This window comes from Vigna unguiculata, chromosome 10, assembly GCF_004118075.2.
Source record: "Vigna unguiculata cultivar IT97K-499-35 chromosome 10, ASM411807v1, whole genome shotgun sequence".
In the NCBI taxonomy this organism is placed as follows: domain Eukaryota; kingdom Viridiplantae; phylum Streptophyta; class Magnoliopsida; order Fabales; family Fabaceae; genus Vigna; species Vigna unguiculata.
This window is the reverse complement of record NC_040288.1, coordinates 35782189-35854277: the sequence shown is the minus strand read 5'-3', so window position 1 is coordinate 35854277 and position 72089 is coordinate 35782189. Positions and strand designations below refer to the sequence as shown.

General features: G+C 33.3%; 5 protein-coding genes across 18 annotated transcripts; 2 read left to right on the top strand and 3 right to left on the bottom strand.

The window, feature by feature from the left end:
• The first annotated feature begins 33565 nt into the window (after window positions 1-33565).
• LOC114165868 (glyoxylate/succinic semialdehyde reductase 1) lies at window positions 33566-38348 on the top strand. The gene is made up of 8 exons (XM_028050480.1): window positions 33566-33814; window positions 34404-34514; window positions 34595-34693; window positions 35442-35543; window positions 37116-37231; window positions 37434-37512; window positions 37598-37768; window positions 37892-38348. Exons 1-8 carry the CDS (start codon window positions 33710-33712, stop codon window positions 37979-37981), a joined length of 873 nt encoding a protein of 290 aa, XP_027906281.1. The 5' UTR covers window positions 33566-33709; the 3' UTR covers window positions 37982-38348.
• A 4928-nt stretch (window positions 38349-43276) lies between these two features.
• On the top strand, window positions 43277-44164 carry LOC114167672 (phosphatidylinositol/phosphatidylcholine transfer protein SFH8-like). Its single transcript, XM_028052799.1, has 3 exons — window positions 43277-43561; window positions 43683-43745; window positions 43839-44164. Exons 1-3 carry the CDS (start codon window positions 43330-43332, stop codon window positions 43970-43972), a joined length of 429 nt encoding a protein of 142 aa, XP_027908600.1. The 5' UTR covers window positions 43277-43329; the 3' UTR covers window positions 43973-44164.
• On the bottom strand, window positions 43975-55569 carry LOC114167670 (inositol-pentakisphosphate 2-kinase-like). Of its 10 annotated transcripts, none has more exons than XM_028052791.1 (11): window positions 55473-55569; window positions 51381-51454; window positions 51141-51256; window positions 50842-51051; window positions 50481-50628; window positions 50033-50073; window positions 49743-49853; window positions 48946-49542; window positions 47517-47716; window positions 45817-45944; window positions 43975-44381 (listed from the first exon to the last, which is right to left on the bottom strand). In XM_028052791.1, the coding sequence occupies exons 3-9, from the start codon at window positions 51240-51242 to the stop codon at window positions 47594-47596; spliced, it is 1332 nt and encodes a 443-aa protein (XP_027908592.1). In that variant the 5' UTR covers window positions 51243-51256; window positions 51381-51454; window positions 55473-55569; the 3' UTR covers window positions 43975-44381; window positions 45817-45944; window positions 47517-47593. The 10 variants fall into 10 exon arrangements, with proteins under 10 accessions (XP_027908592.1, XP_027908595.1, XP_027908591.1 ...); XM_028052794.1 differs by lacking the exon at window positions 55473-55569 and adding an exon at window positions 52301-52390 and having other exon boundaries at window positions 51342-51454; XM_028052790.1 differs by lacking the exon at window positions 55473-55569 and adding an exon at window positions 52301-52390.
• A 4919-nt stretch (window positions 55570-60488) lies between these two features.
• On the bottom strand, window positions 60489-62953 carry LOC114165819 (60S ribosomal protein L5-like). The gene is made up of 9 exons (XM_028050405.1): window positions 62802-62953; window positions 62258-62327; window positions 62078-62169; window positions 61795-61921; window positions 61628-61707; window positions 61437-61553; window positions 61219-61353; window positions 60973-61142; window positions 60489-60785 (listed from the first exon to the last, which is right to left on the bottom strand). Exons 1-9 carry the CDS (start codon window positions 62802-62804, stop codon window positions 60674-60676), a joined length of 906 nt encoding a protein of 301 aa, XP_027906206.1. The 5' UTR covers window positions 62805-62953; the 3' UTR covers window positions 60489-60673.
• Window positions 62954-65669: 2716 nt separating this feature from the next.
• LOC114167385 (common plant regulatory factor 1-like) lies at window positions 65670-70223 on the bottom strand. 5 transcript variants are annotated; one of them, XM_028052471.1, is made up of 14 exons: window positions 69998-70218; window positions 69018-69152; window positions 68867-68929; window positions 68498-68590; window positions 68294-68374; window positions 68040-68081; window positions 67776-67936; window positions 67585-67633; window positions 67414-67462; window positions 67029-67154; window positions 66919-66944; window positions 66694-66771; window positions 66355-66480; window positions 65670-66271 (listed from the first exon to the last, which is right to left on the bottom strand). In XM_028052471.1, exons 2-14 carry the CDS (start codon window positions 69141-69143, stop codon window positions 66032-66034), a joined length of 1260 nt encoding a protein of 419 aa, XP_027908272.1. In that variant the 5' UTR covers window positions 69144-69152; window positions 69998-70218; the 3' UTR covers window positions 65670-66031. The 5 variants fall into 5 exon arrangements, with proteins under 5 accessions (XP_027908272.1, XP_027908270.1, XP_027908271.1 ...); XM_028052469.1 differs by having other exon boundaries at window positions 66919-67154; window positions 69018-69137; window positions 69998-70223; XM_028052470.1 differs by having other exon boundaries at window positions 66919-67154; window positions 68867-68923; window positions 69018-69137; window positions 69998-70223.
• Between the last annotated feature and the right edge of the window lie 1866 nt (window positions 70224-72089).

The following is a 72089-nucleotide window of genomic DNA, read 5'->3' as shown; positions in this document are numbered from 1 at the left end:
TGATGTTCTTTCATACATATTTGGGTTATTTTAGCTATTGTTATTACTATTTTTTAAATCATAAATATATACAAAATAAGTTTTAATTAAATACACCAATTTATCTTTTGACTAATATTCCTCTTAATTTATCCAATTAAATATATTAATTACCTTTTAAAAGTTAGAAATTATTAAAATGATAAAGTTAATTTGAAAAAGAAATAAAAAAAAAACGAATGACTTAGAATTCTAAATTTGTCTCGGCTACGCTGAACCACGTAAATGGAGAGTCCACCCATTGTAAATAAAGACTTTAATTTTCTTAAAAAAAAAAATCACAAAGATGAAAAATTGAGAAAAATATGAGGTTATGTATAAAAATGTTATGAATAAATTATAATTTTGATCGTATTATAAATAATATTATTGAAAAAAGAAAAATTAGTCATGAGAAGGTATAATATTAAAAAACCAATTTTCATTCTTACTTTCCATCAACCATTTTTTTACTATGATTAGTGTCTTTGAATTGCACTTAAAAAAGAGTAAGTTTCTTTGAAACGAAAATATCTTGTTGAATGAAAAAACATAAAACCAATTTTACATTCTTTTTTACTTTTCTTCAACCATTTTTTACTATGATTAGTGTCTCTGAATTGCAGTGAAAAAATAAGTTTTTTTAATTAAACGAAACTCGTTGCAATGAAAAAACATTATGATCTTGCTTTGAAATCAACTAGCATTACGTAAAAGAAAAATACCAAACGTTTGACGTAATTTTCAATAATATGTGAACAAACGTTTAGGTTCTGAAACGTGAAAACATAAGCACCAAGTAATCCAAATAACAATAAAATGTTGAATTAATTTATTTAATTAAAATATCAATTAAATTATTAAAAAAAGTGATTACGAATTTGTGATATTGGTGTATCAATTTTAAAGGGTGTCATCCTATCACATTCCTTCCTGCAAGTAATTGGGAAGGACATATCCGATTTTATTTTAATTTTAACAAGAGAAAGTTTTATGAAATTGATTACTATTTACTAGAGGTTAAACTTTCAAATAATGATGTAAATAAAATTTTGGAGGCTTTTGATACTATAGATATTGCACACCAAGACAAAAGATTTTTTTCTTGCTCAAAGAATCTCAAGTCTGCAAAGACACTCCAACTAAAGATTATTAAGACGAGTCCACCACAATAACTTTGAAAATGTCTGAACTCCTTTAACGATAGAATGACAAACTTTATTAAGATTCTTGATTAAGAATGTCTCAACTCTGGAGATTTAGTATACATGTAATGGTGAAGTATGTCCTTACAATTTAAAAGTCGAGGATGTATCGACCTAGAAAAAAAGGACTGACACATGTCATCATTGTAGTATGGATTCACCAAAACAAAAGGATGAAATCACATAATGGTTAAGGATAAATAAGCATGTTAAGCAAACTTAAGATGACATAATCAGGTATAACCTAGGCTTAATAATTAGGACTCATCCAAGTAGTATAAATACCATTGTTCACGAGGTAAGTTAGTGATCTCATTTTTTGCAATCTCCCTAATTATTGTAGTAACTAACTTCAGCATCAGAGTGTCTTTGCAGACTCTCCCGCCAATGTGGTCTTTACAACTCCCATTAGCAAAAAACATTTCAATAGAAAAATGAATAAGACTAGTATCTTGGAAGATAAATGGAAGAGTAGACCCAAATTTTGACCTGAGATATTTTGACTCTAATAAAAAGGCTTGTGTGACTCTTGATACATTTAAACTTTACATGAACAAATACATCTATGAGTATGGGTTTTGGTTGATTAAGATAATTATGATAATAATATGTTGTTAGAGCGTCGCCGCAAAATATTATTATTATTGTTTATCTTTTGTTTCCAAATGAGGAACAAGCAGCACTGTCGATTTAAAATCCAAACCCATTAAAAAGTTTTCAATTTATGTATTAATATATATATATATATATATATATATATATATATCTATTAATTGTAAAATTTTGTGTTTAAAAAAATTAATTAAAATATTTTTTATAACTGTTAATAAAAAAAGCCTCCAAAGTTTGAGTGAGTGTTAGTAAAAAGGTCTTATTTTAATATAATTTATATCATTAATAAATAAATAAAAAATATGCTTTTAAGTCTCACAAATCTTTAAACCATTTGTGGAAGGCAGGACCCACTGTCACAAATGTGACGTAAACTGTTTGTAAATTGTAACGGACAGACATGCTAATAAACACAGTTTCGAAGTACAAAATGCGCGTTTGATGTGGGTCTTTGTAGTATACAAAGGTTCGTGGAATGTTGTTAAAAGTCTAAGGCAAGGATTTATTTTGCGGTGCGTTTTGATACCGTCACATACGACCTCTATGTCACCTCGTACAAATAAGAACACCATAATTAATTCTGTGTGAAAGGGATGACATGCCTTTTTTTTTTCCTTGGCTATAAATAGAAGCAAATCGTAGCAATAGTACATGCAAGTACTCTTTGTCGCACACATGGCAGGTGGTGATAATGGACGGAGGCATGTTTCCGGCCATGAGAGGAAGAATAATGAGGTGATCACTTCTAACGTTTATTTCCTTATTTCAAGAAAAATTATGTTTTCACAAAGAGTTTTTTTCTTTTTTTTATAAATTTGACAAAATTTTCATAAATATAATTAAAATAAACAAATCTCTTATTTTTTTTAATCAAAATGAAGTAATAAAATTATACTTTTTTACTCAAATTGTAGTTTGTCAAAGTTTGTTAAAAAGAACTTTGTTAAAATATCATTTTTCTGGCTTGATGGTGGTGAGATCGTTAGAAGTGGGTTTTAAGTCCAACTTAATCCCACAAAACCGGCTTGTAAGATGAGGTGGTCTAGAAATGGATGGTTCATGTCCAATAAAGTTCTTGCTAGTATAGGCTCTAACTTGAGATTATTAGAAGTGGGCTTTAAGCCTAACTCAACCCTACCGGCTTGTAAGGTGAGATTTGCACTTTATATATTATGAAATTGTCTCATCTCTAGTCGATGTGAGACTTCCAACAGAAATGGACGGAAAAGGAGAAAAAGGTCATAGATTCAGTCTTTTACTAACAATTTGAAAAAATAAGGTTAGTTTAGTGGATTTAGAAGGAAGGATAAGATAAGTTGTGGATTTATCTCCTTTCATATTAACAACTAAAATTACTAATACAAAAAAAAAATAAAAAATTGTTGACTAAACTTATAGACTTAATATGTGAGTGATGAGTTATTTTTGCAATGAAGCTAGGAAAGAATGGAAGGTGCAGGCGAAAGAAATGGGTGGTGAAGATGGTGGGTTGGGTGTGGAGGACGATGACTTTGAACAAGATGATGAGGGATGCATCTGCTCATGCTACTAAGTAACTCAACTCAACGTTCAAGGTCATATGTAATTGATTATAAGCTATTATAAGCTAGAATTAAATAATATGCATATGTCATGTTGTGATGTAATTTGTTTCCGCTTTGAATTTCTATTGCCATGTATATTTGGATTATGAGATTGAGATAAAGAATGATTATCCGAATAAAATTTATAATATTATGTTTAAAAATATGATTTTCTTGAAACCCTAAACGAGTTAAAACTTACTTAACGAGCAGATTTGTGAGTGGCAAGATGTAAAGATGGATGCTGTTGGAAGCTGGATTGCCAAAATCCTTATGGGAGAAAAACTGGCAAACTGCAATCACTTTCAATGAAGTGATAAACATAAGTAAAAATATAAAGGTTTAATTAAGTTTTAAGTTTCTAATAAATCTATAAACTTTCAATTGAATTTCTACTAAAATTTTGATGGTTTATTAAATTTTAAAATTTAAAAATTTTCAATCGAGCATTTATTATTAGATTTTTTTTAATGGTATGAGTTGTCAATTACACGGTTAAAATATTTAGGGTTTAATATTTTGATCTATTTCTCATCATCGTTAGAGTCTCTATTTCTATTAATTTTCCATCCTTTCTACCTTTATTTGCCTCGATTCTTTTTCAATAATAGCTCTACCTACATCCTTAAAGTGTATATTAATATTTGTTTTATTAATGATGAGTTAATAATAGACAAAAGTTTTGCATGTTCATTCTCAACTATGTTGAATTTTCTTCCAGATAGTTAGACAAATAATGTATTTTTATATTGTTAATGTGGTCCATCACTGAAATGAACTCACTTATTCAAAGAGTTTTCTATGGAAGAATATTCTTGTGTAAAGTGACCTAACCTTATATAGTTTAATGAGAGTGTCCCAAATTCTTCTCCCTTGTAGTCTTTTCCACACTGGTGAATAAAACATCATCTGTGATTACTAAGTACAAATTTGCAATAGCATTACCATTAATTTCCTTACACCTTTGATATGTGATGTCCACTAATTCTCTTTTTCAATTGCATCTACACAATTTATCGTTTCTCAAAATTGTGTTCATCTTTAGTTTTCATAATGAGAAATTATTCTCATTAAACTTTTCTATCTCATATTATGTTGTCATGACCTTAGAACCAACTAATGCACCGTCACCTATGTAGAACAAATATTGATACAGACGACATGGACACAAGTACTTCAACACATGTAATCTCTAAAATGTAGGGCATAAGATAATTATGAATTATTTAAATTGACAATGGAGATTTATGTATTCAAAATCATCAATAATAAACAACATTAGTCAAATATAATAATCTAAACATATTATCACCTAATTCATTATCACATTTCATTCCCATCTTTATCATTCATTTGAAGACAAATTAACAACTTAATTTTATTTTTTTTTGCATAGTATGAATATATGATATAGGAGATTAAATAAAAACATTCTCAATAATAGATGTATAATTTAAATATTTGTGATCATATAAAATTTCTTCCTTTTTTCTCTATAATCATAATATAAACTTGTATATTAAGTTTATGGGTTTTTAGAAATTCATTTTATTTTTCCTTATTAGTATTGTGTTGGATTCCTATGAAAATTATATTAGAGACAAAAAAAAAAGTATCTTTTAAAATGGACATTTCACCAATATGTGTTGCATGTATGTCGATGTTCAATATGTGTTGGACATAGAGACACGCCATATAAGAGACTTGTTCGAGTTTCATAGCTTCTCATTATAATGGTAAAACGTGAGCATGCATGAAGTAGCTTTCACAGAAGAGATGTGAGTAACCAATGGATGCACCAAAGTGTGAAGTTTTTCCTTGTTAAAATCTTCCTAGACAAGTAATTTTGCACAACCACAATAACAAAAGTAATTACTTTATGATACTCGCAAAGCATATTTAGAATTTTTTTTCCTACAAAACTAATTCTAACGACAATAACATTGAAATATAATCACATGACACAATTATCGAGTATCATACTACAAGAACTCACAAGTAAAATAAAAAATAAAAAAAATGAACAAAAAACATAAAATAGATAATAATGTAATTTTACTAAAGAAAAGAAAACATTAACATATCCTTCTCTCTAATCAAAAAGAAAAAGAAAGACATTTCTGTTCTATTAAAACATTGTGCTCCTTCTACAATATTAAAAGTAAACTATTTATCTTCTTCAAATTGATCGTGCTCCAAACCCAAGCCAGCATCTTCTTCACCACCCATTTCTTGCGCCTACACCTTCTACGCTTTCCTCTCTACATTATTGCAATATCACTTACATAAATCAAGCCAACAAATGGTTTTTCTACAATTTTAGTACAATTTACTTTTGTAATTTCAAAAGAATTATCAGTTTTAAAAAAAAAAATTATGAAAAAAAAAGTTGTGTTAAAATAGTACGATTTTACTATGAAAAAATTCGTACCACAATAAAAAAAACTTCTGTAATCAAATTTGAAATCGTGTTAAAATGACAAGATTTTTCTAAAAATAGCACGATTTTATTTATATAGAAAAGTCTTGTGATTTTGATACAACTTCAAATTTAATTTGAAGATTTGTTCGTGCTAAAAATTCATTACTATTTTGACACAACTTTTCATCGTGAGAACCTTTTAAAAACTTGCACAACTTTAATTACAAAAGTAAATTTTACTAGAATTATAAAAATACCCCAACAAATGATGATGTTCCAAAACATGGGTATCCATTACCACGGGAGGTTCACATATTAGAAGTAATGAAATAAACGTTAGAAGTGATCACCTCATTATTCTTTGTCTCATCGCCGGAAACATGTTTCCGTCCATTATCACCACCTGCCATATATGTGCCGCTGTGGAATGTTGAAATGCTTCAATTAGCTCCTATTTATTCGCTAAGACCCTGGTTTCTGTGAAAGTGAGTATTGCTATCTTTTGCAACGTGGCAAAATCTGAATCAGTTCATATTCTTTAAAAGATTAAATAATTACTCTCTAACTCCTTTAATAATATAATAATAAATATAATAAAAACATTGGTCAATAAACAATTAATAAGGCTCATATTATAAGGAAGTGTGTCTGAGACCCTTGTGATAGTAGGGTCTGCCGTCATGTGGCCCGTTTGAAAAGTAAGGATAAACAGTAACAATCTTTTTTCGAAATTTTAAATCAAATTAATCTTTCATCTTTGATTAAATACATGGATTTAATTAAATTTATTTGATATTTCAAACGCGCTTTATAATAATATTTGACTTAAAATTAAAGTAAAAATGTGTCAAACAGTATAAACAATTCAAATACAATCCTAAAATGCGTACTAAACATCAAATAAATGTAACAAAATTTAAAAAAAATGAAGGATTAAATTGGACCAAAGTTTCAAAATAAACGAATTCCAAAATTTATTGAAAATTAAGACAAAAACATATTTAACTCTCTTATCTTAATCACTAAATCGATTCATGAATGTAACAAAAGGATACAAAATTTTGTCCACATAATTATTTAAAAGTCAAGCTTCTAGTAAAAAGTAATCAATTTCATAAAACTATCTGTAATTAATATTAAAATAAAATTTGATATGTCCCTCCTAATTACTAGCTGGTGAAGCAATGTGATACGATGACTTCAGTATCATTTTTATTAATATTTTATTCAATATTTTAATTAAATAACTTAATTTAATATTTATTATTATTATTATTATTATTATTATTTAGATTAGTAATTGATTGTAACAAAAAAGTATCAATGAAAAGTAGTGATGAATGTAAGGGTATAATTTGAGCTACTCATTGTTAACCTAAAAATTTGATTCATTTTCCAATCAATTATCAAAGCAAAAGTTTGGTATCATGTTTCCACAACTTTTGCAACTCTATGACGGGCAAAGCATAATAAATACTACTACATATGATTTGGGTCATCGAATACTATGTTTTTTTTCTACAAAATAATACATTTATCAGTTTTTAGAAAGTGAGAATTTTAAGATGTAAAAGATTCTCGAACAATGACTAAAGGTTAGTTTTGTTTTCTATTTTCTATTGAGTTTTACATTTGGTACCTGAATAGGGTTTAATAAATTTGTGTTATTTTTTATTTGGTGTGATTATTCTTTGAATTTTTTGTATTTACGTTTTCCTTTGTATTTGACGTCAGACTTGCATTACCTACGGCGGCGCTGACCCATGGTCTATTGAGAACCTATCAGAGTTGTTCCAGAGTTTGAGATACTACAAGAAAAAGTTAAATTTTTCATGAATAATTACCTAAAAAATAAAGTTTGTATGTAAGTGATTGTTATTTACGAAAATACGTACAGATATTACATATATCATTAGGCTTAAATTTATATATTTGTCCATTTTTTTATTTATTTAATTTGGTTTTTAATTTTTTTATTTAATTAGATTTTTGTTTTCGTCAAATTTTTGTTAATTTAATTTTTTAATTAATGGTATTTAAATAGTTAATATTTTTGAATCGTACATGATATATGTCAATTTCTAGTTCTTTTAATTTTTTTTAATTTTTTAATTTTTTTTAATTTAAAAAAAATTATTTGTTAATATCAGTGTCACATGTTAGTTTTGGTTGTATTATTTTTTTTTGTTTAATTTAGTCTTTATATTCGTTATTTTTGTTAATTTTTGTTCTAATTTTGGTTAAAATGAATTAATTTTGTCTCTTTCAAATTGACACCAAATTTAATATCTTTTATAAAAATTATACTAATATTTTTTTATAAAATTGACATTTTTATTAATTATTTTTGAAATTCAATTATAAATTATTAAATTTAATTATAAATTGAAGAAAATTATTATATTTAATTGTTAAATAGAATACAATTATTTAAAATATTATTAGAATATAATTATTAAATGTTTTTTTCTAATATTTATATTCTAAAATATTGATACTTTTAAAATTGATATTTACAGCATTAAATAACGTTCAACGTTTTTTCAAAATTAATTATTTATTACAGTATTTCAAAATTCCATGTGTACCACATTTAACGTGCTACTTCACTGTTCAGTTCAGTCTAACATTTCCACGTCACTGTGCTCTTAACGCCATTTCTGCCATTTTAACGGAAGGGGCTTCATTGAAACAAATTATCAAAATTAGGGACCTAGTTAACACTTTTTAAAATTGAGAGACCAAATTCAAATTTACATACGAAAATTGGGACCAAATGAATAATTTAACCATAAAAAAATATAGATATGTCAACTAGAAAATTTGAATCAGGCTATTCAAAAATTCAAAAGAAAAGAAGAATTGAGACTTTAGTTGCATAACAAAAAAGAGCTATAAACAAAAAAGGGCAAATGTCTTGTATATTACAGTGTGTAGATATTTCATTTTTGAAAGAAAAATGCTTAAATATTGAAAAATCTTTAAAACATGATAATTCGTTGGATATTGATGGATTTGATTTAATTTCAGAATTAAATATCTTAAGGAAAATTACAGGTTTGGAAAATAATAAACCAATTGACATTCTTAATTATATAAGATTCATAAAATATTCTGAGTATTTGTTTTTCTTTCTCTCTGTCCTCCCATCTCTATTTCTCAATCTATCTGTCTTTTTACTTTCACACTCTTTTTAATGGTTTGTTGTGAAAAAATCTTATGACTAGATATAAAACTTTAATCCATTTATTAATCAAGGTCCATCAAATTAATTTTTATTTTACTTTTTAAATAATAAAATTATATAAATAATATATATATATATATATATATATAACTTAATAAAAATAATATAATAATATATAAATTTAAATTTAAAATACATATAAATATGTATAAACAATAAAATTAAAAACTTGGGAGAGCCATGGCCGGCTGCACTTAGTCATAAAGAAGTTCCGCCTCTCCACACAAGGTGTCTCAAATCGAGTCTCCCTCCATATTTGCTAAACCTTCCACAAAAATTGTGAAAGTGTATGCGATTTTGAGGGATTTAGTATTTATTTAATGTCATATTTACGTATCTTCATCTACAATATGGAATCAAAATTACACGTAATTCTTCCGTAAGAAAGTATTTGTTGGTAGCAAAATTTTAATATAATATCTTTTAATTTTTTTTAATCTAAAAAAAAAATATTTGTCCTTATTTAATATAATATCTTCATCATTTTTTTTTCAATTTAGTTCTTATATTTGTTATTTTTCTTCATTTTCGTCCCAATTTTGATTAAAATGAAATAATTTTGCCTCTTTCATTTTGACACCAAATTTAATATCTTTTATAAAAATTATAATATTTTTTATGAAATTGACATTTTTATTAATTATTTTTTAAATTCAATTATAAATTATTAAATTTAATTATAAATTGAAGAAAATTATTATATTTAATTTTTAAATATAATACAATTATTTAAAATATTATTAGAATATAATTATTAATTTTTTTTCTAATATTTATATTCTAAATATTGATACTTTTAAAATTGATACTTAAAAGTATTTCAAATGTTAGAAATATTTTAGAAAAGTAAACTAATATTTATAAAATTAACATTTAAATACAAAACATTTTAGATTTTAATATCTAAAATATAAAAATAACAAATATCAAGACTAAATTGAACAAAAACAAATAATACAACCACAAACTGACACATGACACTTGTATTGATACGTGACACAATTGTGACTTTACACGTGGGTAATTTGTTTGAAATTAAAAAATTTTAATTTTTTTTAAAAGATAAAATTAAAAAACCAGTAGCTGACATGTGGCATGTAGTGTTAAAAAACATTAATTATTTAAACATCGTTAATAAAAATGACCAAATTGACCAAAATTTGACAAAATTAAGAACCTAATTGAACACAAAACGAAAATGAAGACTAAATTGAACAAACATAGTAAAAATATGGATCAAATGCGTATTTAAATCATTATTTATTACTAATGAGAAAAAAAAAAGTAAAAATGGATCCATTAGAAAATTTACCTACTGATGAAGTGACGTAGGGAGACAAAATAGGTAGATAATATTATTTAAACAATAGGTAAAATAATAAGTAAAAGAATTAAATTACAAATTAAAATTAGTTTAGTGTAGTTCCAAAATCCACCATGGTTCCAAATCCCCTAAATCCACTCACATACAAGGTGTCTCAAATCGAGTCTCCCTCCATATTTGCTAAACCTTCCACAAAAGTTGTGAGAGTGTATGCGATTTGGATGAGTTTGATATTTATTTAAGAACATATTTACGTATTTTCATCTATAATGAAGAGTCAAAATTACAAGTAATTCTTTCGTAAGAAAGTATTTGTAGGTAGCAAAATTTTAATATAATATCTTATAACACCAAAATTATAAGTATATCTAAAATGATTTTTAATAGTTTTAAAATAATTAATTTAGAAGTAACTCAGGCATTAATAAAATATGAAGATCAAATTGATATGAACTTTTAGAGAAAGAGGACATCCAAGATCAAATTAGTACAAACTTTTAGAAAAAGACGAAATTATATATGAAAATTTAAAGTCTAAAATTATATTTATTTCTCTAATGATCTATTATATGTTAAGAAAAGAAGATACTACCAAAATTACTACATTACCCATTTTCTTTTATTGACACGTATCATAAAAATTAGTTTTTTTGTCATTTTAAAATTATGATACAAAAGGACTCGGGTTCAAATCCTACAAAAATCAATTTATTTTTATTTTTTTATTTATTTATGATTTCAACTATAATATTATTATTTGTAATATTTTTTATAAGTATTAGTATTTCTAATTATTATAAATATTATTTATAACAAATATTAGTATTATAATAATAATAATAATTGTTATTATTATTATATGTTACTATTATATATTATTACTATTAGTATTATTAACATTATTAGTAGTAAAGTTATTACTCTTATTTGTAATATATAATATTATTACTATTATATATTTTTGTTAGTAATTACATCTCAATATTTATTAGATTATGATAAATTATTTTTTTTGTCTTAAACTTAAAAAAAATAAAATAGGTATATTGATAAATATATGATTAGTTTAAAATTTCACTCCAACATCTCATTGTTGATGTTCATACCCATTCAAATTTGAAGGTTTTGTCAATCATTATTGAATTATGTCAATATTTGACAAAAACAAATAAATTAAAGATATTTTAATTGATTGATTATCTAATTTATTTTATTTAACTCTTAATGTTTCATTTCTACAACGACGATTATCGAAACAAAATTTGAAATAAGATGGAAGATGAATTTCTTGAACACAATATGGTTATTTACATTGAAAAACTAATAATAACTGGAGATTTTTATTCCGAATAAATTATTGATGAGTTCAAAAATTTTTACTATAAATGATTTTGGCTCCTCCAAAATTATTGGTCAAGATTCGTCACGGAATATTATTATCAACTATAATTAATAATCATTATTACTATCAACTATAAATATTATTATCATTATTATTAATTATAATTATTTCTATTATTGTATTACTATTATTATTATTATTATTGTTATTAATAAAAAATATAATTATTATAATAGTTATTATTATTATTATTGTTAGATACACATTTTACTTTTATTTACTATTTAAGAATCATGTTTCAATTACTTGTCATTTTTATTTGTTTTGTTATTCATTTATCTTTATATTTGAACAATTATTTCAATTTAAAAAAATAGTTACTAAAATTAATAAAATAATAAACCTGAAAAATATTTTTTTTATTATAAATAATTATTTAAATTTAAAATATAATAATTAAGATGATAAAATTGATAAAATAAAAAGGATACCAAAGATGTTTATCCCTTTATATATGTAGTTGTATTAATATTAATATTATTATTAGTAGTAGTATTAATATTATTTTTTTTATCAAAATCCGTTTGGAATATCAAACAAACTTAACAAAATTTGGTTAAAATGACTAAATTCACATATTTCTATAGTTGGAGGACTGAATAGTGTCCAAGTTTTGAAGAATGACTAATTTCAATTTTCACAAAAATTAAAGGACCAAAAACATATTTAACCCTTATTTTATCGATCATTGAATTATGGTTAACCAGTAGGGCTTCAATTTGTCAAACTCTCTCCCTAATAAATTTGTTATAATTTATCTATTTATAAAAATTAAAACTTGAATCGCTCCACTTTTAATAAATTGTCCCAACATATGAATTCTACAAAAGTAGTAATATTGTAGATCTCAATTTCATAATCCAAATTGAAAACAGAAGCAGAAACAGCTTTATAATGAGATTTGAGTATAGTTTATAATTAATTACATGTGATGTTTGAACGTTGAGTTACTTATTAGCAGAAGCAATTGCTTCGTTCTTGATGTTGAAAGTGATCGTCCTCCACACCCACACAAGCATCTTCTTCACCACCCCTTGCTTGCGCCCGCACCTTCCACTTTTTCCTATCTTCATTGCATAAACAACCCATCAAACGTTACATGACAGTATTAGAAACAGTGAAACAAACGTTAGAGAATACCTCGTCACTATTCCTCGTCTCATTGCCGGAAACATGCCTCCGTGGTCCGTTATAAGCACCAGCCATATGTGTGAATGGGGAATGTAGAAAATAGAGATGAGTAGTGGTATGTTTTTTGTGCTCAATGCTCATATATTTATCGCTACAAGGGTAATAAAAGTCCGCTACTCTGACTTGTACCAAATATCACTATCATAAGTAAAGTCGGATGTCTCCCGTCCCCGGCTTAATGAGACAAGATCCTCTGCGGCACAAGGTTCTCCACCACAATTGCAACCTTCAATCACGTACTTTTTCTTTTTTATTCATATTATTTGTTCTTATTAATCAATGGTCAAGATCTAGACGAAAAACAAAATATGCAAATGGTAAACGATAACACTTTACTATACACTACACAGACCCACATATTATCATATCTATGATATATACCACACCGAACATATATATACATCCAAAATTTTATTTACTTATTATTTTAGTCCCAAGTGCAAAATGATATCAATGTCATATACCCCACATGGGAGACGTTTGTTTATTTTAAAATTAATAAAATATAATGATATATGCATAACAAAAAATTTAATAAATATATTATTATTATGTAAATATAAATTAAAATTATATTTATTAAATATTGTTAAAACCAAAATAAAACTTATAAATTAATATAGTATTATTGTTTTATAAATTAAATATTGTATTATAAATATGTGTCAGATCCAAATTAAAATATTAATATTTATGTAATGGTTAAGATTTAGATGAAACAGAAATTATGGAAATGTTACACGGTATGACTTTGCTATATACTTCGACCGACTCACATATTATCATGCTTCTTAGCCACCCAAGGCAGGAGACACGCATAATTTTATTTACTTTAGACCATTCTACTTTGCGTTATTTTAAACCATTCTACTTTTCATTATTTTTTTCGCCTCATTATTTTTTCACATCTAAATCAAACATTACTGTTCTGGATGAACTTTAAATAAGGTGGTGATAGATAAACACCCATGTTTTATGTTTTAGTGCACACCTAATTTTTATTTTAAAATATAAAATTATTACAAAATTAAAATTATTTTTTTATTGAATATGCTACAAGGATTAAAAAAAAACTTAATAGTGTTCGTGTAAAATTTTCCTTTTAAATATCGATATTTTGGGCCATCCTTTAGTTTTCCGTAATTGAAATTCGGCTGTGGCCACCAGAAATCCAACCATTGATCACATAATTTATTATATTAATCAATGGTTAAGATTCAGATGGAACAGAGATTATGTTAATGGTAAACAGTAAGACTTTGCTATATACTAGACAGACCCACGTATTATCATATCTCTATTAGCCACCAAACGCACACATGGATCAAAATTTTTATTTGCTTCCTTGTACTTTCCCATGTCCAAACAAAAACTAAGAGCATAAACAATAAATACATAAAATAATAGCACGACACAATGAACAAATATTAACGTAATATAGGAGAGATAAAGAAAAGAAAATAATAAGAATATTATTATCTTTTTCTTTACAAAAATTAATAATCTATATTAAATCACGTCAAAAATAAAAAATAAAAATCAAAGTATATTTTTTCTTCAAATAATTAATAACACAAATATAAAAAAGTAGAAGAGATATGAGATTGGGTGAATATTTGCAATGCTACAACTAGGGCTGGACAAAATTAATTGTATTGTACTAAACTATGGATTAACTGTACCAAATTAAACTATAATAATTGAACCAACTATAATAAAATCTGAATTGAATTATTATACAGTTCAGCTTAAAAAAATTGAACCTCTAAAGATTAAGTTCAGTTAACTGTGGATACCTGAAACTGCTCTTTTATTAAAATAGAAACAGTCCAACTTGCGCTATTGTCACAAAACACATTTATCTTGCATCGATGTGAATAACTAAACAAATGAACTTTGACAAATTATCTAGTGTGTGGTTCTGTAATATGTGTACTATAGTAGTTCCATTCTACTATAATTTATCTTTTTTACGCCTTAAGATAAATATTTATTCACTAAATTGGATGTTGAAAATTACTTATTTAATTATATTTGTTCTAGGAGACAAACTAAATAATTTTACTTATTTAATTGGATGTTGAAAATTTTATACTTAACATAAAAAATATTATTTTAAATTAATTTGTTAAAGTAATATTTGTAAGGATTAAAATGAATAATTTTTAGCTGGAATAAACCACAAGATAAAATTTGTTTAATTATGCAAAAAAAAAACAAATATTATTTCAAAAATTTAACAAAATAGTGAAAAACTAATTGAAATGAATGTCCTAAAATAATCCATAAAAGTACAGACCTCTTATATCTAGCAATTCTTTTATTTGAATCAAGGTGTTTGATTAATTTTAAGACAATATTTAGTTTAACGTTTTCTCTTATTTCTCAAACGACTTCTTTTCTTCACATTCAAAAACATTTTTATTTAAGAAAAAAGAAGATAATAAATAAGAATGTTTTTTTTGATAAATATATTTTTAGTACTAAACTATTAATTAAAATTATGTTTCGTTCTTATTTCAAAATATATATATCAATTTCACTTTTATAAATGAATGTAAAATTAATAATAGAATTCATAAAACAATTAAGTTTATAACGGTTTAGTTCAGTTCATATTATAATGTAATGCAGTTCATATTATAATATAGTGTAGTTCAGTGCAATTCAGTTTGTTAGAAAAAAAATAATTCAGTTAATTTCATTTGAATTGTTTTTCAATTCAGTGCAATTTAAGCAAATTAGTACAATTTGGTTCAAAAATATTACAATTCGGCCCAAAAATAGTGCGTTTGGTTCAAAATTAGTGCAATTTGATTCAAAAATAATATATTTTAGTTCAAAATCAAAGCAATTCGGTTCAAAAATGATTTAAAAATATTTTAGTTAAGTTCAAAAATAGTGCAGTTCAATTCAAGAATAATGCAGTTTGTAAAACAGTTCAGTTCATATTACAGTGCACTGCAGTTCAGTGCAGTTCAGTTCAGTTCAGTTTGTCAGAAGAAAAAAAAATAGTTCAGTGTAGTTCAGTTCAGTTTGTCAGAAAAAAAAATAGTTCAGTTCAGTTTGTTTGAACTATTTTTCAGTTTAGTGCAGTTCAAACGAACTGTTTTTTAGTACAGTGCAGTTTGTAATGGTTCAGTGCAGTTTAGTACATTTTGTCCAGCCCTAGCTACAACAAAAGAAAACGGTGGGATCTGCTAAGACGCTGACTGTGTAGACGTATACTAGTCGGATAAATCTGAATGGCTGAATATAATAAGAGTGGAGATGGACGAATCCAATTAATCTCAATGGTTGGATATAAGTGCATTAAGGTTCCTAGTGGATGTAAAACCATATTTTCTTTTTGTTAAATTACTCTTTTGATTCCTCTATTTGTCATTAAATTTTAGTTTGATCATCAAGTTTTTCGTTGTCTTAATTTGGTTCTCATTTTCTTAAAAATGACTCAATTTGGTCCTCACCGTTAATTTTGATCAGACGGTGTTAAAGTCAACGTCACGTGTCAATTTCTGTTTTTTTTTTTAAATTTTTTTAATATCTTTTAATATTTTTTAATTTTTTTTAATTTTTAACACGTGTCACTTCACAGTTATGCCACGTGTCAAAGTGACTCAATTTAATCCCTATATTTGTTTTTAGTCCCAATTTTTGTAAAAAATGAAGCAATATTGTCCCTCCTTATATTGACACTCAATTTAATCTTTGTATACAACTTATGATGATATTCTTAATAAAATTGACGTTTTTATTAAATATTTGTAGAAATATGTTTAAATAAGTCTTTTTTAGTTTTATTATTAAATAAAGTTAAACCCCAAACTTAATTTCAAAAATTAACAATTTTGTCATCATATATAAATGCATCAAGTGTATCATATTATACAAGCTTAGTGAAGATTTAAAATTAAATAACTTGTCACACATAAGTTTAAGAACTAAATTTCAAGTTCAAAACAAAACCAAAGTCAAATGTTTTGTGTAGAATTTAAAGTTAATTTAAAATATTTATAGAAATATTTAATAAAAAACGTTAATTTTAGTAAGAATATCACTATAAAATTTATAAAAAAATTAAAATTTAGTGTTAATTTAAGGAAGGACAATATTACTTCTTTTTTACAAAAATTGAGACTAAATTGAAACTAAAAACAAGGGACCAAATTGAGTCACTTTGACACGTGAGACAATATGAAGTGACACGTGTCAAAAATAAAAAATAAAAAATATTAAAAATATTAAAAATATTAAAAAAATTCAAAAATATATTAAAATTTTTTTTAAAAAACCAGAAATTGACAAGTGGCGTTGACTTTAACACCGTCTGGTCAAAGTTAACGGTGATGACTAAATTGAATCATTTTTAACAAAATGAGAACCAAATTGAGACAACAAAAAACTTGAGGACCAAACTGAAATTTCATGACAAACAGAGGAATCAAAAGAGTAATTTAACCTTTCTTTTTTCTATACAACTAGCCTGCACGTATGTAGGGACATATTCTTTTTGTTTTTGTTGGAAATATATTATTATTATTATTATTATTATTATCATTATTATAATATTTATGTAAAGGTTATTTATTTATTTTTTTAATTTTCATCAAATTTTATCAAATCAGTCCTAATTTTATTTTTGTGTTTAAATAGGTTCTAAATTTTGTCAATTTTATTCAATTTAGTCCCTTTTTGCTAATATGATTTAAAAATGACTGGGACTACATGTGTCACTTCGTGGGTATTTTTTTTAAGTGTTTACGTGTCAACCCTATACACATGTATATGTGTCAGAGTTAATGTTCTATGTTCAATTTAGTTTTTATATTCCTTATTTTTATTCAATTTAATCCAAATTTTGTTTAAAATTAAACAATTTTCTCTCTCTAAAAATTGAGACCAAATTTAATTTTTATAACCTTAAACCAAAAATATTTAATAAAAATATCATTATAAATTTAATATAAAAATTAACTTTGCTTCTAATTTCGAGAGGAACATAACTGCTCAATTTTACACAAAATTAGGATTAAATTGAACAAAAATAACAGATATAAGGACTAAATTGAATATAAAACATTAGATCTGACAAATGACACGTTGTTGGGTTAACAAGTGGACATTTAATTTAAAAAAATAAAAAAAATATATAAAAAATAAAAAAAATCACGAAGTGACACACACTGTTCATTACATTTAATGATTTAAACAATGTTAAAAAAAACTAAATTGAATAAATTTGAAAAAAATTGAAATCTATTTAAACACATAAACAAAATTAGTCCACAAAATTTGACAAAAATTAGGACAAAAAAATTATTTAAACCTTATATAAATAAATTTAAGTTAGGTATATTTAATTATCCTAGGATTTTACACATTAAAATAAATTTTTAAATTGTTGATGAAATTTTAATTACGTAAATAAATTCAACAGTAAACAAAATTTACAAACAAATCTTAGTTATAGAAATAAATTCGTCAATCAAATTTATCAATTAATTAGAATTTGAATTACTGATAAAAATATTTATCAATAAAATTTACGATAATATAGAATTGTTATTATTGATAATTTTTTCTATCAATAACTTTCTTCGGTAAAATGATACTAAATTTCCCGCTTTCAACTTTTACCATTTCATGATAAATTTTGTTTGTAAATTTGTCCACAAACAAGATTTTTTTTTTATTACTGATAGATTTAAAAATTAGTAATAAATAGTTGTAGGGCTTCACTATCTTTACATTTAATAAATTTCTAAACTTACTATTTTATTTTTTTAATCTCTTTCGATTTATGAATATACAATTTTTATAATGATAAATGAATGGGTGTAAATAAACATTTAACATACTATGAAGGAAAATTTATTTTGATGGTTGTACTGTATGTCTCTCGGTCAAGCGGCCAAATCTAACTCTTAGGCCTAGCGGCCAGTGTTGAAAAACTACTACATCGAACGGTCAAACGGCCTAAGAATAAATTGTTAGACCATCGGTCGAATGGGCTCAATCAACCAGCCAGGCGATCATTAAACTATAAGACTCTCGGTCAAACGGTTAAACAACTAAGTCATGGACAAGTCATGTTCATGCCCACCGGTCCATCGGTTGCACCTAGTCGAGCGACACGAACCCTCGATGGCATACCGGTCGATCGAACAAGTACGTGTAATACCTAACTATAACACAATCAATGAACCAACCCTCGGTCGATCAATCTCTTTAGACTTCTGAAGTCCCTCGAATGGGTCAGTCGGCCGGTCGCATTATCAGACAGCCAATCAATCGAGTTAATTAACGTTAAACAAGTCGACAATCTTGATTAAAGGATCATTGGGCCGTAATTAAGGAACCCTAATCACAGGCCCACACAGAAAACTATAAATAGGGCCCAAAGGTAGGTTGGTAAGGATCTTAATTTCGCATTTATTGCAACAGACATTTTGATACACCGATCGGTCCTTTCTAACTTAAGCATCGGAGTACTTTAGACAGGTACCCCGATCGTCATTTCAGCCGATCGAGCTTAGGAGTGGATTTCGTTGAAGTTACAGGAGTGGAAGAAGGCAGCGCAGGTCGAAGAGGTTCTTAGCAGGCACTCGGTCCCTACCCCGAAACATTTTGGCGCCCACCGTGGGGCCGAGCAGTCTTCTTGGAGAATATACCCATATGGTGACCACGAGGAACCGAAACAGCAACATGGACGGAGGAAGAGTGGCTGATGATCAAGCGGACACCAGAGAAATGATAAGGATGATGCAGCAGAGGATGGAGGAGATGCAGAGGAATTATGAAGCGCAGATGCAGATTTTACGGGAGGAGAATGCCATCCTTAGGCAGAAGGAAGAAGGAATCCCGTCGACGCCTACCGTACCCGACCCAAACAGGTTAAGTCGGGTACAACAGCACAGGGACGCCGAACGGGTAGAGAGCCGCCTCCCCCCTACAGGACACGAGCAATCACAGCTAGCTCGGATTGAGAAGACACAGGCCTCAAGGGGAAATCCGTCACGCACGGTGGCGGAGAGCTCAGGGGCAAACGACGGGGGCAGCCCATCGCGCCAACCGATCCCCGCGTCGGGATCCTCCCCCTTTACTTCCTATATTTTGGAGACGCTGCTACCGGAGAAGTGGAAAATGCCGACATTTGACAAGTACGACGGTACGACCGACCCAGACAATCACATGCGAGTCTTCATGCACCAGATGATGTTTCACGCCGTCAGCGACCCCATCTGGTGCCGAGTCTTCTCAACTTCGTTGACTGGGGAGGCGTTGGAGTGGTTCTCCGAGCTACCGGCCGGTAGTATTGACTCGTTCACCACTTTGAAGGCAAGGTTCAGCACACAGTTCGCGCCCCTGAAACCGGCCATTCTGACGGTCGATAATCTGGTGAACATCCGACAGGAGGATGGGGAATCGCTGAGGAGTTACCTAGATCGGTATAATTGGATGTCGGTCAAGATAAAAGGTCTCAGCAACGAGATCGCGCGACATCACTTCTCTTATGGACTCCAGCCGGGAGTTTTTTCGGACAAGATAAGCCGTAAGAAACCGACGACGATGGAGGAGATGAGGGAACGCGCGGCCAAATTCATACAGATGGAAGATATGCAGGAGTTTAGGGTGAAGAAGAGGGAGAAGGAGGATGCTGCACTCCCAAAACCGATCGCGCCCAGACCGAGTAAACTCGTAGCCCGACCCACCGAAAGGAAGCCACCCAAGTTTACCACTTACACTCCTCTGGCTGTTCCCTGGGCCAGGATCCTGCAAGAGGCCTTCAGCGCCGATTCGCTCCCCGCGGTTAGGAAGAAGCCTCCGCCACCCGAGGCCGACGGCAGTAAGCATTGCCAGTACCATCGGACAATCGGGCATACCACCGAAGAGTGCCACACGCTCCGCGACAAGATAGAAGAGCTCATCCGGCAAGGACACTTGAAGAAATACATTCGACAAGATCGTCCCCCGCGGAGTCCAGTGAGGAACCGAAGCCCGATGAGAAGGGTGCCCCCATCTCGATCGGAGAAGAAAAGGGAGCCCGAGCGCGAGAAACGAAGGAGAGGACCATCCCGATCACATCGGAGTCCAAGAAGGAGCCGCAGTCGTAGCCATGATAGACCCCTGAGGGGCTACATCAATACCATCTCCGGAGGGTTCGCCGGAGGAGGGTCGAGCTCCGCAGCTCGCAAAAGGCACGTTCGGGCGTTGAAGTCGGTTCATCTGGTCGAGAGGAAGATCCGCTCGATGTCTCCCATCACATTCACGGACGACGACTTCAAGGCGCCCGATCCCGATCATGATGACCGGATGGTTATCTCGATAGAGGTGGCCGAGTACGGGATCGGGAAGGTGTTGGTCGATCAGGGAAGCTCTGTCAACATCCTATACTGGAAGACTTTCCAGAGGATGAACCTCTCCGAGGACCTGATTGTACCATACAATGAGCAGATAGTAGGTTTTTCGGGTGAGCGGGTCGACACGAGGGGATATGTGGACCTTCGTACGAGGATCGGCTCAAGGAAGGACGACCGAGAGGTAAGGATTAGATTCCTTTTGGTTGAAGCTAACACCTCGTACAATGTATTGCTAGGGAGACCCTGTTTGAACGCTTTCGGAGCGATCGTGTCTACCCTGCACCTGGCCATGAAGTTCCCGTCGGACAGAGGGACAATTTGCACGGTGCACGCGGACCAACAAGTCGCCCGACAATGCTATGCCGCGGGATTGAGGATTACTCCTTATAGTCGCCCGCGAAAACAACACCGCTCGAAAGTAGCGATGACAGACCTAGACCCCCGAACGAACACGGAGGATCGGTTGCAACCAGAAGGAGAGACCAGGGAGATCCCGGTCGGGAGCCAACCAGGACAGGTCACCAAGATTGGGGGAGCCCTGAGCGCTGAAGACGAAGACCTCCTCAAGACGGTGATCTTGGAGAACAAAGATCTCTTTGCATGGTCGAGCGCGAACATGCCTGGCGTCCACCCAGATGTGACGTCCCATAAGTTGGCCACCTTCCGAGAAGCTCGTCCGGTTGCGCAGAAGAAGAGAAAAATGGGGGAGGAGCGGAGGAAAGCGGTCGAGGATGAAGTCAGGAAGCTCGAAGGAGCGGGTTTCATCAAGGAGATCAAATACACTACGTGGTTGACAAACGTCGTCATGGTGAAAAAGGCGAGCGGGAGGTGGAGGATGTGCACAGACTTCACGGATCTCAACAAAGCCTGTCCGAAGGATGCATACTCGCTGCCTAGCATCGACAGGCTGGTTGATGGAGCCTCAGGACACAACTTCTTGAGTTTCCTAGATGCCTACTTAGGGTACAACCAGATCCCCATGTATGGCCCGGACAGGTCTAAAACGACGTTCATCACCGACCAGGCCAACTTCTGTTATGAGGTCATGCCGTTCGGCCTAAAAAATGCCGGAGCAACGTATCAGAGGCTGATGGATCGGGTCTTCAGGGAGCAGATCGGTCGATCTATGGAGGTGTATGTTGACGACATGGTCGTAAAGTCCCAAACGTCCGAGGTGTGTGTCTTCGGGGTGCCGGCAGAGAAATTCCTGGGTTTCATGCTGACCGCCCGAGGCATAGAGGCAAACCCGGACAAGTGCGCTGCTATTGTCGAGATGAGAAGTCCAAAAAACCTGAAAGAGGTCCAACGGTTGATGGGGCGACTGACCTCTCTAGCACGCTTCTTACCCAGGCTGACGGAGAAGGTTAGGCCGATACTGAAAATCATGAAGAGGCAAACCGCAGAGAAATGGGACGATCAGTGTGAGCTGGCGTTTCAGAGGATAAAGGAGATGATCAGTAGTCCTCCCATAATGTGCCGACCGGTAGAAGGATTGCCTCTGCAAATATACCTGTCAGTATCGGACGACTCGATCAGTACAGCCTTAGTACAGGAAGCCTCGGAGCAGCGGCCCGTTTATTTCATCAGCCGAGTATTACAGAGCGCAGAAACGAGGTACCAGCAGATAGAGAAGATAGCTTTGGCGCTGTTGACGGCCGCGCGCCGATTGCGCCAATACTTCCAGAGTCACCAAGTGATTGTCCGTACCGATCATCCCATTGCCAAAATACTCCGGAAGCCCGACTTAGTTGGTAGGATGATCGCCTGGTCGGTCGAGTTATCCGAGTTCGGTCTTAAGTACGAACCTAGAGGATCCATCAAAGGGCAACATTTGGCCGACTTTGTAGCTGAGCTCCAAGGATCGATCCCCCTATCGGAACATATTTGGAGACTCTTCGTGGATGGGTCATCGAATAAGCGTAATGCTGGAGCAGGGATCGTCATTGAAGGACCGAACGGCTTCACGGTCGAGCACTCCTTGCAGTTCAAGTTTAAAGCCTCGAACAATCAAGCAGAGTATGAAGCGCTGATCGCCGGGCTAAGGCTAGCAAAAGATTTAGGAGCGGCGAAGTTAAAATGCAACACCGATTCGAAACTTGTGGTAGGACAGGTACTGGGAGAATATGAGGTTAGGGATGATTTGCTGCTCCAGTACTATCATAAAGCTATTGAAGCCATGAAAGAATTCGAAGAGGTGACCATCCATCACATCCCCCGAGCGGAAAACACCAGAGCCGACAGGCTATCTAAGCTAGCGGAAGGAAAAGAGAAGGGTCAATTGAAGACAATCATTAGGCAAACCCTGATGAGACCTTCAACGGGAGAATGTGCTGCAGCAGATCGGTCGGCGGACTGGATCGGGGAGGTGCGAGAACTTTTAAAGAGATGCGAGGATGGCGAAGAGATCAGACCGACGGAGAGAAGACGAGCACTCTGGTTCGTGATCATCGGAGAAGATCTATATAAGAGAGGCTTCACAGCGCCGCTCCTCAAGTGCTTGTCAGCAGACGAAGCGAAGTACGTCATGAACGAGGTCCATAACGGCATTTGTGGAATGCACACCGGTCGGAGGACGATGAAAGCGAGAATACTCCGAGCAGGATACTTTTGGCCGACCATGGAACAGGACTGCGAATCTATGATACGCAAGTGCGAGGGATGTCAAGCCCATGGAAATGATGTAAAGAGGACTCCGACCGAGTTACATAGCTTAACAGCCCCATGGCCGTTCGCTCAATGGGGCATGGACATCGTCGGACCTTTCCCGGTCGGTCGAACGCAGAAGAAATTCATACTCGTAGCAGTGGACTACTTCACCAAGTGGGTCGAAGCAGAGGCTTTGGCTAACATCACTGCTCGGCAAGTCCACTCTTTCGTCTGGCGCAACATCATATGTCGTTTTGGCCTCCCCCACACGATCATCACCGACAACGGCCGTCAGTTTATCGACAAGAAGTTGAAAGACTTCTATAAGCAAGTGGGGATACGACACGTAACCAGCTCGGTCGAGCATCCCCAGACCAATGGTCAGGCTGAGGCTATGAACAAGGTTGTAGTGGCTGAGTTGAAGAAAAGGTTGGGAGAAGCTAAAGGAGCATGGGTTGATGAGCTGCCACAAGTCCTTTGGGCCTATCGATGCACGCCGCACGGGATGACGGGGGAAACTCCTTTCAACCTGACGTATGGTACAGACGCTATGATGTCAGTCGAGGTAGGGGAGCCAACTCTTCGGCGGGACATGCGAGATCTCGAAGTCAACTGTGGCCGATTGCGCGAGGAATTGGACTGGACGACCGAACGAAGGGAGCGAGCAGCCGTGCGAGCCGAAGCATGCAAAAGGATGGTGGCTAGAAGGTATAACGCGAAGGTCAAACCAAGGAGCTTCATCAGGGGAGATTTGGTATGGAGGAAGACTAATGAAGCACGCAAAAAGCCGACGCAAGGAAAGCTAGCGCCGAACTGGGAAGGCCCGTTCCGCGTGACTGAGAGCCTACAGAACGGAGCCTATCGGCTAGAATACCTGAGCGGCAAAGAAATACCCAACACATGGAACGCCTCGCATCTCAAAATGTATTATAGTTGACTATGAATAAAATGAGCGTTTCATGCAACTTCATCTAACAAGCTGACCGACGGGGCTCCCTACGGGACCCGAACAAAGCCTGACCGAACGAGATGCGGACTTCCAAGAGGAAGTCCCGCTCGGTCAGCACCGATCCAAGCGATCTAATTAACCCAACGGGTATATAAGTGACACGAGCTGTCTAAGGCGATTGAGGTACTGCGTCTATGATAAACAATTAAAATTGAACGCGCCAACAAGAGTCAACCGTGCGGGTCAAATAAACAAGAAAACATCGCAAGAAACAAGTCGAAAATTAAGGGCCGATTGCCCGGCGAAACGTCCATATTAAGCGCACCTGAGATTAAAACGGATAGATGTAAAATGGCCGACCGCCCGCGAAAAATAATAAGGAAAATTGTCAATCGCCAATACCAACAAAGAAAGAAAAGCAAATCAGCAGGATAAGGAGAAAAGGGCGCTTAACATTTACATAAGTGTTCTTCAAAAATAGGCCTAATAACCGATCGTACGCGATCGACAACACAGTCGATCGGGTTCGATCGGTTATGTCAAAATACAAATTAAAAATCAAGTGCTAGCAGGGGGATCATTCATCTCGTCCAACCGCTCGAAGACCTTTTCCAACTTCCCGTCGACCACCCCCAGATGGACGTCAAACCGCTCGGGAGAACAGTTGTAGTAGAAAACGGCTTGGTCAACGGCACTCTGGAAGCCCGCCTCATACTGAGCAAACACTTGCTCATCGGCCACTCGCAGCTCGGCCTGGAACTCCTTCGCCTTCTTCTGCCAATCTGAGGCCGATCCGGCGGCAGCCATATGCTCTAAGGTCAGATCGTCGAAGCGTCGTTGAAGCTTGCGAAGTTCTTCGGCAGCTTCACCCGCCTTCGCTTGCTCGGCCTTCGCCCGATCGTCGGCGGCCTTTAGCAGTCCAACACACTTGGCATGCTTAGCTTTGATGCCGCTTAGTCGATCGAACTGAGTCTTCAGACCAGCCGCCGACGCCTTTACCTCGCTCAGCTCTGTCTTTGCCGCTGCGAGCTCCTTTTCTAAGTTCTCCATTCTGCTCCGGTCGGGGCGAGGAAACTTAGTATATAAGGCTGCAAGCCTAAGGGTAAGCTCCCCGGCTGTCCGAAGGGCTTCCTCTTCGGACACATCCTTCAGTGCATCCGTCAGTCGAGGTCCCAGCTGGAGGGAGACCTCTTTGTCAAGGCGGACATCATCGCCGAGAAAAGCGCTCGCCAGGGAGCCAGATGTCTCCCCCTTCTTGTACTTCTTGGACGGCCGGCCGGTTGGGGAGTCGTCTGTCTTGGATTTTTTCCCCTTGTCCACAGCAGCAGCAGCAGCAGCGCCCGAACCGGGAGGCTTCACGATGAAGCGAGGTCTTGAAACGACACCCGAAGCCCCAGTCGGAGCGGTTGCTGCAGGAGCGCGACCGGTGGAAGGTGCAGCAGGAACACTCTGAAGAGGCGCCACCTCCTCAGGAACATCTTCTTCCCTTCGTCGACTCTTGGCGCGAGCTAGAAACTCGGCGTTAGAAACGGTCGTCCGGGCCATAATATCTGCAAAACAGGAAAGGCAAATAAGTTAACTGCAACGGATACAACAATCAAGAAGATCAGAACAACTAACCATAAACCGCCCTCGGCAAATCCGGGTAACGGAGGCATTGGATCAGTGGCCGCGGTGGGATCTTGTCGGGTAGGGTCTTGAGGACGGCCAGGTCGGCCCGCTCGGCAGGAGTCAACCGCTCGTCAGGCCACGCATCAGTTGGAGGGGGAAACGCCGTCCAATACAGCGGAAACTTCGGGCGATTCTGTTCATCGAAAATGAACCTGCTTCCCTTACCAGGAATCGCGACCTTAAAAAAGCCGGTCTTGAAACCCTTGTAGGAGGCGAGGTAGAGGGAGAGCAAGCTTTTGTTCGCCCCGAGAAAGGAAACCCAACCCTTCGACGCCGTCGGTCGAGTCTTGTAGAAATGAAGGAACAAAGGCATGGTGGGTGTCAGGCCGGTCGCCCGACATAGAACGTCGAACGCTTGCATTGACGCCACGCGTTCGGGTGTATCTGCGTCGGTGCGCACTGGATCTGACGGAGGACTGCCATCTGCCAATCGGCAAACGGCACGGTCAATCCCAAGTCATGGAAGAGGCAGGCATACACATAGAAGAAATCTAGCCTCGCCTCTCCCTTCCCGTGGCACACTCTCTCGTTGCCGGCGCAAACTTTGACTCGAAGGAGCCCGTCTTCTACCTCGTCGCTGAAAATCCTGGTCCGCTCAACTAGATCCCCCAAGTCGTTGCCCCAGCGAAACCTTGTCGCGAGTGTGCGCGGCTCATAGGGAGCCCAATCATATCCTGGTATCTCTGGCAAATCGGCTTCCTCCCCCTCCTCGCGGACGTCGATGCCTATGACGTCCCCACTCTCATCAGAAACAGCGACCTGCTCTACCGCTTTATCGACCGGTGGCTCGGCATCGGGGCTGCCGCTTAAGAGGATTGGGGAACCTGTTGCGCTCGACACTCCCCCGAGCGAAGTCCCCGACTCGGACGAACCGAACAAAGCGGAAATCGACCCGGCGCCCCCAGACCACCCGACCGCTCCACCCGACAGACCATCTGAGCTCGATGCGCTGGAAGACATTTTTACCTGCAAGCAAGAGAAGACGATCGAAGATTCGGCTAGAAAGAGAAAGGAAAACGTGAAAATAACGACAGCCACACAAACCTATTTATAGGGGGGACCATGGGACACATGGCAATCTCAGGACCCTACGATCACATTCAGATCGACGGTCCATACGTCGCGACGCTTCAAATCATAACTGCTAGGCACGATCTACGATGCAAGATAACCGTTGGGACGCACGGGCGGTCAATCGGCACAACGGCCCTAGTAAACCTCTTTGCTTCTTCTCCATCGCTTGAGGCTGGGGGGGCTTATGTACTGTATGTCCCTCGGTCAAGCGGCCAAATCTAACTCTTAGGCCTAGCGGCCAGTGTTGAAAAACTACTACATCGAACGGTCAAACGACCTAAGAATAAATTGTTAGACCATCGGTCGAATGGGCTCAATCAACCAGTCAGGCGATCATTAAACTATAAGACTCTCGGTCAAACGGTTAAACAACTAAGTCATGGACAAGTCATGTTCATGCCCACCGGTCCATCGGTTGCACCTAGTCGAGCGACACGAACCCTCGATGGCATACCGGTCGATCGAACAAGTACGTGTAATACCTAACTATAACACAATCAATGAACCAACCCTCGGTCGATCAATCTCTTTAGACTTCTGAAGTCCCTCGAATGGGTCAGTTGGCCGGTCGCATTATCAGACAGCCAATCAATCGAGTTAATTAACGTTAAACAAGTCGACAATCTTGATTAAAGGATCATTGGGCCGTAATTAAGGAACCCTAATCACAGGCCCACACAGAAAACTATAAATAGGGCCCAAAGGTAGGTTGGTAAGGATCTTAATTTCGCATTTATTGCAACAGACATTTTGATACACCGATCGGTCCTTTCTAACTTAAGCATCGGAGTACTTTAGACAGGTACCCCGATCGTCATTTCAGCCGATCGAGCTTAGGAGTGGATTTCGCTGAAGTTACAGGAGTGGAAGAAGGCAGCGCAGGTCGAAGAGGTTCTTAGCAGGCACTCGGTCCCTACCCCGAAACAATGGTAATCTTATTTTGATATTTAATAAAGTTTTATACACACTTCATATCTAATATTTTATCTTTTAATTTTGTTCTTTTTTTTATAAATACAAAATCAATTTTTTCATGATTAAAATATTTTAAAAGTATAGATTATCTGCGAGTAATGTAAAAAAAAAAACATTTTTCATCATTTTAGGTCTTAACATTATTTTGGTTGGCAATGTTGACTCCATGGGTTATTTATGATATATGCTCATTATCATTCACAATCGTCTCCAGCAGAATTCTTTCTCCGCGCACAAACTCAACCCTTGGATCACTTTTTTTGTTCATAGTATTAATCAATGGTTGAGAATAACATTTTGCTATATCCAGCAACAATCGACTTACCATGATAACTATCTTAATCGCAATTGCTGAATTTAGAGTTATTAGTTTTTTTTAAAATTCACTGGATCAGTTTAATATTTCTATCTTTTAAATGATTGCTGATGTATTTGATTGAAAAAACTTAAGAGGAATATTAATTTTTAAATGATAAATTAGTGTCTTTGATTAAAATTTAATTTGTAAATATTTGTGATAAAATAATGAGCAATAATAACTCAAACAATTCATATATATGCATGAAATCTCTTAATATAATACTCCAAACAATTGATGCAATCATAAATGTTAGAATGAGTTCAAACCATTAATGAAATCTCTTAAATATAATAGCCCGTTTTAATTATTCAGAAGTTGTTGAAAGTGCATCAGACTCTTTCTCTCGCACAGCAACCCGTTTGATGACTATAAGGTGACAGTGAAATTTATGCTCTCTTTGATAAAGACGAAGCTGTTTAGATTAAGAAAAATATGATATGATTCGAAGGGATATGAATGAAAAATTTATGAAAGTTTGTGTATGATGTAATTGATAATATTTAATAAATTATAAATTATTGTTATTTTTAAATTTGAAATAATTTATATCAAAGACTATTTAATTTATATTTCCACATTTATTTAATTAATTAATTTGAAATAGTTTGAAATAATTAATGTTATAATAATTAATTAATTTACAAAAGTTATTTATTTGAATAATAATAATAATATATTATTATTATTATAAATTATAAATTATTATAATTATTATTATTACTGTTAATATTTAAAAAAAATAGTAATTAAATATATACGTATAATTATTATAATTAAAGACGTAGTTTGAAACTGCATCTGGAATTTACACATTCCATATATTAAATTAGGAAGCAAGAAATTGTATTTTATGCATAGCCTAAATTCGCATTTAAAAAACGGAAAAATGATATATATATATATATATATATATATATATATATATATATATATATATATATATATACACAGAGAGAGAGAGAGAGAGAGAGGTATCAAAATACAGACTTAAGAATGCTTCGTAAACTTAGAGAGAGATCAAAATACAGACGTAAGAATGCTTCGTAAACTTAGAGAGAGAGAGAGAAATACAGACTTAAGAATGCTTCGTAAACTTAGAGAGAGAGAGATCAAAATACAGACTTAAGAATGTTTCGTAAACTTTATTTTTGGTAATTGTGGCCATGGCAATCAAAATTAAAAGCAGAAACAAATTACGCATCACGATTTGACTCTTGCTAATAATTTGAAGAGCAGAAACAAATTGTATAACAGAAACTAAAAACAGAGAAGAAGATATATGATATATATCTGTGTGAGAAGCTTGAGTTACTTAGTATAGGTGGGAGGAGCAGCTGCATCCCTCTTGATGTTGTTGAAAGTTATCTTCCTCCACACCCACGCAAGCATCTTCTTCACCACCCATTTCTTGCGTCTGCATCTTTTTCCTAGTACCTTCATTACAAAAACAATTCATCACATATTAATAATAACTCTATAAATATGGCGATGTTCCAAAGCATAGGCATACACTACCTCATTATTCTTCGTCTCGTTGCCGGAAGAAGGACGTCCATTACCAGAATTTCCCATTGTTTGCGAGAAAGAGGAGTTGAATGTGTTATAGCCATGAAGAGAAAAGCTGTTTGCTTTTATTATGTCTCTACCATGTTTCTCTCTCATGTCCCTACCATGGCTTTGAATTAAGGAAGCTACTACTAATGTATACAAAATTACTAAACAACCCTTGCTACCACTTAGCCGCTTTGATGTCCCTATCATGGCTATGTCGCAATCCTGTGGCATCCATGAAAATTACTATAATATCCTTAAGTTAATGAGCCCTTTGACTACAAGTTTTTGACACCAACATGACTAACGTGGTTGTAGACATAGTATTGAGCTATTCTCTCACCCACAAAAGGTTGTGTGTTTCTTTTGTAATGCAGAGAGGGAGAAAGGGTTAGGGAGAAGAGGTGTTAGGGATTCTCTGTCGTGCAGTGTGGAAAGTGTTAGGGAGAAGAGGTTCTTCTCTGGCGCAGAGCACGTAGAAGGGGTTTGGGAGAAGAGATGAAGCGCGTCTTTATTGGTGAACCTTGGGTTGAGGGAGAAGACCAATTTTCATCATCCCCTTTTGGAAGCTTCATTGATGTTGATGAACCCTAACACAACCCAATTGGTCGAAGGATTATTGTTTTCATGGTAGTTGCGTTAGGGTAGTGGCTCCTTCTCTTCTTGCGATAGGGTGATTCTAAGATTGATTGTTGCACAAAAGGTGCTAAGCATGTCATCACTTAATTATTAAGTGCTCGTTAAGGTAAAAGTAGTAGTGACATAAGGTGATGTGAATGCGTGATATTTTGGTCAAATTATCCCACATTATGCTATATTGGTATATCTACCATGATGTTGCCGACCTCTTCAACTATGGTCATTCCAGCTACGTCACACTTTGTAACCCTTACCCTTTCAATTTGATGTTTCAGACTTGCATTGGCCCATATGAGTTGAAATTGACATTGAAATTCTCTTAAAGTCTTTGAGGAGCAAGTTCTTCTTAACGTAACTTTCGCCAAGGACTCGTCGTCCTTGTTTTGAGTAAGGGTTTTGTTAAGAAATGAATTTTAAGCCTAACTCATTTTACAAAATAGATTTGTAAGGTGAAATTTGCATCCACTTGTATATTATAAATTGCCTTTGTCTCTAGTTTCAAAATCTTACAGTAGAATGTTCGAGTATGAACAAAGACCAAGAGGGGTGAATTTGTTTCATAATAAAAATTATGTATAATTACTGATTTGGTATCCAACTTTTTCGTTAACTTCAATTTGGTACCTATACTTTTGATTTGTTCAATTTAGTACCCAATTATCTAAAAAGATTTAATCTGGTCATCTCCGTTAAGTTGGAGTTAACATCGTATCTGTACAGGACACATGTCAAGCCGTGAATATTTTTTTTAAATTATTATTTTTTTTTAAAAAATTATTTTTTTTTCAAAAAATTTAAAAACTATCACGTGTCAGTTTACCATCGTGCCACGTGGCAGCTTACAATCATGACACATGGCAGTGATAATAGTTGTATTCAATTTAGTCTTTTATTTAAATTTTTGATTGAATTTAGTACCCAAACTTTTTAAAATGATCCAATTTCGTCCTCTCCAATTTGAGACCAAATTAGTAAATAAGCTTAATTACAACTTATATATACATGTTACAATAATTTTTTCTAGTATATACATCAAATCATTTCACCTAAATACTTAAATTATTTTATTTTTTACATTTTTTACCTTTGTAATTTTTTACACATGAAATTTTTTACACTTGTAAAAAATAAAATAATTTGAATATTTTGGTGTAGTGATTTGATGTATAAATTCAAAACAATTATTTTAACATGTATATATAAGTTATAATTAAACTTAGTTACTAATTTGGTCTCAAATTGGAAAGGACAAAATTGGATCATTTTAAAAAATTGGGGTACTAAATTGAACCAAAAATTTAAATAGAGGACTAAATAAAATACAACTATTATCATTGCCACGTGTCATGATTGTAAGCTGCCACGTGGCACGATAGTAAACTGACACATGGCATTTTATAATTTTTTTGAAAAAAAATTAAAATTAAAAAACAAATTAAAAAACTATTTTTTTTAAAAAAAATAAAAATTCTATGGCTTGACACATGTCCTGTACGGACACAGTGTTAACTCCAACTTAACGAAGAAGACCAAATTGAATATTTTTAGATAATTGGGGTACTAAATTGAACAAACCAAAAGTAGAGGTACCAAATTGAACTTAACAAAAAGTTGGGGTACCAAATCAGTAATTATACCTAAAAATTAATACTTCAAAAAAATTTCCAAAATATATTGTTTAATTAAATTTTTTTTAATGTAACTTTATATAATTAAAGAAAGTAGGAAAAAAGAATATTTGCACATAATATTTATATTGGTTCATATCAAAAGACTGTACATCTAATTGTTAATACCTCAAAAGAGGGATCGACTCAATCACTAAAATAAACACACCTATAATTACAGATAAAAGAATTTAGAGTTTAGAAAACACCTCTCTAAAACATAAGAGATGAGAGACAATTCCTTTATTTTTTGACAAATATTAATTGTATAATCATCCATCACTTAAAAAATAATATTTAATTAGATTAATATATATTATATAAAAGATATTTACTTTTTATATTTATATATATTATTTTTAATTTTACTCTTTAGTAACCATTTTTTAATTTAAATAATTATTTATAATATATATATATATATAATCTTTTTAAAAAATATTTTTTAAATATTTATAATAAAATATTATTTATCTAATAAAAAAATACAAATTATTTATATTTATATTTATTTTGAACAAAAATTATTTTATAATTTGTTCCTACCACACGCCATATAATACATGTTTATTAAAGAAAAAAAATAACACGCGCATGTATGTGTTTCCACAGAAAAAATTCCCAGGATTTATAAATTAAAAGACTTTAAATATTTACATAGCATTAGTGATAGAGTGAGATTATAAACAAAAAAGGTGTTGTTTATAAGTGATACCGATAATTCTTATGGTAAAGGAAGTCGCTTTCCTGAGAAGTTGGGAGAAAGAAAAGAGTGGTGAGTGAGAGTGAGAAATCAGAAGAGAGAGAAAGAGATGGAGGTTGGGTTCTTAGGTTTGGGGATAATGGGCAAGGCTATGGCAACCAACTTGCTACGCCATGGCTTCAAAGTCACTGTTTGGAACAGAACCCTCTCCAAGGTCTCAATACACATTCCACTAACTTTTTCAAGTTTTAGTTTTTTCTTTTACTGTTACGTTTGTGTTTGTTCTTGTAATGATTTCTTTCTATAATACTGGTTGATTATTGTGGTTAATATAAGTTTGTGATTTTTTTTTTTGTGTAATTTTAATTTGGGGTTCCGTAGCATAGTTTCTTCTCACATAGTTAATAACCATACTTCAAGTCGCACAGAAAGTTATGAGCTGAGGTATTACTCCTGGCGTTTTGGAATGCAGCATAGCAAATTTATATGTTTTCTTATAGATGATGTCAGACAAGTGACTTCAGAAAATTGTGTATTCCGTTTAACACTTTATGACATGGATTTGGCTCTCTAAAATAAGGGTTAAGTAAGTAATCTCATCTTTTGTTGAGAAAATTAACTGTTGATATTACAACACATCCACTTAAGTAAGTAATCTCAATTTTTAATTCTTTTATTGGATTCCTTAGTTTACCTTCAGACATGAGTTTCAGTTTAGATATACTTTGTAGTCAGCAAATTACAGTGTTTATTAACTATAGAGCTCTCAATATATGTGTTGACTTAGCAACTTCTGATTGTAGTGTGAAGAACTTGTGCAATATGGTGCTTCTGTTGGAGAAACGCCAGCAACTGTAGTCAAGAAATGCAAGTATACAATTGCAATGTTATCTGATCCTTCCGCTGCTTTATCGGTCAGTTGTTGTGAATATTATTTTGACTAGTAACTTCTTTTTTAGCTCTTATTTGAATTCTGTTTGTGGTGACTTTCTAGGTTGTGTTTGATAAAGATGGTGTTCTTGATCATATTAATGGAAAAGGTTACATTGACATGTCAACTGTTGATGCTGATACATCCTCCAAGATATCTGAGGTTGGTATACCCAGCTGATGTTAAGATTTATTTTCCCTTCATTTGAAATTCATCCCGTTTTCTTTTCTCTGTTTGAGATATATTTTTCTTTTGATTTGTGTAAATTGTAATCTGTCTACTTCTCCAAAATTTAGAGACTCTTGTTGTTAAAGAGAGGTTGCAATTAGTAATGTTGCATGGCTTCATTTTTCATATTGCTCAGGGTATTTTGTGTGAAAAGTGATATCATTTTTGTTCTGTATTCTATTATCCCTGATGTAATTTAGTTTGCAGTTTTCTTTGTGGAGTCTTCTTTTTTAGTATCATGATTCATGCATCGAAAGTTTTTATCTAATTGTAAGTTTGTTAATATTGTCATTATTTTGTATTTGGGCTTTCAAAATTCCTGTATAAAGGAAGTTAAATTAGCTGGGAAGTCAGTAGTACTGATTTATTTTTGGACGAGGAATAGTTGATATATGAAGTTAAGCTTTCCCAACCGTATAAATGTGAATAGGAATGCAATATATTACATTATTTGCAGATTCTTGCTGTAGAACGTTTTAACATCTGCAACCCCTAAATAAATAAATATAAGCTTCGTTCTATTTGTCCTTGTGCTATATGCATGACTTAGGTTATTGTAGTATATTATCTCTGTCAGTTCATACTATATGCATAAGATGGTACTTCACATTTTACCTACTAAACCTTTCGAATGGAAAGAAAACCATAGGCAAGTTGCTATTTACAGACCTTATTTCAACAGGCAATCAAAGAAAAAGGTGGTTACTTCCTTGAAGCTCCTGTTTCGGGTAGCAAGAAGCCTGCAGAAGATGGCCAACTGGTTATACTAGCCGCTGGGGACAAGGTATTTCTAAATGTTATTCTATAATTGTTGATAAATATTCTTCGCAAGCTTCTCTGTTTTTCCTTTAACTATGCGAGGGTGTTGAACTATTCAGATGCCTCTTCTCTGCATCAAATGACATGTTTGCATGACTGGATGTTTTCAGAGTATAGGATGCATAAGATATATCAGCGACCCGTTAATGCCCTCAAAACCTTTTAATGAATGTATATTGATAATCAGTGTTCTCCTGGAGTACTCTGTTGATTTCCCAAAACAAAATAAATTGATGTATATTTGAGTTATTTAAGCAATATTTTAGTGTTGTAAAATGCAATCCGATGGCAATAATGTGAAGGTAATATCTTCAAATTGTGGAAACATCTTTTGCTTATTGGTATTCAGACTGGCTACTAAATTTTGAAAATGCATAAGCAAAGGAAATTGTTGTGAACCAACTATTCCATAAATTTCTGTTGCAAAGGAGTTATTATAGATGGGTAAAACATCCTTTTTTTTCACGAAGGTTAGTCATGATCTTAACATAAAACAAAGTTATTATAAAGAGAGAGAGAAAAATGGAGAAGTAAGCAAGGTTGCAAGACAGATGTGTCTGGTGCCCTCAATTTATGTAACATATAAAGGGTGACCAATGCAGTTTTACCCCATCAAGGAGACTGTTTCTAGGTTTTGAACCCACTGACTTCCTATTCCAGATCTCAAGTTATTGCCTGTGTTCATCATCTTGTGTAACATGTGTACAATTAAAATAAGAATATTGCTTTTGATGGGTTAGAACCCTTGTAATTATTGCAGCAATTTAAATGGAGACTAAAAATAAAGCAAGTTGTCTCACAATTTAATGTTAGTAGGACATTGGTACTCTTTTTATCTTTTGGGCCTTTTCTCTCCCATTGATAATTTAAGTGTTGTGCTGGCCATTGGAAATAGTCATCTGTTAGGAGAAATGTGTATGTTCTGCACTATTGATGCTAGTTAAGCGAAGGAGCAACCACAGTTAACCTTTTCTAAATTTATTATGAAGGTTAGGCCATGTATTTTCTGTCTGGGAATGTCCTGATAGAATTTTGTAAATTAAATGTTTAATGCCTTCTTCATCGTATGAGCCCTTCATTGAACGTGTGAATAACCCTACAAATCAGACTTCAAGCCCGTTGAGTCAAGCCAAAAACTAAAAGAGAAAGAGAAAAGTGTTCTCGGCAAAGAAAGCATTACTATGTTGTCAGATGTCTGTTGAAGTTGGGTGTGTAATTTTGACGTTAGGCTTTGTTGATATCGTGTGTGTTGGGAGCTGTGACATGTGTGAAATATGCAGTTTGTGAAATATTTGTTTTTGTTCAGGTTTAATTAGATTTATTCTTTGATTTGATGTCCATAATTCTAGAATAGTTCAAAGCTGTATCTAATAATCGGAAAACAATATTCACATTTCCTCATATTCAAGTCTGTGTGAAAGTGCTCTCATTCAGATTCCTTGTACTAAACTGCTCCATACTGAGGAAAATACAAGAAAATTAATATGCATTGTGCATATTTCTGTACATTAAAGTCGTTGATTCTTTTGACATGCAGGCATTGTATGATGAAGCACTTCCAGCATTTGACATACTGGGGAAGAAGTCTTTCTTTTTGGGTGATGTTGGAAATGGTGCAAAAATGAAACTTGTTGTTAACATGATAATGGGCAGGTAATATTTTCTTCCCCCTTTTCCTGGCTCTATCATTTTTAATTTGGAGTGGATAGGGGGGATTGCAGTATTTTATGAATCAGCTAACAAGAAATAATCATCCACATTATACTATTAGTATTCCTTCTTTGGCTGCAAGCCAAATGGATTGCATGTCCATTTTTTCTGTCTTGTTCTGTAAATTAGTTATTCTCCATTACAGTGTGATGAATGCTTTCTCTGAGGGACTCACACTAGCTGAAAGAAGTGGTTTGAGCCCTGCAACACTTCTTGATGTGCTGGTAAATAATTTCAACCACGGAGATTTTATTGCTACCTTTTTTTAGTGCCATTTTAAACAACAATTGGGTAATTTTTTGTGTGCAGGATCTTGGTGCCATAAGTAACGGCATGTTTAAATTGAAAGGACCTACAATGCTTCAAAATAGTTACTCCCCAGCTTTTCCCCTGAAACACCAGCAGAAGGACATGAGGTTAGCTCTTGCTCTTGGAGATGAAAATGCTGTATCAATGCCAATAGCAGCTGCAGCAAATGAGGTAAAACTATTTTTTTCTTTTTGTGGCAAAAAAAAAAAAAAATGAGAGATGCAACCCTTTTATTTTCTATATTATGCTTTTATGTTTAAAGACTATCATGTCTAAAAAACCCTGTTTTTGTAGGCTTTCAAGAAGGCCAGAAGCATGGGGTTGGGAGACCATGATTTTTCAGCAGTTCATGAGACTTACAAAGCTCCTCATCATTCATCTTGACTGCATAAGTTTCTCAAGTGATTAAGCCACCCTCTGGTCAACAGTGTGATGTGAACCTTCTAAAATATATGTTTGAGCATTGGTCATTATTGTAGAATCTAGTTGAAATAAATGAACCTTTTAAAATTTTGACACCATGGCAAAAAAACAAGCCTTAATGTGTGAAAAAGAATGTAAGTTCAACTCATTGCAACTGTTCACTTACATTAACGTTTCAGTTTAAGTGAGTGGTTTGGAATGGGTTGCATGTGTATCTTATGAACACTTTTTTCCCTGTTCATCTTCAGTTATTTGTTAGATTTGTGATGTGTGAGTCATATTGGATGGTGCTGAATTGCATTTGGGTGAAGGAGTGGTAGTTGTTTTATACAGATGAGATAATACAGACCGTTTTTGTTATTATATATGATGCAGAGAAGTGTCTGAATTTCAGTTTAAATGTAAACAACGGCTCATATTGGAACGAACATACATCGATTAACCAATTCTAATACAAAAACAAGGTTGAAATCGAAATTTAGCAAAAATAAGGATAACTCTACTTTAAAAGTATTTCACCAAAATTATAAAATCATGAAATTATAAAATTTTATAAATTTACATGTGACGATAACTGTACAGGGTAATGAGACAAAAGAATAATTATGTCACTCGGTTAAGGTCACTTCACCCAATAGTTGCATCACAAAGTTAATAGAAAAATTAATGAGCTAGATTCAATTGAAATGTATAATTGCCTTCAAAACTCAATTTACTAATAACTCAATTAAAACTCAATTTATTAGGAATTCAATTGAAAATTCTTAAATTCATTAAAATTCAAAATAGGAAGTTCATTGAAAATTTCTTGTTAAAACTTAATTAAACCTAGAAAAATTACTTTTAACTACAGAACTCAATCAATTTATTATTAAATTAAGTAGGGGTGAGAAAAAATCTAATTTTCTTGATCCAATCCACTTTTACTTCCATCCAATCCATTTAAAATTCATTTTAATGGATCTGGATTTCAACCTAATCTACTTTTTATATATTTTATGGATTAAATATCCATTCTATAAATCAAGATTTTCAAATATGGATAATCCAAAAAATCTAATCCAAATTTTCAATTTAAATTTTTAGTTGGGTTAGGCTAAAGGTTGAGATAGACTAGGCTAAATTCAGACTCGGACGGACCTTACTTGATGACCTGTACGGACGGGCCCAACTACCAGAACAGGTTTCGCATGCCTAAAGACATGAACGGGCTAGGCAAGCCCGACAAACTCGAACCAAGCGGACATCATGACCCAAACAGACCCAAAGACCCAAACGGCCCAAGCGGGTCCGAAGACCCGAACGAGTTAGGCGGGCCCAAAGACTTAAACGGGTCAGGCGGGCCCGATGACCTGAATGAGTCAAGCGGGCCTGAAGACTAGAATGGGTCAAGCGGGCCAGATGACCCGAACGGGTCAGACGAACCCAAAGACCTGAACGGGCCAAGCAGACCCGATGACCAGAACGAGCCAAGTGGACCCAAAGACCTGAACGGGCCAGTTGAGGTCGATGACCCGAATGGGTCAGGCGAGCCTGAAGACCTGAACAAGCCAGGCGGGCCCAAAGTCTCAGATGGGCTGGGATAGGTCATCCCAATGACTCGGACGGGTCGTGCCCGACGACCTATACAGACTGGGCAGACCTGACGACCCTGATGGTTCGAGCAGGCCCGACAACCCTGATGGATCGAGCGGGCCCGACGACCCTGATGGACCGAGCGGGCCCGACGACCCTGATGGATCGAGCAGGCTCGATGACCCGGACAGGCTGAGTTGACCCGACGACCCAGACATGTTGAGTTGCCCTGACGACTCGGACGAATTGTGCCAGACGACCCGTACGAACCGGACAGACTCGATGCCAAAATGGGCCAGGCGAGCCCAAAGACCTGGATGGCCTAGGCCGGACCGACCTAACGATTCAGACAGGTCGTGCCCCACGACCTATACGGACTGAGCAAGCTCGAGACCTTGATAGGCCGAGCGAGCTCGACGACCTGAATAGGTTGAGTGGTGTTGGTTTTAAAGACACAAGTTTTAGAAAATTCAATTTAAATTTTCTTTTATAAAAAATGGATTCTGGATTTTGAATTTGATCCAAATATTTGGATTGGATTTAAATCTTGATCCAAATATTTGGATATGGATTTTAAGAAAATCCAAACTTGTTTTGCTGAAAAAATGGATTTGGATTGAAAATCTAATCCAATTATTTGGATCTAAAATGGATGTGGATTAAATCATTAAAAATTCAATTCATGTCCACCCCTAAAATTAAGGGTTAAATATGTTTTTGGTCTCTCAAGTTTCAGTGAATTTTGAAATTAGTCTCTCTTCGAAACTTTATACTAATTTAGTTATTCATCTTTAGAAATACGTGGATTTAGTCCTTCTGACCTAATTTTGTTAAGTTTATTTGTCATTTTAAACACATTTTATGATAATATTTGAGTTAACATTGAAACGAAAATGTGGCAAACGGTATAAACAATTCAAATACTATCATGAAATGCGCTTGAAACGTCAGATAAACTTAACAAAATTTGATTAAAAGAACGAAATTCACGCATTTTTAGAGATGGGGGACTAAATTGGTCAAAATTTTTGAAAATGGACTAATTCCAAATTTAACCGAAACTTGAGAGACCAAAACCATATTTAACCCTTAAATTAAATATAACACATTATATTAGAATGTTGGGAGGTGGAAATTGTTTTTAAATTATTTTAATAGTTAATGTAGTTTGAATTTCTCATCTTTGGATTTACTCTTTGCTCGAAGTCTCGTTTTGATCTCTTTTTCCTTGTTCTTTCCTTCAACTAATTATATGATCACTTTCTTCATCTTGAAAGTTGCTCTGTTAGTCAGTTAGAGGCTATTTTATATCATTGAATAATAGAGTTTGCATGTTATAGAAAATTTAAATTAGAGAAGACGAGCCAGAAAATGACGAGCCAACGTTGATAACTTAAAAAAGTGAAATGAAATTGAGATTAGACTAATACTATAACGAGCAAAACTAGTATATTGAATATTTTTCTTTTATTTTGAATACATGAAAAAGTTTATGTTTATAAACGATGTTAAAATTCTTGACCAATAATTTTTGGAAACTAAAATAATAAATTCAAATTAATGTTGAATTCGCTTGGAAAACTATTTGGCTCCATTATCTATTATCTTCCTGCATCATCATGCACGTTAACAAATTATATGAAACAATTATTTCACTTTTACTCGTCAACAACACTCATCACTGATTCAGCTATGTGAGAGAACACTTCAAATTAATATTGTAAGCTTGTGATTAGTAAAAAAAAATAATTAAAATTCACAAAACAAAATGTTATTTGACTACTTGAAGTGAATATAGGAATTACATGGTTATTTGAAATTTTCGATTAACGAAAATATAAGAATTTTGTTTTAGAAAGACTTAAATTAACATTCACATGTTTATAAGGATGTACAACAGTGATTTCAATTATTATGTTAAAGAAACAAAATATTTTAATCAGACTAAAATTATATTTAAGTATTAATTTAAAAAAAAAAATAGGGGACTAAAGAAAGATGTCTACAAAGATGTCTAAAAATTTAGAAAAAAAAAGATGTAGTTTTTTCAGGAATTTGAAGTTGAGAAAGTAAGTTTCCTATATTAAAATTGTCAGTTTTAAAAAATATATCATAAAAAAATGTCTACAAAGAATGAACTAAAGAAAAAAAATAATGAAAAAAAAAACTTGTGAGAACTATGTTAACTATTATAACTCTAAATCTTATGTTAGATCTAGGAGTGACAAAACGGGCCAGTCTGACCCGTTTTTGGTCCATTGAAAACGGGTCGGGATGGACCAGTCCGTTAAGAGAAAAAAGATCAGAAATTTCAGCCCAGCCCGTCCGGTAACGAGTTAACAGGCTAACGGGCCAGTCCGTATACATGTGATTTGAAAAAAAAAATGGCAATACCAATAGCAGAAATGTACTGGATTGTGATTAGTGTTGTATTGTGTCTCTTCATGGGTCGAAGGGTTCTTATTTATATTTAGTTATTCCTTTTTATCATGATTATGCCAAAATTAAGGAGTGACAACCTTTTTATCATGATTATGCCAAAATTAAGGAGTGTCATGTCATGCTTGATTTTTCTCTTATAATTAATCTATGAATTGGACCTTTATTACCCAATATAGATAGGGTCCTTCAATGATTTGGGATTATTCTTCCTTAAAGTTTATATGCTGATATCTTTACATTATTGGAATCCTCATGTTACTTATTTGTATTTGCAGAAGATTTGGTATTTCTTTTATTGGTCTCCAAAGAGAGGGGATCTCTTAATTTGGTATAAAATCTGACACAATATTTTCCTTTTATATTGTCTGAATGATTGTAATTTTTGAAATAATTACAGTTCCTAACAAAATTTCAAATATGTACACAATATTTTTATTATTCACACTAATACTTTATTGTTTCCTAAATTGGTTTGGTTCGCGTTTGAAGATTCAACAGGCTCCTCAGTCATGGCCTGGAAACAAGAAAATCTAATTAGAAACTGCTTTACGTCACGTTAAGACATTAGTAACATTTTATTACGTGTGTAGATGTAGATTGTGATTTGAATGTAGCATGTTTCAGAATGAAGTCTTAAGGCATTTTGAAGCATGAAAGTGCCCCCCAAAAAAAAGAAAAGTTTAAATTTGTGACAGGTTGGGATGAATAAATAGAGTAATTAGATAAAAATAAATTCAAGTTATGGTGAGTTTATCATTTCTCTTGGTTGTTGTGATATATAAAGCTTAAGCAGAAATGAAAAAAGAAGAAAAACTCTAAATAAATGCTTGTACCGAAAGTAATAGTTACTTATTACCAACTTGCCTCTTTTATAGGCTATAAAAATTTCAATAACCACCCTTCACAAATTTCTGCTTGGTATTCTTTTTCTTCACATTTTCCGCGTTCATTGAATCTGTACTTTACTACTTACTATTCGGAAGTGAGTCGAATTAAGTTTACCTACTAAGTGGTTAACTCGTCATAGACCGAGCTGGATTGGATCGGATGATCCGTTTTGACGGCTCTAAAAATACGTCTAACTACTTTAATTTTTGCATGTGAAATAAACAATGTTACTTGGATTTGATTGCTGAATTTTTTTTTCTATCGAGTACTGAAATGTGAAGAATCTCCTGAGTGTTACAGCTGGCATCATTTTGGCCCTGTATACTTTTGCTCGTTCAATAGTAATTCGTGTGACGAAGGGAATACGGCACTCAGAATCTGGTTCTGCCTCAAATGTTCTTAACATGGCTGTTGGTTCAACAAATAAGGAGGAATCTCGTCCTCCTTTACGTGCTCCCGGATTCACAACGACAAAACTTTCCTCATCTACCTTAAAACGCCTCGGGGAGCTTGAAGAGAAAGTTGACATGCTGCAGTCAAAGCCTAATGTGATGCCATACGAGAAAGAGGAGCTGCTCAATGCTGCAGTTTATCGTGTGGATGCATTGGAAGCAGAGTTGATAGCCACAAAAAAAGGTTTATATCCATTTCTGAATCACTTTTTAAACTTTTGGTGTATGTGTGTGGCATCATGTTCAACAATTTTGTGTATATCTATAACTGGTGTGTTTAACTTTGTGAACATGCTTTATACGAGGCTTTGATAAAACAAGAAGAACTTATGGCACACATAGACAATCAAGAAAGAGAGAAATTCAAGGCAAGTCGATGATGTTTGCATCTTGTTTAGATGAAGTTCTAGTTATGGTGTATGGGGACTCTTAAAAGTGTGTTCTATCTGTTTGAAATGCAGAGAAAGGTTTGCTGGTAAAGAAGACAACGTGCATGGTCGAGTTGTTCGATGGGTGGTTTCAGTATCATACTTCTCTCCCTCCACAAATATATACATTATATGAGGAGAACCAATTGACGGGCAATGATGTATAAAATTGCAGGGAAACGTTGGTTTGTATTTCTGTCATTTTCCAAATAAATTTTCATGACATCATGTTAGAATAAAAAAATCACAGTGCACGAACATAAGCAATATTTTGCTTGGCAGAAAGATTGATAATGGTACAACACCGATTAGACTGAGTTAATTACATAATGAAACAGTAACTACTATATTACATCGGATCTCTGACATGAATTCAACTTTTATCTCATCCATCATCTTTTATCTGAGAACGTTTGTACTCAACTCCTGTTAATTTTCGGATCATGATGATCTTCATTGCATCGGGTTCTTCAGTCACAGTCACCATGATTACGTACAAGTTGAGGACGCAATCATGCTTTTACAAGTTGCTTTTGCCTGCACCTTGAACGGAGCAGTTCTACTGACGCTAGACTTCTGCAGTACATAATAAGCCCGTCAGATATGTTGGTACTTTCTAACCAAAAGCAGAGAAAGTCTAAACCAAAAATAAGCAAATCGTAAATAGTACTTGAGCGTGTCCTTAAGGATAAATGACTTTAGAAGTGAAGAAATACTTTCCACATAGTAAGAGTGCTACAATGCGAAAGTAGGGTACCATCCATCCATGACATGAAAATTAGACACCATTTAGGAGTTTATAATTAATATGTAAGAAAAGCACTTGCAGAAACAAAAATCAAGATTTTATACGTCTTGTTCATCAAGTTCCACTGTACAAGTTAGGCTGGAAACTTAAGTGGCAGCGGAAATGCTAATAGGGAACTAAACAACCAGTAATAAATGATAATCGGATAGTGTCCGACCTATATGTACCCTCCCCGGCGAAAAAAATGCAGAAACTAAATTCACAAAAACAAGCTCCAGTTAATATTCACAACAATTATTCGGTTCCACCCAGATTCCTGGGTTCAGTAAACAAATTTTCAACAATTAACAAATCACAACATATGACAATCAAACCCATCCTATATACCCCAAATGCCCTCCCCAAAACACATATCTTGTAATCGGTGAAAAACAAAAATGCATACATTTAATTTAAGATGGGGTGAGTTTCTAATATCAAAAAGCAAAATGGTTCTATCCATGGTTTATGATATATCAATATTCCATAAGGAGTACTCTTCAAAGTTGTAGTTTGTAAAGAAAATGAAGTCTTGAAACAATGTTTCAAATCCCAAATAGCAATGTGTACCCGGGTCCAAAAACGCTATAGCAAGCTAGTGGGTAACCACTATTTTGAAAGTTTCTATATAATTTACAAAGGGTGTGTATGTAGGCATATAAATTCTAATTAATTAAAAAGGCTCAAATCATCAATAAAATGTCAAGGATGTCAAACAAGTAAACACTAACAAAAATAGCACCCCAAAAAAGCCCTAAATTTCTTTTTCAACATCATCTTCAAAATCCGAGCTTTATTTACCATTTTCACAACTGTTACAGCTGCAATTTTCATTTTTGAGGATTGAGATCACAAAAATAACCCCCAAAAAAGCTCTAATGTCTTTGTTTAAGGGGCTTTTTGGAATCAACCCATAGTGCCACTGGGGCCCCTATTTGGTCCACTACAGCCGCTACTCTAAACTGCTTCATTACGGCAACCCTTGTAGTGTTCAGTTGCAGCACTGCGGCTATAGTGGTGCTTTAGTGTGCTATTTAAATATGTCATGAAGTAAATTTAAAATAAAAATTATTGTGGTCAAAATTGGTTATGAAAGTCATTTGATTGGAATGTGTCAGCATGCTGGTGAAAGCATGACCACTTCTGGTAATCCAACCAACACAAATCCTTTGTAACTACTGGAATTAGAGACAAAAAACAAGGAAAAGAATGAGAAGGGAAAACCTTGAAATGGCTCGTGAGCTCAATGTAGACACAGAGATCATCAGTCAGGCCACGACCAAACTAGGCTGACCAAACGAAAAACCAGAACTGAGCTGAAACCACTGTCTATAACATAGACTTTCTGAGTACTGTTTACAACATTACATTGCAAAGTTAGAGATAAGATATTTGCAAAGCAAAAACAGGTGTTCTGAGTGTTAATGTATTATTGTGGAAAAAAATTATCAAATGAATTAGCAGGTAGAACAACATTTTTTCTTTACTTGAATCTAAAATTTGAAACAAATAAAATCCGGAAAAATTAATTTAACAAGTAAAAGTAATTGAAATCTACAAGTTTAATATATACATTTTGGTCAAAAACTAACGGCCAAAACTAGATGGTTTATCAGAACAAATTAACAAATGCCTCAATAAAGATTAATAATAAGGAAAAACTTTTTATTTCTCAATGTATTAGATCTCCTACGAAATTTTTTCATAAGCTAAATCTCCTACGAACTTGCATACACACTGCCTCAGAATTTGAGGATCAAATGAACTTTAAATAACTAAATATAATCAGCTGTACAGCTTCTAAAGATTATCAAACCACGGAGCTAATTATCTGGCATGACAAGTCTACGTGGCGGACCATAACAGCACTTTTGGTAAATTACAGTTACACTTGTTGAAATTTCACACAACACAATCGTGTGTTATGTTTACCGTAACCTCTCTTAATTACGAAACATGTTACACTGTGATACCTACCCAATAAACACATTGCACCATGCATCTGATAGGGACTGTAATATGATTGTCTAAGTCTCACATCGATTAGTATGAGATGCTCAATGAAATATTTAAGTGTTTGGTTCTCTCTCTTTAATAGCTAGGTTTTTAGGATGAGTTCTCCATGTGCTTGGGTGCTTATTAGTGTGTCCTTCTAAGATTGGTTACTTCAGGCCATAAAAAGGCCAGAGGTATAGTACAATTTCAATAAATCACAGCATTGTTAATTTCCCTAACACTTTCTATTAAAAAGATAACTGAGTTTCAATATTCTGAGAAAAGGATGTCGCTATGCATATCAAGTACTTGCATCAAGATAACTGATTAAACATTACTTGGAGTGCATTACTGCACAGACTACAACTTTCCACTTGGAGCCTAAAAAAGAATACAGGTTAAATTGTATACCAGTTAATTTTACAGCAAAGAGGCCAACCTAACCGCCCCTGTATCACTCAAGTAAAGAAAATGGAAATGAAGCATAAGTTCAGCTACAACTAACAAGTGTTTCACCCAGCATTTTACCAGTGCATTCATATTTTAACAACAAAGACAAATCAAATTTCAGTTCTATCAATAATTTTCCAATGAATAGAATATTGACATATCACTTTCCCAGTTTCAACAATATGTACAAATAAAAACAGACATGAACTGGACCAAATGCATTTATAATTTATCTAGTGCCTCCGTGTGTGTAGAAAAAATATATATAGACATTTTAGAAATAATAAAGGAGCCAAGAGTCTAATATGTATTAACATAAAAGCTTTCACAAATCAATTCAACATGTTCATCATAAGGAAATTGAAAGTAAAGCCACATTGAACCATTATATGAAGCACACTATAAGTTTCCAAACTTAAGATTTGCATACAAAAAACCTTCTGAAGGATAAATAATAATTACAAATTGCAAATACTTACCAATGCAATCTTCCCAAGTATTACCTATATAACAGAGACTGCTAAATCTAGGTACGCAATTTGTTATGTTTGCAAGTTCATAAATCTCTTCCATGGTCCATTTTCGACATTTCTTTGTAGCAGCTCACTATCTTCTTATCTAATTCATAATATTCTTCCATTTTACTCATTCGCTTCAGATCCAAGTCAATGAAATACACCTAATATAGATCAAATAGAATTTGAAAGAAAATATAATTGTAACAAGCATCATACATATTGTTTTATAAAGATAAACATAATACAATCATTATAATTGTGGCTAAGGGAAGCAGAAATTCAAACTGGCTTCATAAGACATGAAATCGTGAGCGTGATCAAGTCATTCACAAGATATGGTCTGTGCATACACATTAAAAGCCCCATTTTGAACTGATGTGCTTTAGGTTTTAGTACTTCATGAGAGCAGACACAAATTTTCGTTCAATAAAAAATGACACTAAAGACAGTATTCAGATTTTTTAGCATTGAAAATTCATTCTCAGTTGTAACAGGGAAACCTTTGGAAGGATTTTTTTCCTTTAGCATCTGTTAGGAATTCAGTAAAGCATTACAGATATCATTCTATAGCCTCTATTTTTTTTTTGTAATTTTAGATACCTTTTGCGATAAGTTTATGCCAAACAACTATTTTAGTTTAAATACAATAGGATGTCCACTCACTCCAGAGCAGTAAATTATGAAGTGCCACATTAAAATAAAATAAATAAATTACAAATTAAGGATTAAACACTAAATATACTAATTTTAAAAGATTAAACTAAACATTAAATAAAAAACTAAAATCAAAAAACCCAAATCTTTTTTCCTATTTCAATTATTCCATTACCATCTCATTCTAGTTCTTCCACTTCATTGGAGTTTATGAATATTCTTGAGTGATTTATTATCAATAGTAATATGCTCTATAAGGATGCTTTTGGTGAAACAGTATATCAAAACAACGGTTGAACACAACATTTCAGTCCCGTGGATGTAATTTTTGTTTGATTTCTCACTGTGATCAGCGAGTTTCTCTTGGAAACAATTGAAAATAAAATATTTCAATCTGATGTTTTTCTTTCAGAGACATCCTTTATTTGGTAGAGTATGAGTAAGGCATAAGAAATTCAGACTTTCTTTTTTAATTGTAGTGTTTTATTTAATTGTTTTTTCATTTAGTTTTTGAAAAGAATTAGTATATTTATTATTTTCCTCGAATATATTATTTATTTCTTTATCACTTTGTCATTCACCACTGATCCATTCTAGAATGGTTCAACATTTCACTGTATTTAAACTCTTTTTATTCTATTTTGCACAAAAAAATCATCATTCTCAAATGAATCATGCAATGCACTGTCTATCTTATAAAAATAAATAAATAATAAAAATGTGAAGGGCTGCCTACCTTGAATTCAAAGGTTTGGTTAGTTGACTGAAGATACACGTTATCACATACAGATCCAGTATCCCCCTCTTTCCTTGGTCTAAAACATATCATAAAGCTGCAGTCTTTTGCAGTTGCTGCTACTAGAAAGTCCTTTACAATTCTCAAGCTTTCATCCAACGAAGCCGAATGTAAAGAGGTATACCTTTTCTGTTGTTCTGCATTCAATTGACTACATACCATGCACTGTTGATGACTAACATCATAATATGCATGGATGGCTCCTTCTATGTCAACATTATCAAGCTTCTGAACCTCTAGAAGCCGATCAACAACTCCTGATGTTTGCACAGCCTCAGTAACAAGAGTAAGCAAGTTCTCTGTACGCAGACCATCGTCAGATTGAATGACAGACTCAAGTGCATCTTCAAATGCTTTAGCAATACAAATGTTAGTATTTTCGGCACCGCCTCCCAGACCACCAAATATGAGAGAGCCGTTCATAAATACACGGAAATTATTTTGAGGTGAAGTGAAGAGATCCTTGATAGCTTTAAAAGTTATTTCCTTTGATCCAGAGAATAGATCAAGTGGATTGTATTCACTTAGCAAAGATATCTGCAAACATATTGGATAAAACTGTTTAAAATTTAAAGGTTAAAAAAATAATGTATGTTTAACTGAAATTATAATAACATCCATCAACAGAACAATAGATTAAATAATGACTCTGAGACTACATGATATCACCACTGGAAGAAGTATGCACTACGCAGAAACAGAATCACCAATAAAGGCAAAATTTTGTGCATGGGTACCTCTCCTTGCTGCAATTTTAGAACTTGGTGCATTTGAAAGCGAGTTATGGTCCTTTTGACAGCAGTTTCTTCAGATATGTATCTTGAAAGAGGAAGAAATCCCCATTTGGGCTACTTGTTCAGAACAACACTTAAAATGTTAACAACAAGCAAAAGAGAGAGCAAGGAGGAACAAGTTTGATACTTAATTTAAAATTTTAAAGTTTAAACTAAGTTGTTGTCTAATATTGAGAAGGCGGAGAAATTTTGACACCAAAGAATAATAATATATGACACTATAGAGAGCGTACCTTTATCTCAACAGATATGCAGGGGCTCGATCCTAGATTACCTGAAATAAACAGAGAGCTTGCAACAGAACTTTCAAATGTTTAGCAGAAGCGATGTGAAATAAGAAAATTTGGATGTGTTTACTAAATTAATATTACAAGGGATAACACCAAATAGGAAAGAGACTAGAGATTGTGGTTTTCTTGTTGGAAGTGTACTAAGCATTACTATAGAATACTGAAACGATTAGTAGCATATCTCCCGTTCAACCCTGAAACCTGCCCTCCCTTACTTCTATCTTGCTTTCATGGTGCACATTTGGATGGATGATTTCTCAGCGTAGTGCTATAAAAGGTTAACTGAAAGAAACATAGCGTCCACAGCAACTACATACTCCAGAATTCCACATGCACATAGGGTAACAATTATTCTTTGAACTGAAGCAAGTTCTCAAAGGCATCTCAATACCGTGAGTGAAGAGTGAATGATCAGACAAGAGAAGCACAGAATCACGATGCATGTCGACCAGTGCATTATCAACTCTCCAAGCAGGACGTTGATAGATAACTTTCTTTTCAATCGATTCAAGAAATTCCCTCGTCACCCCCACAAGCATCTAAACAAAGTAACGAAGGATAAGTGAGAGTCAGAGATCATAATCACTAACCATTAATCTCATATAAGATCTTCCGCACTATACACAAAGGTGGCATGGATGATTTATTAATTAACGAACTATCAAAAATCGCTGAGTAGTACATTTACCAATAACAAAATCAATCACAATAGAATGTTGGGGATTCGGGGGGCAACACAACTCAACACATACCCCGGCATCAACAAATTTGGAACCAAGCAATGGCTTCATAACGTGGTGGACAAAGTGTTGGTTAGCAATCTCATTGTCCGGCGATGAAATGAGTTCGTGAACGTCTTTCCAAAGCAGACGTTCATGCGCAGTCAAGGCAGAGGGGCTCCTCATAGTCATGACCTCAGCGCCACTCCTCGGAGCCTTACGAATGCGCATCACTTTCCCAATCTGCAACATCAATACCATTACCAATGTACCATTGATCAAGCTTCCATTATGATACATTTCAATTAAAACAAAAGAATTGAGGAACGTACAAACGTAGGAAACGATCCGGTGTATGCAAGAACAAGATTAGCAGCTCCTTCGCCCCGGTAAACCCACTTACCTGCGTCCTCTTCCTGTAAAATGACCTCCATCAAACAGCCTTTGCCTAAGAAAACGAACGATTATGAGTGAAGCATTTCATCGAACACTATCAAGACACTCCAAATCAATCATAGGAAAAATTCAAATACCTAACAACTAGAATGCACTGAGAAACAAAAAACAAAAACCTGTTGGCCACTGTGTCCAGCTCTAGTAATTGCGGCTCAAATCCTTCATTTGTTGTAATTCTGACGTGATTCGACTGCAATATTATTTTGTTTTCTTAGAAACATATATTGGAAATGGATGTACTTCAGTCTAACAGAATTATTATTTTTACCGGATGTCAACCTTTCAACATTACTTGGTCTAAAACTTTTTATAATTCAATTATAGATTCCTTTAAAAAAATAAAGTTATAATTTATTTAGTAATCACTTGAAATCAACCCACTAAAATTAGCCTCACTACTTGGGAGTCACTACGTACCGTTGATAGTTACATGTTCAATCACCACCATCTTCAATTGCAATGGTTTCTCTAAACATTTGCGCAAGACTAATTAATAATTTCTTTGAATTCCATCAAGTTAAAGACAAATTAATTTAAGACACGTTTTCGATAATCTTCTCCAAAAAAAAAAAACAATAAATTTAATTTCTTTATAAGTTAAAACCAACACCGTTAACTTAAATATAGTTTTATAAATAAGCCTAAGATGATGTTGTCCACCAAAAAAATATGATGATTATAGTCTAATAATTTCAGAGTATTTAATAATTTCTTATTTGCAATGGTTAACGATGTGACCATGTGAAAATATAAACGAGTTGAACAAAACTTTTTAAATCTTTAAAAGAATAGGATTAAATTTTTTTAATACTAATTATTTTAACATTCTAAAAGAAAAAGTTTAAAAAAAAATTAAAATGAAATTGTGATATATTTGAATATAAATTATTTTATTAATAAATAAAAAGACTTGATTAGATTAAACAAGTAATGCAACATTGTCCCACTTCAGTCTCAAAGTGGAAGCCTCAATGTTTCAAAACATACTCCAGTGCATGTCGATCATATAATATAAGGGTGACAATTAGAACCGGACCTGACGGACCTGCCCGCAAGCTCGCACAAATTATGTCAAATTATGTGGGAGAAGCCTGGAAATTGAACCCACAAACACGATCTAGCCCGGCCCGCGGCCCACACCGATTGGCCCGCGGCCCGCATAAACTTAAGTTATTGCACATGCACTTATGTGCTGTTGTTGCTGAGTGAGAGTGAGAAACCAAGCAAAGCAAACCCCGTAAAGCAAAAACATTCCGCCCCTTTCCTTACTTTCTTTTGCCCTAAAAACGCAATCAGTTCCTTGAGCGCACAATGCATCCATCCAATTCACGTCGCTGACCAACCCAATCACAGCCAACGCCGCTGCCGCCGAACGGTCTCCTCCCATCGACGACGACCACTGCACCGCAAGCCACAGGAGCGCACCCCTCCACCCTTTCACGAGTCACGCCCACCGCAGCGCAGCGCAGAAGCTTCTCCCTCCATCCCTTTCATGATTCACGGCCACCGCGGCGCAGCGCAGGAGCTTCTCCTTCCATCCCTTTCACGATTCACAGCGCAACGCAAAAGCTCCTCCATCCCTTTCACGATTCACGAGCACCTCCACCCCTTTGTTGATTCCCGGCTACCGCGGCGTAGTAGTGGCTCTCCTCGACCACTTTCACGATTCACGGTGGTCACCGCACCGCAAGCCATTCACGATCATCACCGCACCAACAATCACACAGGTTTTGAGTCTTCCCTTCGATTTCATTTTTGTTGCTTTCTATGAATCTGCAATAGCTTGTATTGATGCTGAATTAGTGTTTATTGCTCAAGTGGTTTGCTATTGAAATTGAATTGGGTTCGTTTGAAGTGTGTGTTGCTTTACATTGTTACTGCTTGAAATGTGTGTTCATTTCGCTGTTGTTGTGTGTTGCCCTTGCCCTTGCTCAATTGTTGGATGCTGCTGATTTGGTTTGGTAATGTGTGTATTGTATCAGGAAATTGAATTAGATTAATTTAGAAACAAGATTGGCTGATAAGGATGATGTTAACATACCTCTTTGTGAAAATGAAATTGAAGAAGATGATACCGAAAAACAGTCTGAAACGATTGAGATTGATAAAAGTTGAAATAAGGCTAGCACAGCTGATTGTTGGAGGTATTTTAGTAAGTTTGGGGAGGATAAGGATAAGGCAAAGTGTAATGGTTGCAACAAAGCTTTTGTGTGTGGTGGAAGAAAATATGGAACTTCACATTTGAATCGGCATATTATGAAGTGTGATAAAATCAAAACTGAAGATATTGGTCAAATGATGTTAGATATGCAAGGAAAATTGAAGGCAAAGAAAATAGATCAATCACTACACCGTCAGTTGTTGTGTGAACTAATTGTTAGGCACAATTTGCCTTATAAATTTGTTGAGTATCCTGAACTTATAAATTGGATTAGGTACTTGTGTCCTTATGCAGTTATGGTTAGTAGAAACACTATTAAGGCAGATATTGGGAGACTCTATGACAAAGAAAAGTTAATTCTTAAAAATCTGCTTCTTTCCATTTCTAGTAGGATATGCTTGACTTCTGATTTGTGGACATCTATTAACACTGAGGGATTCATAGCTTTGACTGCCAATTTTGTGGACTTGAGTTGGAAACTAAATAGCAAACTTCTTAACTTTTGTCACATGCCCCCCCACACACACAAGTTTGGAGTTGTCTAAGAAAGTTTATGAACTTTTGCAAGAGTGGGATTCATTCCTACTTACTATTTATTTTTTTTGGTTTGAATATATGCAGAAGATGTAGAAAATATTAGTTACAAAAATGTGGTGGTAAATGAAGGGTCCTCCGGTGTTGCTTCCAATGTTATAAGCATGGAAGATGAAGAACAATAGACTACAACCATGAAGATTTCTATGTTGGACTGTTTTTTATTTGAACTTTGTTGGTTTGGTGTTTTCGTGTTCTAGGACCACTTTTATGGACTCTTTTATGTTGTTATTGCACTTCATATGATGTCCAGAACTTGTTTGTTACACTTGTTTAATGCTCCAAGACTTCATTTTATAGACTGTTTTTTATGTTGTTTATTGCACTTGTCTAGGTTTTGGTTGATTGCACTGTTATAATACTCCAACAATCATGTTATTGCACTGTTTTTATGTTTTTTCTGCACTGTTTTTATGTCCAGGATTGCTTCAAAATGGTTAGAATGCTTTTTAGTAAAAAAAAAATTGTCCAAACTGTGCGGGCCAACGTATAAGCAGGCGGGCCAGAGTATGTGACCCGCATAAAATGTGCGGGTCGGATCGGGTCGGCCTGCGTTGTGCGGGCCTTATGCGGGCTAGGGGTGTCAAAACGGGCTAGCCCAGCCCGTTTTGGCCCGTTGAAAACAGGCCGGGACGGGCCAGCCCATTAAGAGAAAAAAGGCCAGAAACTTCAACCCGACCCATCCCGTGATGGGCTAACGGGCCAGCCCGTATACCTGTGATTTGAAAAAAAAAATGGCAATACCAATAGCAAAAACAAATACCAATAGCAGAAACAGAGACCAATACGCACATAGGGCATGGATGCTTTCTGCTTTCTCCTTCTTTTGACAGAACTACAAATAAAATAATGCATGACAGTTTCCCATACAGTTCTCACAATTTCTCTGTGATCATACATATATATATATATATACACATACATATATATATATATATGTATGTGTATATATGTATGTATGTATATATATACATACATACATATACACACATACATATATACACATACATATATATATATATACATATATATATATATATATATATATATATATTACTTGTATTGATACATATATGTGTTTCAACAATTTACTTATAATTGATGATGCTGAATTCTATTCATATATGTGTTTCGATAGAGAAGTCATCATCAGGAATGAGGCCACCACGAACTCTCAATATTTTCCCATCTGAGTCTATGCACGTAGTGCCACTACCCAATTCTAAGGTACCAAACATATAACAATGGCAGAATTGAGGAATCGAAAAATATATAGCAGAAACAGAGACCAATCAGATTCAGTACAAACAATAATTCAATGTCATTGGCAGTAGCAGAAGAACACAACAATTAGGGCAGGAAGGGGAATCGAAAATTCAAAATCACCATGGTAGTAGCAGAACCAGAAATTAGGGCACAAAGTGGAATCGAAAATTGAAAATTGGGAACGAACCTGCGTCGCCGTCAATGTCGCCACCAATGGGGTCACCACGTCGTCGTCGTTGTCTTCCACCGTCGGAGATTAGATGCGAAGTGGGAGAGATCGTTGTTCGCGTTGATCGCTGCTCGCTTCGTGATGATCGTTGTTCGTCTTTCGTGGGTCACTGTACGCCGTCGCCGTCTTCTTCCATGGCTCACGTCGTCGTCGTCGCCAGTCACCTGTGCGTAGTGGTCTGTAGTGTTGCGTAGTGATGCGTGGTGGACCGGTGATGCGTGGTGGTGTGCGTCTGGCCTGAAGGAGAAAAATGATTTGGGGGAAAGAAAAGAAACTCCAAAGAAAAGAAAACTTAAGTTATCTTACGGGCCAGCCTTTCATCACACATGGGTCAGCCTTTCATCACACACGAGTCAGCCTTTCATTAATTTTTTTTTTCACACAGGGGTTACAGGCCAGCCTACGGCTAGCCCGTCATGCAGCCCGACCTATTGACGGGCCAGATTGGCTGGATTAGAATGGGTCACGGGTTGAAAATTCTGACCCAACCCGTTCCTTTAATAACGGGCTAAGGAACTGGCCTGTTGGAATCAGCCCGTATTGTCACCCCTAGTTAGATCCCTTAAGGATAAAGGAAGATTTGAAGGAATATTATTGATTACGTCCTATGTATTTGTTAGTCATAATTGTAAAACTTTGTTAAAGAACCTTTTTCTTATTGGCATGGAAAGATAAATATATTTTTCATAACTCAAATTAAATTAGATAAAGCATTTAGATAATCTACTTTTAATCGGATAACCACTTTAATAAAATAAAATAAAATAACTTAAAAATAAGACATCTTTCGCATTAATAGATTAGGCTAAGTAGCTAATTGATTTTATTAGAAGAAAACTAGTAGAATAAATCTTTTATATTCAGTCGTCTAGTATTTTATCGATTGCATAAGTGATCTTGTAAAAATCATCATGTCTCACTTAATCGATTATAGGTTTAGTATCTAATCGATAATAACTATGTTTGAAATCTTATAAATTTTCTTTTGGATCTTGAAATGTTTTGTATAAAAAAGTTTTGTATCTTTGAGTACTTTGCATAGGAATTAATATTGATTGTTTCGGTACATTTTTCACTAAGCTTATCATACAACAGGATGTAAATTCTTAAAGAATCGAATAGGTATACAAAATTTTGTGTTAATCACCTCTCTTTTAATAATCTTTTTGATATGAAAATGGCCATTAAATCTCCAACTTGAATATTACATCAATAAGTTTTCAAAAAATTTTCATTTTAACGAAAGAACTTAATTTTATCAAATTTAACCAATTCACCCCTCCATTTTTAGTTGAATGAGCCTATTTCTCATTTTAACATCCTAAACCAGTACCATGTATGCCATGAAAGTACTATGTTAATTGCTTGAACCCTCTACTATCAAACACAACATAATAATCTAAATTAAGAAAAATAATTACAAAATTTTACTTTAGAAAGTGCAAGATTAAGGTATCATTATTTGTAAAAATACACCTCGTGATAACTTTACAAATACATTTTTTTTATGAGGGTTCTAATAACTAATTAGTTGTAGTGAATTTCTTCCAAGGACTATATGATGTTGAAGAATAAAGTCCTCAAATAACATGTGAGTCTCCACCATAACCATAACCAATATGAATTCCACATTTATGATAAAACAATGAAGTATCTAAACAAGTAGTTACGAGACCTAAACAAAACAAGAAAAGATTTATTTACAAACTTTTGATATTCATGCATAATATTAGATTTCATGACATTAAGTTAAAAAAAATATATTCATAAAAATAGTATAATCATTCAATCCAAAATTTCAAAGCAATAAACCAAATTATGACATAAGGTATTCAAGATTGTTAAGTGTTTAACATGGATAATTATGAAACCTATGCATAATAGGTTTTCATGTCTTCCAAATGAACACATTGTTGTATTCTTTTCTAATTATAATTTGATGGCGTCAAATAAACTATAGTCTTTCTAATTGTTGTTACAATTAAGAAAATCTATCCATGTATTGATTCAACATAGCAAAATTCATTGTTATGAAATTGAATAATGTGAAGTGTTTTAGTTGTTCTCTCAACATTTTCATCAATATTTATAAAAGAAAAAATGGTAACTCTAATTAAAACTCACCTGAGAAAGTTTAACGCTGAGGACACCACCATTACAAAAACATAGTTCCTAACTTCCTATGTTATAACGAGATGTTATTGTGATTGGAAACATAAATGAAAAGAAAAGATCCCAATATGACTACACTATTTTTCTAATTTATTATTGGTTGTCCTTATTTTTCGTTCATAATTATGAATCTTCTCTTCCCCTCACAAATCATTATCCTATGCGATATTTCTTTTAGGAAGACTAAGTCCTCAAATCTTTAAATTGATTTTACATTTACATTTATAAAATTTACTACAAATTTGTCTACCTTTACGTTTGAAACCCAATATTTATTTTATACGTTATTTTTCTTTTCATTCCATGATTTGCAAGTTTTTTATTTTGAAAGCTTTTCATAGATAATGGTTAAACATTCACTTAAACAATTTTCTAGTGCTTTAACTTTAATATTGTCCTCTTTGTGGTGAGTATATGCTAGGGGTTCCGATGCTAAAATCAATTTAAGTTCGATCGGTCAAAGCACTTCATGATGTAATAAATGTGTAATGAATGTATCAATAATCATACATTTGACCTATATTTATAGTTTTTTTCTATGAACTTTTGATTAAGAACGACCTAACTTCCTTTGAACTTGTTTACCAACTTGTTTAGGCTAGTTGTGTATTTAGCTGATTTTAACAATGACGGTCTATTTTCTCTACAACCATTCAATAAGTTATATCAACTTCATCCGACTTGCTGTGCATATGTGCCAAAATATAAACATAAATTACATGTTCCATTTAGATAAACAAGACCAAAGCATTAATCATACAAAATGTAATGTTCCTTAATTGCACCGGTGATACCCATAATTTTATTTTATATCAGTATAAATTAACATCATGTTGTATAGAAGCAAAAGATAACACAAATGACCTAACTTATGCTTATTATTAAGTGCCATGTCTACAAACATATGAAAATAAAACATGTGAACTTAAAAAAACACTTGCCAAACCATACACATGAAATTCACTTTTGAGACAACAAATTAAGAAAATTTAACATAAATAGTTAAAACTATTTTTGCTCTTCATTATTTGTTTGTTACTTTAATACTTAACATGATCTTGACCAACATGCAAATTTGTTTCTTTGTAAAACTAGACTGAACATATTTTTTTTAATCTTAAATAATTTTATTTTATGTTTAATAACTTTTTTATAGAAATTTCATGACTTACTAGAGTTTTATAAGCTTTCTCAAATTATATTAAAGTTTAACGTTAAAATTAAAAATAATTCGATAAAACCCATGTTTAAAATATATTAAAAAATAATTTTGTAATGATGACCTAATATTAAAATTAACATTTAAAAATAAACTATAAAACATAATGATTTTAAGTAAAAATACATTTCTAAAAATAGACTATTGAATTAAAAAGTACAAATAACATAATATTTTAAGTTATTCATGTTTAATATATTACATAGGTTTTTTTTATATTCAAGTGGTCGAAGTATATTATAAATATTAATTGTGAAACTTTAAATTTATATATCATTATATCTTTAGAGATCAAGTATCTGTTCATAATGTATTAAAATATTATTTTATAATGGTCCAACATTACTTTAATATACCTAAAATATAGAGACAAAAATCAAATTTTAAACCGTAAATAAAATATACCTATTTTCAATAAAACCCAAATTTTAAAATACGTTATTGAGTGCAATAATACTCACTTAAAGAATTATCTTATTTTTATTAAATAAAGAATAAGTATATCAAATTAAATTATGCATTTAAAGAATAAAATTAACTTAAATTAATTTTTTTATCTACTTAATTACATTAATTAATAATTTTCTGTTTTACAAAAATAAGGAGAAAAAGAACATTTAAGGAAATCTCATTGATTTAAAATTTGCACATATTATTTTCAAATAAACCAAATATATTCCTACTGACTAAATACGCATGTAGTACTAATTTAAAATTACTTGAGCAAATACTTGGTAATTATAAATATATTTCATTTTATTTTTACTTGGTAATTATAAGTATATCAAATTAAATTATGCATTTAAAGAATAAAATTAACTTCAATTAATTTTTTTGTCTACTTAATTACATTAATTAATAATTTTCTGTTTTACAAGAATAAGGAGAAAAAGAACATTTAAGAAAATCTCATTGATTTAAAATTTGCACATATTATTTCAAAAAAACCAAATATATTCCTACCGACTAAATACGCATGTAGTACTAATTTAAAATTACTTGAGCAAATACTTGGTAATTATAAATATATTTCATTTTATTTTGAATATTGATGGCTATATTTAAAGCTTACGTGCCTTAAGATTAATTGTTAAATTATTTTCATACACTGCATCACACTATCTATATAGTACTTTTGCTAACAACTGAATTCAAATTAAAATGAAATAAACGTACAAATTAAGAAAAAAAAACAGCTATGAAATGAATTCAAATTAAAATAAAACAAACGTACAAATCAAATTAAAATAAAATAAACGAACAAATGAAGAATAGAAATTTCATTGGAAAACAATTGAAAGATAGGAACGTAATATTTACACGAAATTTCATCTGACATCCGTAGTGATTAACAGAATAATTAAACCCCTCAAAATATATTTCCTTACTGATTAACAAAATAATTAAACATTTCGAAATCTCGTAAATTTTTTTCTTAAAATCTACCACCGTTACTATGAATATTTATATTATAGAATAATTTTGCTATTCATTATAACAAACTTTGAAAACAATGAATGCACATTATCTTTACGCAATTTCTAAACTCACGTTGAGAAGGCCGAAAAATAGTACAGTCTAGGTTTAGAAAATTGTAAACAGCTGATTATACTGCTAAAGAAAATACCTTGGATAAACCATGAAAATTAAATGTTAACACAAAAATACAGGCTGAAAACGAAATTGGGCATAAATAAGGATAACTCCACTCCAAAAATATCCAAAATTTGTGATCTAGATGCATGTTAAAACACCTATTAATGAAGTTTCACTCATCATCATCGTCGTCTTCATCGTTATCAGCAGCAGAGTTGAGAGCCTGCAAGCGTGCAACCAACTTGGCCTTCCTCTCTTCATAAGTAAGCTTCTTCAGGTTGTACCTACGCAAAGATGGAAATATTTTCAGAAACATTCTCCAGACCAGACATTTCCAATGTCAAAGCAAATAATAAAGCACAAATTAGATTAAAAACGTACGATTACTAAATATACTGCTAATCCTGAAACTTTAGCAAATCCAAAAAATTGATTGAATATACATATTTCATTATTTGTAGAGTATATTACCTCTTGTGCTCCTTTGGTGGCTCTTTCTCAGATTTCTTGAAAGTAGGATCTGCACGAATGGCAGCATGAACCTTCTTATAGAGCTCCTCCAGACCATCAGCCTCTATTCCACGCTTGATATACTCACTGAAGTGTGTCTGGTATTTTTCTGGCTCATCTTCCATCAAGCTCTGCAAAAAAAATAAAAAATAAAATATTGCGCCAAAACATTGCACAAGCACGATGCTAAATAAAATCTGTCTATACCTTCATATAAGAAGCAACATGTCCACCAAAGACATATTTGCGATGAACATCGGCATCAAGCTCCTTCTTATCCTTGTCAAATCCAGCAAACCTTTTGTCACTGTGAGGAATATCCAAACCCCCATCCAAAGCTCCCTGTAAACGATTACAATTATTCAATTTGTCAACTAATAAATCAGAAATCAAACCAAGCAGCATTGCATATAAATATAGGTCACCTTAAGGGCACCAAAAACACGATTTCCTGTTGTAGTCCTGATAAGACCAACATCAAGGAGAGCACGGAATGGTCTCCTGGTATCAGCTGGTTCAACTGAATAATCCTCGCCAGTGGCCTAAAGAGTAAAACAAATCAACTAAATAAGATGTAAAAACAAATATAAACACAAATCATAACAAACTCCTATACCTCAACATTCCCTTCATACTCCTCGTCCATTTCAAGCTTTTTAAGCACTCGACGGGCCAATAAGAGCCCAGTGCAATAAGCTGATCACAAACCCAAAAGAATGAGATATATGCACAAAACACTCGAATGATAAGAGGGTTGGGGAGATAAAGTATTGCAGAAAATACCTGCGGCATAGTTTGTAAGGCCTACTTCAAGACCATAACGTGGCAGCTCATGTGCATATGCTGCAGCAAGGACAATATCGCCAGCAATGCTAGCAGATGTTATTTGGGCTATGACGTCCTTGTTGGTCTAATAAAAAGGTCAAGTTTTATACAAATAACAAAACATATACCAGTAAAATAACTTATTCACATGATATGCCCTAATATGTCTCACTATAAAAACTATAAAAATACGACGATTAATAAATTCTAAACGCGTAAAACCATCTCGAAAGTAGGATACAAATCGAACCACAAAGCGATACTTTGGGGTGTTGTACTTGTTCTTATCCTGGTTAATCAACCGAATCCTGGCACGGTAATCGGTTTTTCCCTCTGCGAAAAATAAGATCACAATTATAAAAAAATGTATGGAAGAAACAATATAGACATTAAAAACAAAGAAGCAAAACAAGCAACACACCTCTTCTTCTCTTAAACTTCACTTGATATCTCTTGAAGTAGGCCCTTGATTTCTGAGCCTTAACAAACGCCTTTGATACACACACAAATGTAGTTAAAAATTAGGTCAGAAAAGAGGCATAGGATAATCCACACACTTTGCAGAGCTTGGTTTGAAACAGATCCGTTATTTTACCAACCGCATAAAACATAAAAACTCAGAAAAAATCAGAAACAATGGAAAACGGTGCAAAACCCCATCATAATTGAAAACTTAAGAAGAGAGGACGTAAACGCATTCATTGAATTGGAACTCAGTTCCACGACCTACTTCTTTGAAGTCTTGTTCTGGGACTAGAGACCTATGGGATTGATGCCGAGACTAAATTCAAAACTAGAGATTGCTCATCTAATTCAGAAAAATGTAATCAGAATTACCCAAAAACCCTATCTATAACAAACAATAAAAGCAAATCACAAACTAAAACATGTATAACTGAAGTTCATATTCTGCACGGAATAACATGGTATCTGAGGAGATGAAAGAAGAAGGATCCAATACGCACCATTGCTCTGAAGCAGGATCTCTTCCCACGACTGTGACTGATGGAAGGGTGAAACCAATCTAAGGTTTGTCAACGTTTTGCTTACAAGACTTGTGGGTAAGGTTTGTTGTGGGCTTAGGGTTTTGTAGGCCCAAATGGGTTTATGGTTTTGGACTTCGTCATCTACTGTAATCTAGTATTTTAGAATGTTATTATACTAAGAAAATTAATTACGGAAAACTCAAAAATACCCCTATTTAGTTATGCCACAACTCTTTTGTGGTTAAATTTACCATGCTGCCCTTTATTCTTATTCACATTCCCCATCTTTTTTGTTGGTTTTGTTGTAGTTTTATTTTTTCTTGTCAGCTAATGCTTTGAACGCTTTTGCTTCTTTTTTTTTTCTGAATTTTTTTATTGATAGTTAGTTGCTATTATTATTGGATTTAACATATTTCTATGTTTTTTGTTGCAAGTTTTATTGCATTATTTTTTTAGTTGATGGGTATTTTTGTAAGGTGAATTGTTTTTGAATCTGGGATCATTTTCAACGTTTTTGTTTCCTTTTATCTAGAGCCGTTAAAATGGATCGGCCGGCCTGTTTGATTCGACTCACCCCGGGTTGGCCACTTAGTGGGTCAACCTAATCCAACTTATTTATAAGTGAGCTAAAAAATTTTGAACCTGGTCTGACCCACCACGGATTGGTGGGTTAAACGGGTTTGCTCACTAGTCCACTTAATTAAATAATATAATTTTTTTCTTAAGTCATAAATTATAATTCAGATTAAAATTTAAATAAACTTCAATACAATCTGAATACAATCCAAAATGATGTTAAACTTCAATACGAACCAAAATTAAAACAAAAAAAAACAAATTACTATCTAAGATCAAAGCATTCTTGTCACTTGTCCAACTATAATATTAGAGTCTTAAATGGATAAATTCACAACATTTCATCTCTTGAAGCATCTTTTTTATTGCTATCTATTTGGAATTGAAGCTAGGTTTCCATTTGTCAACCCACTATTGTGTTTGGTTAAAAAAACAACCCAACATAATGTGTGTGACCATATGGGTTGGTGGGCCAATTCAGCTCACCACGGGTTCAACTCGGATGAGTCGAATTCTTGGTGAATCGGGTCAAAAATTGACCCATATTGACATTTGTAACAAAATTTCAACCCAATTCGGTATAAACCTATGGTGGGCCAGATTGACCCACAAGTTCTAACCCACTTTGATAACTCTATTTTTATCATGTATTTTTTTATCACGCTGCTCGGTATGGTTATGTATTTTTTTGAGTGAAAAAATAATATGGAAATTGTTAGTAGATGAAATTTATGTCCCATCTTTGTTGGTGGACAAATATACGTATATCTATATTCGTTTATCCACTCTTTTCAAATATTAATTAATTTTTTTTATAGAAAATAAAAATTACAGATAAAAGAATGATATTATTAAATATTTAAGGTATAAATATATCTATTTTTTCAATGTTAGACATCATGAAATTCAAATAATATAAATATTAAATAAAAGCATTAAATAACAGATAGATAGAATATTGTATAAAAGAATAAAATTAATCAAATATATTTTGAAAATAACTTGAAACTATAAAAAGAATAAATTATTTAATAAATTTAAATATTTTAGTAATTTAAAATAAATATAAATACATAATATTCATGTAAAGATTTAACGTGAAAATCAAGATAGGTTAAAATATTGACCGTGGATAGAGTTTATTTCCGTGTCATTCTAAAAACATTATTTCATATATTTGTTCTTTTTTAATTTTTAAAAGAAAATAATAACAATCCCAATCATAAGGCGATCCTAGAAGAAAATATCAGAAATGTAGAACGTTCCATGAGGGCTTTCTCCAATCATTCAACGACATTTACAGTAGCCACACGTGACGTGTACTCACTATCATCCAAGTGTGAATACTAGATAAAAGATTATCTTAAATAAATATAACTTAGATTAAATTGGTACACATCTTTTAAACATAGTCTTAAGTTCGATATTTGTAGATAGAAAAACAAAACAGTGCATGAAGAGAAAAAGAAAAAAACACCCAAGTATTCTACGTAATTGTAATAATTAATCAAATCAAATAAAACACGTTTAAATATGTAATTAAAGCAACCTATTTCGTTTGATTTATTTAAAATAACTATTTTCATAATATAATTAAAACCATAAATTTATACCATTCTGTATTTAAGTTAATAACAGAATGAATTGGTTTGTTTGGACAGTAAGTCATATCCTTAATTATAACCAAATTAATTTTAAATAAATTTAGATTTTTTGAACGTAAAGAAATCATGTATTACCTAAGCGAAAAAGTAATACGAAACTGCAAAAAAAAATGTTGAATAATCATGCACCGCATAATTTCGAATTTCATATAGAGTCTAATAAAACAAGTTAATTAGCTAATCTACTACTTTATTTCTTATAGAGAAACATTTCCTCTGTGAAGATTATAATCTTCTATGATTATTCAAATTACATAAACCAAATAAAGTCGGCCTGCAAGGTTAAAATTATTACTATATACACTTATTAATATTTTAATAATACTTTTTTATTTTTAAATTAAGTATTAATATATATTATTATATTACTAAAGCTTTATGATTAAAATGATTTATAAAGTGAAATTTTTAAGGGTGTCAGTATATTTTTGTTATTTATATAATAACATTCAATGGTTTTTTATCATTCAGATTATAATCTCTAAAATTAATTCAATCCAAATAAATGTACACTGGGTAGTTTAGTTTAGTTGCAAAGACATGTCAAAAGGTAATTATTATAGCCACACAACATGAGAAATTGCTTGCAAAAGTATAGAAATCAAAATAAAGAAAAGGTGAGAATACCTCAACTCAGATACCATTGGAAAGTTCACACCAATATAGTTAATACACAACCAATTATACAGAGTGTGACAACCCTATCTTTAAAGTCTAAGCTAGTTCCCTAATACTCATCAATTTACAAACTTCTTTAAAATTGTCATCCATTTCTGTCAATTCTAATAAAATACAGAGTTTATGTCCTAAGAAACTGACAAGCAAAGAATTAGTTCTGGTCTATATAGATGGATTTAGGTTGTAAAACTCAGCTGATCCATCCCTCTGAAAACTGTTGTTAGCACCAAGCTGTAATTTTGGACTTGTAATATGCCAAAATTACAAAATAAGCCAGTGCAATTACTGGTTTCACCCAGCAGCAACAGCATCAGCTCTAGGATTTGTATCCAGTAGTTGATGCAGCTTTGCACCAGAATTTGGTTTGTTCTCACAGAAATCACTCTCAGTGTCTGCACTTCTATCGTTAGAACTGGAATTATTAACTCTTGATAGCAAGTTCTCAGTACTCACAGGTGTAGACCTCTTGCTGTCAATGCTGTCCAAAATTATCTCTTCCCTTTGTCCCAGTTGAGTATTTATCAGTTTTTCCTGAGTCAAAATCAAAGAAGTATTCAATATACAGAATAACTATGAAATGTCACAATAATATGAAGGAAATATTATAGTAATACCCTCAATGCAGAATTTTCCATCCTCATCTGCTCAGAACCTTCAGTCAATTTAGTTATTTCTGACTTCAGTGAAACATTTTCAGCAGTTAACATCTCAACTTTTCGTGCCAATTCTTCAGTCTCGGCCTAAACAGAGAAAATATGAGCATTATTCATCAACTTTTCTCTTGTCAGATCAACCCTTTTCCTATTTAGTTTTTCAATTTCAATTTTTGAGGGCTACATGCAGGGAACTGATTAAGCATGTGATAGGAAAGAAACCAAGCAATTCATGTCTTTTACCAGGCAACAATAAAAAACTATGGAAGATTTGCAAGTCAACAAAAGAATAATTCATACCTGCTTCCTCAGCCTGGACCTTCTAGCAGATTCACGGTTAGATTGTTTCCTCCTCTCCCGTTTCAACTCACGCTCATTCTAAGATATCCAAACATACACACAGGAGATAATTTGCCATCAGTAAAAGATTGAGGGTGAAACATAATTATTCTAGTATGTTTCACAAGCATCTCTATGTACTAAACATCATATGAAACATTAGAATGAACCATTATCTGACCAGACCTGTAACCAAGCTTCAGGAGGCACAGCTGCACAAGGTTGTGGGGCACTCGTGAGATTTTCCTTAGAATGAACAGTCAAAGAGTTCCTAAGCTCCAGTGCTGTGGTCATACCTGAAGAAATTACAGGACCAACAAACTTTCCTGCAATACTAGCTGGGGTAGCAGGCATAATCATTTTCGAAGATGCAGTCTCTTTGGAAATCGGGCCATCTTGTGTCTCAGTTTTCCCTTCTCCATCTGCTTGTACAGTGTGATAAAATATAACCATCAAAACACATATTAAGTAAACAACTTAACTCCTCAAATTAATAGTTTAAGATGTTTAAATATCATGCAAGTGTGCCATTTTCTTCTCAATTTCTTACAAAAGGACCTCAAAAGCTTGACTGTATTTAGACTGAAATCCCGGTAAAAGGCCATCCAAGTATAATTGTGATCCAAGACAACTAAATCATTCATCAAGATGCAACAGTGAATAGGACTGTTAGAGTCATACCAGTGGTTGATGTTTCCTCTCGGCTTCTTTTCATTTTTGTTTGATTAGCCTGAACATACAATTATCAAATAGCATAAAAATTAACTCTTCAATTTGTAGAATCATTCTAAATGAAACACTGTTATTGCACAAGGACAAGAAAAAATATGTTAATAGTGAGAGTTTTCTCACCCCTGCAGTGTTGCCATCACTTCCATCGCTAGAACCCTCAGTATCCACACTGTTCATATAATCATAAAATTATTCAGTTACTCATCAACTAACTAGTATAAGTCCTGGACCAAAATTCTCTTACACGGGAGAAGAGGGAAGTAGAGTTCATTATGGTAATAATCATATAGAAGGAATTTGGATCAACAAACCTCTGTGACAGCCTGTTTTCAGCTCCAAGCTCAGCACTCTCTGCATTGCAATTGCCTATTGACATTGCAAGCCCATCAAATCCTTTCAATTTCTTCATTAATCCCTGATCAGTATTTCCAGATAATTTTGTCGGTGAATCTACACTTGAAGGAGTCCCAGCCTGCATCATTTTTCCATGTAAAAATCATCATAATTCATAGTATTCGGGGAATCATCATAAGATTAGGAACTAAGAAGACAGTTAAGAGACAATCAAAACTTACAGCAGGTGGAGATGGAACTCCCTGGCCGTGTGAATGTGTCCCCTACATTATACCAATATAATTTATGAGTACATAGAAAATTTTCCAATCACGAAGGTTTGTTATTACATTAAGAAGATCAAAGAATCAAAAGGTCAATAACAGCTGAAATGCACCCACATGTAAATAACATGAAAATATCAAGGAAAAAAGGAGTCACGTCTTCACATATTCCTAACCCTTAAAAGTAAAGATTTATAAATAAGTACACTTACAATAGCAACTGCAGGGTGAGTATAGACCCCTCCAGGAGGATAAAATGCTGCATAAGGGGGCCCATAAGGTGGCATCATAGGCTGGAAGAAACAATAAGTTGGCAAATTATTCATCCCTTCCATCTAGGATATATAACAGGAACATCCAAAAAAGCATAGAAATGGTAATGGTAAAACAAAATAAATGTTTCTTGGGGGCACTACCTGTGGCGGACCCCACATGAATGGGTGTGGAGCATGACCAGAAGCCACAGTCGAGTTGAAGTATGGAGGAATGTTGACTCTTGGCCCATAATACTAATATATGGCAAAAATGGTTAGCAATTCGCAAGTGGGAAAAAAATAATAGGTTTCATCAGATCATTGATTTAAGAATAGCTAAAAATAGAAATACATGGACTAAAAGTGTTGATTGATCAAGTGAGTTTACACTGCTACAATCTTCTATTGGGACAAAACTTAAACTACTAAATTTTTGAGATTACATTAAAGCTATTTAGCTAAAACAATGAGTTTGACATGAAGACTTGTGTAATTAAGGCACAAAGGAAATGATGGCAAGAGGTAGGTAACCTGCATGGCAGCCCAATCAGGATAGACATGAATGTTAGGCTGATTTGTCTGATTGGTCTGATCCTGTCAACAAGGTTAGAAATAAGGATTTAGGAAGACGCTTTACAAAATGTGTCCTCACACATAGTACATAAACCAGTTCTCAGCTTACCGTTGTTGCTGGTGAAGAAGGACTTCCAGTTTTAACAGATTTCCCTTCCTCACTGTTTCCCATGAGGCAATCACCAGAAGAAAAGCACCGAGTCAAATATGTCCCAACAAGTTTATTCAGCTGCATTCAAAGAAGCTATGTTGTTGTCAGTAAGAAAATGTTGCAAAAAAGACTCAAATATCATATAACAGGTTCTATCTAGCAACAGTATAATATCAGTGAAAATGTTGGTTTACTCTATTAATGACTTTGTTAGCATTCAGACAACATATACTACAAAATTAACCACTGCAGTTTGACATTATGCCGGTGTAAATATTATACAGATAGCATCAAACAAATACTGCACTTTTCTTGCAAAAAATACCACGGACAAAATGAATACTCAGTCAATAAGAGAATGGTAGAGGGTCAACTATGTCTTTTTGTACCCCACAGTGGATAGAAAGCGATGAACACAAACTACCAACGCATTACATAACAAATAAAACCCAAAAGGACAATCTGAGAACACAATGACAAAAAAGCCCTCCAAATCAAAAATATTTTTCCACTCTCATGGTGAGAGAGGACTATTGAGACTCCAGAATTTGCTACCGGAACCTCCATACTTTACAATTTACAGGCTTAACCCCTGATCCAAAATACCACCACTTCTTCCCTTGTTATTTTTTCCAGCTATTTCATAGAAGAAAACTAAATTCACACAAAAAAAAAAAAAATTCAAAACAAGAATCAAAACACAGAAGGCACCAAATTCAAATAATTTAGCTCATACAACACGAGATCCAGGGCATTCAAAACTCTAATCCTTTTGCTCCATTAAGCAGAACATATATTTGGAAAAAACAAAAATCACGCTATGCTTCCGTTTCTTGTTTCTATAAATTTTCTACCACCTTTTCCCTAATCATAAAACTTCAAACCCAAAAATAAAAATCAAATCTTTCTGAGCTAGAATCACAGCAAATTCCACGTACCTGATACCTGAAGGGATTAAGATATCAAACTCTTAACCAAAACAACGAAAACGTAAATCCCAGAATGAAAAAGCGAAAAACGAACAACAATTGGCTCTGGGGGTTGAAAATATCCTGAAATTAAGGTTTGGAGAAACAATTCCGGTGGTTCTCTATCTACTTTCTCTCTCTTAAAAAACGAGGGAAAGAGCTTGCTTGGGTTTCAGAGAGAGAATGAAGGGGTGGTGAAAAAGAAAGAGAGGAGAGAGAAGGGGCTATGTCCACGTCACCATACACGTGTCGTACACAGAAGCTTGCGTATGCCTACGCCGTATATACGATAGGTTGGGCGAGTGTGGTGGTTGTTGAGGTGGCCATTAATTTATTCCAGTGTCATCGCCATCGTACACGTGGTCATCTCTTGTGGGGCCCACACCAGTTTATCCGTCATGTGAGCTTACGTGTCTTTTGGATTTTAACACTTTCTTTATTAATTAATTAATCAGAAGATATTTAGTATTGCTAAAATTAATAAATATAGTACTTGATTGCAATTATCTTTCTTTCGAAAATGTTATTAAAATCAATGCTGATGTAATTGTACTGTTAATATTTTCTAAATAACAACTAACTGTTTATATTTATCCAGTGCAGGTATAGAAAAAGAAGTTGCAAAAAAAAAGTAGTATCAAGATATATTGAATAACAAACAAATATTTAGAAAATATAATTTTAATCAATTTGCTTGCATTTAAAATCTATATGCTATAGATTCTTTTAACATTTGAAAAGTGTTTCTTAATTCATTCTTTGAAACATGTGTTTTACTGTTTGTTAAAATATACTTTTATATTTCTTTCTTTTTATTTAACAAGTGTTTTTGCGATTTAATAATCTTTAATACATAGTGAGACATATAAGGATGTGAATTAAAAAAATTATTAGAAAATATTTTTTCATTAACAAACCTTCTAAATGTATTGCTTTTATATTGATTGAATATTTTTACCATAATGTTGTTACGTATTATTTGTTCTCAATATTTGGTTAATTTGTATTTTTACAAATTTTAATCAATATAAAAAATATGTTAAAGAGTGAGATTCTAAAACCTGCTAAAAATTGCATAGATTTAAGTGAAAGAATAATAACTAATTAAGTCTTTTGGTAAAATAAATAATTATGAATAATAGTTATATACATTTTTTAATTGACACATAGGACCATGCTAAATAAAACGTGCTGGAGTGGAAAAGAAATCTCTGTAGATACTTAACTTTAATTTTTGGGTGTATTTTAGTTAAGATTTGATTTTAATAATCTACTATAATAAATATGTCATTTAATTTTATATTAATAATCTTTAAATAATATTTTTTATATTTGATTTTATTTTTAATGAAACTGATTGGTGTTTTCTTGAAAGAAAGTCTATGAAGTAGAAATCTGATTAAACAAAATTTAATGAATCTTTCAAATCCACGAACAGCTGTTCACCCTTTACCCTGCTGACGCGGCATGTTTCAAAACCCTAACTTACTTAATATATATATATATATATATATATATATTATAAAATATGTTTTTAACTAAAAGAAACAACCATATGCTTTTTTTTTTTCCTTAAATTTTATTGTGCAGGACTCGTCCGATTATAATTAGTATAAGATAAAGGGTTATTTAAGTCAATTAAAATAATATTTAAAATGCAAAATTATCAAATAGTTTGTATATAAGTAATTTAGAATTCAGTTTTAGCTAATCATATTTATTCTTCTCTATTTTTTTTATAGCCTAAGCCTAATCTTTGGTTTGCTAAGTGGCCTATGAAATATGTTTCAAAAATTGTTTCATTAATTGGATATGAAAAATAGCGTAGAATGAAATATGAATGAAAAAATGCAATGTGTTGAATAATTTGAGTATATAAGCATACGAGTTTGTTAGCTCCACTTTTTTTTTATCCAGTTATATTTCTAACTAAAATTACAAATATATTTGCCGTCAACAATATGACTCGTTTGTTGAGAGAGATTGTATTTGATGTAATTTTATCTATTTTTTGTATCATCTGGAAATTAAATTATTTTATCGATAAGTGGTCTAAAATATA

Coding starts and splice junctions, on each gene's coding strand:
- LOC114165868 (XM_028050480.1), top strand. CDS start 33,710: ATGGAGGTTGGGTTCTTAGGTTTGGGGATAATGGGCAAGGCTATGGCA. Junction 37,232..37,433: donor GTTAACATGATAATGGGCAG/GTAATATTTTCT, acceptor TCTCCATTACAG/TGTGATGAATGCTTTCTCTG. Junction 37,513..37,597: donor CAACACTTCTTGATGTGCTG/GTAAATAATTTC, acceptor TTTTGTGTGCAG/GATCTTGGTGCCATAAGTAA.
- LOC114167672 (XM_028052799.1), top strand. CDS start 43,330: ATGGCTGTTGGTTCAACAAATAAGGAGGAATCTCGTCCTCCTTTACGT. Junction 43,562..43,682: donor GTTGATAGCCACAAAAAAAG/GTTTATATCCAT, acceptor GCTTTATACGAG/GCTTTGATAAAACAAGAAGA. Junction 43,746..43,838: donor AAGAAAGAGAGAAATTCAAG/GCAAGTCGATGA, acceptor TTTGAAATGCAG/AGAAAGGTTTGCTGGTAAAG.
- LOC114167670 (XM_028052791.1), bottom strand. CDS start 51,242: ATGGAGGTCATTTTACAGGAAGAGGACGCAGGTAAGTGGGTTTACCGG. Junction 51,052..51,140: donor CCGGATCGTTTCCTACGTTT/GTACGTTCCTCA, acceptor TTGATGTTGCAG/ATTGGGAAAGTGATGCGCAT. Junction 49,854..50,032: donor GCATATCTGTTGAGATAAAG/GTACGCTCTCTA, acceptor CTGAACAAGTAG/CCCAAATGGGGATTTCTTCC.
- LOC114165819 (XM_028050405.1), bottom strand. Junction 61,554..61,627: donor AGTATGAAGGGAATGTTGAG/GTATAGGAGTTT, acceptor TTTACTCTTTAG/GCCACTGGCGAGGATTATTC. Junction 61,143..61,218: donor ATGTTGCTTCTTATATGAAG/GTATAGACAGAT, acceptor TTTTTTTTGCAG/AGCTTGATGGAAGATGAGCC.
- LOC114167385 (XM_028052467.1), bottom strand. CDS start 69,143: ATGCAGCTGAATAAACTTGTTGGGACATATTTGACTCGGTGCTTTTCT. Junction 66,772..66,918: donor CTCCTGAAGCTTGGTTACAG/GTCTGGTCAGAT, acceptor TGGATATCTTAG/AATGAGCGTGAGTTGAAACG. Junction 66,272..66,354: donor TGGAAAATTCTGCATTGAGG/GTATTACTATAA, acceptor ATTTTGACTCAG/GAAAAACTGATAAATACTCA.